Source organism: Ovis aries, chromosome 12, assembly GCF_016772045.2.
Source record: "Ovis aries strain OAR_USU_Benz2616 breed Rambouillet chromosome 12, ARS-UI_Ramb_v3.0, whole genome shotgun sequence".
Taxonomy (NCBI): domain Eukaryota; kingdom Metazoa; phylum Chordata; class Mammalia; order Artiodactyla; family Bovidae; genus Ovis; species Ovis aries.
This window is the reverse complement of record NC_056065.1, coordinates 12,504,911-12,576,999: the sequence shown is the minus strand read 5'-3', so window position 1 is coordinate 12,576,999 and position 72,089 is coordinate 12,504,911. Positions and strand designations below refer to the sequence as shown.

The following is a 72,089-nucleotide window of genomic DNA, read 5'->3' as shown; positions in this document are numbered from 1 at the left end:
GGTAAGATAGTCTCTTCAATAAGTGGTGCTGGGAAAACTGGACAGCTACATGCTAAAAAAAAAGGGAAAAAATGAAATTAGATAAATTCAAAATGGATTAAAGATCTAAGTGTTAGCTGGACATTATAAAACTATTAGAGGGAAACATAAGCAGAACACTGACATAAATCAAGGCAAGATCTTTATTGAATCATCTCTAAGAATAATAAGCATGAAAACAGAAACAAATGGGACCTAATTAAAAAGTTTTTGCACAGCAAAAGAAACCATAAAAAAGATGAAAAGACAACCCTCAGGATGGGAGAAAATATTGGCAAACAAAGTGACTGACAAAGGATTAATCTCCAAAATATACAAACAGTCCATGCAGCTTAATATAAAAAAAAGAAAAGCAAAAAAAAAGAAAAAAAATGGGTGGAAGACCTACATAGACATTTCTCTAAAAAATACATTCAGATGACCAAAAACATGAAAAAATACTCAATATCATTAATTAGAGAAATGCAAATCAAATCCACAATGAGGCATCACTTCATAATGGTCAGAATGGTCATCATCATAAAAAAAAAACAACCTATATACAAACAATAAATGCTGAAGAGGGTGTGGGGAAAAGGGAACATCTTACACTGTATAAAAACAACTATGTGCTGTGGTTAGTTGTTGAGTTGTGTCTGACTCTTTGAGACCCCACAGACTGTAGCTGGCCAGGCTCCTCTGTCCACAGGGATTCTCCAGGCAAGAATACTGGAGTGGGTTGCCATGCCCTCCTCCAGGAGATCTTCCCAACCCAGGGATCGAACCCAGGTCTCCCACACTGCAGGCATATTATTTACTGTATGAGCCACTAGGGAAGCCTAAGAATACTGGAGTGAGTAGTCCAGCCCTTCTCCGGGGAAAGCAACTACACTTCAACAACAACAAAAAACAGAAAAATATGTTCTTTTAAAGCAAAGATATAATCAGTGAAATTTAAAAGATAAAATTATCATGTGTGTGGACATCTAAGATATCCATCATAATAACAAATATAAGAAGTTTCCACTTAAAAGACAAATATAATACCAGATGGGAAAGGGGAAAATGTTGAGGGAAGGGAATAAGAAGGAAAAATAAAATAAACTTAAAGTTTTGTTATATCAAGTGAGAATAAGAATGAATTTACCCTTGAAGACTAGGGTAAGGAGCAAAGGAAAGAGGCAGAGCAAAGGAAAAAAGAAAAAGCTTTACTGACAGTTAAGAGAGCCACTACATACTGAAAAGTAATTTACTAGAAAGCTGTAAGCATTCTATATGCACTCACCTAATGACATACACATACACACAGCAAATAACATACAGAACCAGGAAAAGAGACTGAGGAAAACATGTCACATGGGACAGATTAATACACTCCTCTTTAAATGATAGATGTATCATGCAAAACAAAACAAACAAAAAATCAAGGATAGAAGTGACTTTACAACAAAGTAAGGTCGATCTGATTTAGAGAACATCACACTTTATAATTAAGAGTCATTCATTGATGGACAGAGGTGATGGCTGTACAATATGAATATGTTCAATACAACTGAACTGTACACTTAAAAATGGTTATGATGATAGTATTATGTAAAGTGTATTCCACCACAATTAAAAAAGAAAACAATTGAAAAGAGCAAAGTATCAAAACCAAAGACTACTCATTTGCTTCAATATCTTACACCTTCTCCACAGACACAAGAAAGAAAACCTAGGTAATTTTAATCATCTACAAAATATTTTGAGAAATAATTCCAAAATATCAAAAATTATTAGGAAAAGGGAATATATGGCAAATTGTTTTATGAAGTGATATATCCTGAACTCTAACCACAAACAATAATCATAGAAAAAAAAGGGTCTGATCTCACATATTATAGACAAGAAAAATCTCAAAATATTAGTAAACTGATTCCATCTGTATATACATTTTCTTCAAAGAATCCAAGAATTATTCATTAGAAAATCAAAATTTATCACATACCTTGGTACAGGGAAATACCAATTTTCTTAGTTGCATGGGGGAAAAATTAAATTCATAATATATGCATTTAAAAACACTATCACAAAAAAAGGAAAGAAAACACTGCTTATAGTGAAAAGCATGTCTACATAAATTCATTCAAAGTATTGTTCTAGATGAGGAAGATTGGAAGCATTTGATTGCAATCAATCTCAAGCCCCAAATGCCAATTGTTATTATGGAAAAACTTGCTAGAGAAATAAGAACCAAAGACAGAATAGACTATTTACCAACATAAGGGTAAAAATGAAATTACTATTATTCATGTAAATACTTTAGAGTTACTGCTAAAAAGTCTAAAGCATGTAAGCAAAACTTAATAAAATTAATAAAGATTACCAAAGTTCTTGATTATGTATGATTAATAATATACTATTTCTGCTTTATTGACTATGCCAAAGCCTTTGACTGTGTGGATCACAATAAACTGTGGAAACTTCTTCAAGAGATGAGAATACCAGACCACCTGACCTGCCTCTTGAGAAACCTATATGCAGATCAAGAAGCAACAGTTAGAACTAGACGTGGAACAACAGACTGGTTCCAAATAGGAAAAGGAGTACGTCAAGGCTGAATGTTGTCACCTGCTTATTTAACTTATATGCAGAGTACATTATGAGAAATGCTGGGCTGGATGAAGCACAAGCTGGAATCAAGATTGCCAGGAAAAATATCAATAATCTCAGATAAGCAGATGACACCACCCTTATGGCAGAAAGTGAAGAAGAACTAAAGAGCCTCTTGATGAAAGTGAAAGAGGAGAGTGGAAAAAGTTGGCTCAAAGCTCTACATTCAGAAAACTAAGATCATGACATCTGGTTTCATCATTTCATGGCAAATAGATGAGGAAACAGTGGCTGATTTTATTTTGGGGGGCTCCAAAATCATTGCAGATGATGATTGCAGCCATGAAATTAAAAGACGCTTGTTCCTTGGAAGGAAATTTATGACCAACTTAGACAGCATATTAAAAAGCAGAGACATTACTTTGTCAACAAAGGTCCGTCTAGTCAAGGCTATGGTTTTTATAGTGGTCATGTATGGATGTGAGAGTTGGACTGTGAAGAAAGCTGAGTGCCAAAGAATTGATGCTTTTGAACTGTGGTTTTGGGGAAGACTCTTGAGAGTCCCTTGGACAACAAGGAGCTCCAACCAGTCCATCTTAAAGGAGATCAGTCCTGGGTGTTCACTGGAAGGACTGATATTGAAGCTGAAACTCCAGTACTTTGGCCACCTGAAGCGAAGAGCTGACTCATTTAAAAAGACCCTGAAGCTGGGAAAGATTGATGGCAGGAGGAGAAGGGGACAACAGAGGATGAGATGGTTGGATGGCATCACCAACTCAATGGACATGAGTTTGGGTAAACTCTGGGAGTTGGTGATGGACAGAGAGGCCTGATGTGCTGCGGTTCGTGGGGTCGCAAAGAGTTGACACGACTGAGTGACAGAATTGAACTGAATAATTAACTGTATTTCTAGATACTTGTGGCAGTAATTTAGTAATTTTTTTTCCAAAAGATAAAAATATATTTGTAGCTAACAAATAAAGTAAACCTAAAGACAGAAACATAATGCATTTTCTGTTTAATTGAAGAAAAGTTAACAAAAATTAAGAGATAGTCCAGGTTCATGACATAATTCAAGGTAAAAATTTTCAAGTCTCTCCCAATTATTCTATTTATTCAATTTATTTCCAGTGTGTGAATGTGTGAGTGTGCAAGTATAAACTGACAACCTAATTCTAATGTTACTTTTTAAGTGGATGGGCTGAAAACAAGAGCCAAGACAATACATTTACTCTACCAGATATCAATGCTGTTTTATAAACCCTTCTTATTTAAAACAGTTTAGAAGATGTTACAGTGATAAATGGACACCAGTGGCACAGAATTGAAAGCCAAGAAAATGTGCAGGGCACATCTGTGATCTTGGAGGTCTTTACAGATAACTGGTAAAAATCAAATACTCCAGAAATAATGCAGAAACGATTAGCTTCATGGTCTATACGGCTTTTCACATAAAAAAAATCAAATTGGGTCTATTCATCACATCATATACCAAACATTTAGTCTAGGATTAAGTTTGAAGATTTAAAACATTGCACTAAAATTTTTATATGTGTAACAGGCCTAACTTTAGACCTTAATTTGTATACCCTTCCTCCATCTTTAAAGCCAGATTAGTAGCAGGGTTTTTTTTTTTTTCTCATCTCTGCTTTTATCCTTATATCTCTGTTGTCTCTCTGCTTCCTGTGAGAAGCAATCATACTGCTTTCTCTGTCTGTGACCCCCCTGCCCACCTCTTTGTAAGAGCCCCTGTGATTTTGCGTAGAGTCAACAGAGAAATCCAGACAATTTTTTTCATCACAAGATCCTTACTGTAATCACTACAAGGTCTATTAACCATGTAATGTAATATTCACAGGTACTGGGAACCATATTTAATGTGCCATAGATACACTCCATAATGTAAAAAAAAAAAAAATAGTAAATTCGGTTTTATATCATGCAATTAGTGATATGAAAAAATAGTAGCACACATTTTCATACATTAAGAAAGGGAATTCGAAACTGAATATACTTTCTGGAGTTTAAGTTCACAGCATAGTTTGAACACTCTAAACTACCTTTAATCCAGCAATTCCCTTTGAAGAAATGAAATATATTTCAGGAAGTTGTATATGATTTTAAGAGAAGTTTGTTTTTATTCCTTTTGTTTTTTTTTTCATATTTTCTTTAATCATCTTTTTTGTAATTAATAAAATTAGATTTTTACAAACAAAGTACATGTTTGAGGATGGCATATACTGGACCAGCTCTCTGCTGGTCTATGTACTGAAGCCATCAGGAGGAAATATGATAGGAGGGCTAAAAGGTCACTTAAATTCAAACATTCAGTTTGAACAATGGGAGAAGTAGAAAACTAAATTAGAATAAGATACAAAGACACAGAAACCGGATTCTGTGTTGGGGCCAGGAGGAAATACAAATTCCCTTCTCTAGGAATATACATCTTAAACCAGCAAGATGTTAAATGGATGGTCAGGTAGCAAGTTCAAAGCAGCTGCACAGTTGAGAGATGGGCAGATGTGGATGTCAGGGATGGCTGTGGGGCCTTTTTGGTCGTATTTGATAATCACTTGTTAGAAGTTTTGGGGTGGATTTATGGGATTTGATACCATGAATACCAGTTTTAACCTGTAGGTTTTAGCATCTTAAATATTATGAGCTCTTAAGTATTTAAAGTTCCTAAGTATTTTGGTGAAGGAGAGATTTTTCTTAACACTGCTTTTTGTCACTTGGGTTGAGGAAGGATTGTCCTTAGGAATATATGTGCCTCTAAAGAACTAGTTTGACCAAGGTAGAGAGATTAGAATAAGGAGACAGATATCTAGGATTTATTGATAGCAGTAAGGAGAGAAGGAAAAGTTCTACAGGTTTGGATCAGTTTATTAACATATATGCAAAATCTGTTTTGGCTGTAGCATCCTCTGAGCTATCCTACTAGGAAGTATGGAGCATCACAACATTCATTGCAGATGAATGAGGAATTCTGTTGATCCACATGAACTGCCAACTATATAAAAATTAATTAATATATTACCCTTAATTCTACTTTACATTACCAAATATGCTCACCCTGTGGCATATTGTTGTGGTTATTTTGCTTATATAAGCATTAGCTGAAAAATAATTTCAGCTGAAGTTTAATTTTTAATCATCTCCAGAGTGGCTGAAATACTAAAAATATTGTTAGTGATAGAATACCCACATTCTGCCAGCTGAATATTTGCATACTGCCTAGAGGGTAAGAGCTGAAGGCTGAAGAAATAGCTTTTTAGATCTGATTGATTATATCTCAGTCTATTTTAAACAGTAGTTTACATTATTTAAAAGAAAACATAGAATGATGTCAAATTCAACTCAGGTCACTGCATTGACAAAAAAGAAATTGACGCATTTATTTAGAAAACATTCTAACTACTGGCTAGATGAGTTCATTATATTGTTCCATAGATTTGATATTATCAATATAGATTGAATCAAGCCAACCCCAAAATGGAATTTTATTTTAAATGCTTTTTGATAAATACAGTCTGCAGAAAATGTCTTGTTAAACCAATATCTAGTGAATGCTACATGCAGTTTCTACCATCACTTAAATATAGTGACATGCTTAGTAAAAATAAAACATTTATTTATTTCAGTTTCTCTGGAATTAGAAGATACAGAGATGCAGCTCTCTATCTTTCACATTTTACTTCTCCCAAATATTCTATCAGATAACCAAGGTTCCAAATTGTTACAAACAAAACTGATGTTTCAATGTCATTTATATTAACTATCAATCTATCACCATGTTAATATTCACAGGAAGTCTGAGAATCTAAATTCATGCTTGAACTGGGAAAGATTTGTATTTCCATTTTGCCAAAAAATTATCAGGTTTAAAAATACAATGTGTTCATGATCCTTTTTATATAATTAGGAATGCATTATAAAGGAAACCTGAAAATAAGGTATAGTTTATTTTACAAATCTAAGTATTTTTTTAATTCTTTGCATCAGTTTGAATATGTGAACCCTGAAGAACAAACAAAATGAAAATCTACTGACAATTTATTAGTACAATTATATACAACTACAACAGTATAGAAACCATTTTAATTTAGAAACACACCATTTGTTTTTCTTTATCTTGTGTTAAACAGTATTATCTACACTCTTGACTTGCAGTATTGGCATCAATCATAGAGCCAATTTTTGTGTCATTTAATAGTTTGCAAAGTATACACTTTTCACTTTCAACTGCACTTAAAAATATACATATAGCTCGACTTCCTTATGATTCTTTCAAAAGAAATTAAATCTTAAACCACATGTATCAATTCCAGTAACATTTAGATGTTTCCCAACCTTCCCAGTACGTACCCTGGCATATGTTTGGTACATGAACATCAGGTTGTTACTTTTAAAGGTGAAAGTTTAGAGACTTGTTTACAATCATATTGAGACAATTACCATTGCAAACTTCATGTCAAATGTCTTATGTAGTTTGATAATGTTTCCAAGAGCCACGTCTTCTAATCAGAAATATGTTGGGAAGTACTTAAAATAGGCTTTGCCAGTAATGGGAAGCTCAAATCCTGATTTGTACTATTTTCCAATTTTCATAATGTAAGTACTCCTACTATGAAAAATAAGCTACCAACGTGAAATGAACTGTCTCGCAAACTTCCTGAAAGATTAACAGTGGGCCCACCTGAGCCAATCTGGATACCAATTAAAAAACAGAAACATCTTTCTACTTACAGATCAAGATCTTAGCACTTAGCACTCCCAAGCGCTTGTCTTTAATATAGGTTACTCCACTATCGCCATCTTCACTGGCTTCTTCAATATGGACTCACTTATAGTTACTAAAATCTCAGTTCCAGCTTAGGCATCAAAAACAGTTTTCATAACACTGACATTGACAGTATTCAACCTCATGCTAATTCCAAAGCTCAGTGAAAGCTTTGTTCAAATCATTTAACCTCCAATTAAAATAAATAAATTTATATTTTAAAAAAGAAATTTAAAAAAAAAATCATTTACATTGCTTTCTGGTCACCAATTACTATGCTACTGCCAAATTTGAAGGACACTTTTCAGTTATCCCAGTGCATTTAAAGGGACCAGTATTATCCTGACACCAAAGACAGTACAAAATATCAAACACTGCTCCCCCACCTTAAAAAAAACAAAACAAAACAAAACAAAACACTGTGCAAGGTTGACTTAAATTTGAAAATTGAATTAATGCACAATTCAAACATCCTAAAGAAAAGCACTTGAGAAAATTCAACACTCATGATAAAAACTCTCAGGAAATTAGGGAGGAATTACCTCAACATGATAAAGAAAATCTACCCCAAAAAAAGAAAAGAAAAAACGCTAAAACCAACATCCTGCTGAATGGCAAAAGCCGCAATGCTTTCCCTCTAAAAATGGACACAGGGCAAGGACGCTCTCTCCCCATCCTCATTCTACTCACTACTGGAAGTTCCAGCTACTTCACTTTGAAGAAAAAGACTTAAGAGGCACAAAAAAAGTAAAGGAAAAAAATAAATCTCTCTTTACAGGTGTCTGTGATAATCTATGAAGACCAACCCAAGTTATCACCAAAAGAAAAATCAAAAGCCTCCCAGAACAAGCAAGCAAGCTCCAAGGTCACACAATACAAGATGAAACAAAAGAATCAGTTGCATCTCTACATATTAACACAAAGCAGTGAAGAAAATAATGTTCTTATATTGTTGAGGTAATTACCAATGTATTTACGAGTACAACAACAATATCTGATACTTATTTCTAAATAACTTGGTGAGGAGGATGGGGCAGGGAAACACAAAAAGCAAGATTGGTCCTGGGTTGCTAATAGCTGAAGATGGATAATATAGAATTTTTTATAAGCACTAACCTCTCTTGTTCCGTTTTCTGGAAGCGCAGTTCTTGCAGCCGCAGCACCATCCTCATTCCGAACTTGTTACAGGAACAAATGCTCCGCCCCCAAATTAATTATTTCACGTCAGAGGCTCTGCATGAGAGGCTGGTTACTCTGTGATGTAAACAAGGCCTTCAGGCGATGCTGATCCGGACTAATGGTTCAAAACCCTGGCAGGTGAACTGTTCTCACCTGAAGGTTTTACTGGACCAAACTTGCCTCAGGATTGCGTGTGGTCAGTAAAGCCACTCTACTGCGTGTGGTAAAGGAAAGTGCAGCGTTTATTGAGGTACATCCAACAAGCAAGCCTGGGTCTTAAAAGACCCTAGTTCCCTGCAGTCTTTCAGGGAAAGATTTTTAAAGACTGGGTGAGGGAAGAGTGGTTGTGGGATATGTGATCAGCTGGTGGACATTTTTCTGATTGGCTGATGGTAAGGTAATGAAGAATCAACATCACCAATCTTTTGGTTCCAACTGGCCTGGGGTCTCCATGCTTACAAACATACAGTTAAATTCTTACACTGGGGGTGGGTTTTAGTCTCTGCAAAACAGCGCAAAAGATATGCCTAATATTTCCTACTGCCTTTGAGGAGGAATTAAAGATCCTTGACTGTATTTAATGGCTAAAATAATATTATTTTGTCTTGCTTGACTGTGTTTCTTTTTTTCTGTATTTTCTCACTTTTCTGATTAAATGTATTCTTTGACTAAAGTTTCTTTCTGGGCCACCTGGGTGGTTCAGTGGTAAAGAATCTGCCTGTCAGTGCAGGAGATTCGGATTCAAATTCTGGGTGAGGAAGATCCCCTGGAGAAGAAAATGGCAACCCACTGCAGTATTCTTGCCTGGGAAATCCCATGGACAGAGGAGCCTGGTGGGCTGCAGTCCATGGGGTCACAAAGAATCAGACATGCCTGAGTGATTTGTTGCCGTTGTTCAGTCACTCAGTTGTGCCTCACTCTTTGTGACCCCGTGGACTGTAGCACAGCCAGGCTTCCCTGTCCTTCACCATCTCCCTGAGCTTGCTCAAACTTATGTCCATTGAATTGGTGATGCCATCCAACCACCTTATCCTCTGTCATCCCCTTCTCCTCCTGCCTCCAATCTTTCCCATCACCAAGATCTTTTCTAATGAGTCAGCTCTTCGCATCAGGTGGCCAAAGTATTGGAGTTTCAGCTTCAGCATCAGTCTCTCCAATGAATATTCATGTCTGATTTCCTTTAGGATTGACTGGTTGGATCTTCTTGCAGTCCAAGGGACTTTCAAGTGTCTCCTCTAACATCTCAGTTCAAAAGCATCAGTTTGTCAGTGCTCAGCCTTATTTATTGTCCAACTCTCACATCCATACATGACTACTGGAAAAACCATAGCTTTGACTAGATGGACCTTTGTCGACAAAGTTATGTCTCCGCTTTCTAATACACTGTCTATGTTTGCCACAACTTTTCTTTCAAGGAGCAAGTGTCTTTTAATTACTTAGCAACTAAATAACAAAAATTTTTTATGGACAAAATATAGGCAGAAGATATGGTGGAAAAGGACCTGCTCTGTCTCAAAGACTGGTAGTTTTTGAATGTTTTAAAGTAAAGATCCCCTGGAGGAGGGCATGGTAACCCACTCCACTTGCCTGGAGAATTCCACAGACAGAGAAGCCTGGAGGGCTACAGTCCATGGGGTCACAGAGTCAGACATGACTAAGCCACTTTAATTTTCAAATTATCCACAATACAATAGGGGGAAAGTGAAAATGCCTATGCCAGATGTTTCACTAGCAAATCAGAATAAAATCTGAAAACATAAGATTCTAATATGAAACACTTTCAGAGGACAGGAGAATAATTTTTCCCTAACTCAGTTTATGAGATTAGAAAAGTATGAGCCCTGGAACTGAACTAAAAAGTATGAGAAAAAAAATATCAAAATGAATCTCACTCATGTACATGAGATGCAACCATTTTAATCAGGAAATAAGGATACTGAATCCAACAGCATATACAAAAACAAATAACAAAACCCCCACTGTAACTAAAATGCATTTATCATAGGACAGCAAAGTTGGTGTAACTTTAGGAAAACTATAAATGGAGGGAATATGAGAAATATGTTTATTTCTAATATGTTCTATTTCTTTTCCAAATATTGACTACCTAAGTATGCTTGATTTTTGAAAATGTAGAAGGAAAGTTATAACCAACCTAGATAGCATATTGAAAAGCAGAGACATTACTTTGCCAACAAAGGTCCATCTAGTCAAGGCTATGGTTTTTCCAGTGGTCATGTATGGATGTGAGAGTTGGACTGTGAAGAAAGCTGAGCACCGAAGAATTGATGCTTTTGAACTATGGTGTTGGAGAAGACTCTTGAGAGTCCCTTGGACTCCAAGGAGATCCAACCAGTCCTTTCTAAAGGAGATCAGTCCTGGGTGTTCATTGGAAGGACTGATGCTGAGTCTGAAACTCCAGTACTTTGGCCACCTCATGCAAAGAGCTGACTCATTGGAAAAGACCCTGATGCTGGGAGGGACTGGGGGCAGGAGGAGAAGGGGACGGCAGAGGATGAGATGGTTGGATGGCATCACCGACTCGATGCTGGGAGTTGGTGATGGACAGGGAGGCCTGGCGTGCTGTGATTCATGGGGTATGGTTATGATTGTTTTGTTTTTCTGATTGTAAGATGAATTTAAATGAAGATCTTGAAAAAGTCTTTAAAAATTCTTGTTCATTATTATAATTGATAAAATTTAGGAACATAGGAAACATTATCATAATACACTGAGAAAAGTAAAATGGTAGTAATTCTGCATATTTTGCTCCAGGTAACTTTGAGATAATTTTTCATCTACTGAAACATTGATTAAAAAAAAACTTCAATGCTTTTTAATACTATAAGCAAATGTTTAAAATAATAAATGTTGTTTAATTGCTAAATCATATCAGTTTCTTCTTGCGACCCCATGGACTGTAGCCCACCAGGTTCCTCTGACCCAGGAATTCCCAGGCAAGAATACTGGAGTGGGTTGACATTTCCTTCTCCAGAGGATCTTCCCCACCCAGGGATTGAACTCATGTCTCCTGCTTTGGCAGACAGATTTTTTACCACTGAGCCACCTGGGAAAACCAAAAGATACAGTGATGATTAAAACCATTTTGGCCTTTTAAATATTATATTAAATGTGGCTATAAACTGGAACTCAGAATACAGAATATTAGCATTAAACATTTGATTTTCAAATGAAAATGCAATTATGAATATTAGAGAATGAAATCAGTCTTTGATGTTTTAAAACATCATCGGTTCACAGCTGAAGGAATTCCTGGGTTTACATCTGAAACTGGGCCCCTTACATAGAAAGCAAGAGGACTGAAGAAAGACACAGGCATTGTAGATTGGTAGGTGGCAGGTTTAATAAACAGGGAACTTACATTTGTGTCTGTGACAGGAGTAGGTCTCTGCATCTGCCCACCAGAATCTTAAAATCTGCTTTAACTGAGTTCAGTCACATCAACTGTCCAGATGGTCTCAACTCCATGTTGCTTTCTGAAGACTGTGTCCTGGGAACAGCTCCTGGTGGGAGAATGGTGGGCAGAAAGCACATTTCAAGGATAAGGGAGGCTGAGGAGCCTCAGACTGCTCTGCACAGATCAAGGGTCAACCTGCAGTCTTGTCTTCTCAATGACCTCCTCAAACAAGCATAAAAAAATTTCCTTCTCCCTTTCAATATCCCTTTGGTCTCAAGGTCAATGATGACAGAGAATTTCAATAAAAAATTAATTTAGCAGCAAATTATGTTTTTCTTAAACACTGAATTATCACTTACCATTGTTATTAAAGGGAAAAAATCAAAGTTTGGTTTATATGACTAACAATTTATGGATTTCAAGCAATTGAATAAATTATATGTAACCATAAAATAGTAATCTAAAATGAAAATATTTTATGTTCAGAATAATGTATTTATAATATATCAAAAATAAATTATTTTTAATATCATTAGAAGATTGGTAGATTATATATTGCCATGGAAGACGTTGAAATGCCAAAAGAATTGGAAAATCCTGATTTAGTTAATAGAAGCACATTAGTGCCTCAAAAATAAGAACATTTGATATTTTTCAGAGATAAGAATATTTGTAATTTCTTGAATCTTCATAAAAAACCTATTTTACTTAAAGATATTCTGAGCATGTCTTTGATCAAAATCATTATTATTAGTATTCAAAAGAAAATAAAAATAAATTAACCCAGATAGATACTAAATGTATATATTTGATTTTTAAAATAATTTTATCAGCATTATACACACCTTTGATTCTACTTTATTAAGATGTTTGTAGATGAGACAATTTCAAGATTTTAATGATCAAAATAACTATAATAATAACTAGGAATAGTATAACATATCCCTTGGTGAACTGAATCCTTGTTTTCCCTTAACTAGACAAAATACAGGCATTTTACAAGGCTTTTAACTTCACTGGGCATATAGGCTTTATGAGAAAAAATAAACTTATTATTGGAAAGCCTTAATTTCAACACCTGACTTTTCATGCCGGCACTACTTGCATGTCTGCTGCTTCTGTGTTGACATGTCTCATTATCCCAGCTTTCACTGGGTGACCTATTAATATTAGTGACAATCCCACAAAACAAAATATGGTTGTTTATTAGTCATCTAAAAATAATCATTCACTTAATTATAAAACTAAAGTATGTGTTTGTATGCTTCCCATTGAATTCTTATTTATATTTATACAAATATTACCTACGTGTATATGTGTATATAATAGGTTTACAGAGATTGTCACTAGTAAAACTGCCATTTTTTTTTCTTCCTTACATTGAGTTCAGTCGCTCAGTCGTGTCTGACTCTTGGTGACCCCATGGACTGCAGCACAACTGGCCTCCTTGTCCATCACCAACTCCTGGAGTTTACTCAAACTCATGTCCATTGAGTCAGTGATGCCATCCAACCATCTCATTCTCTGTCATCCCCTTCTCCCACTTTCAATCTTTCCCAGGATCAGGGACTTTTCAAATGAGTCAGTTCTTTGCATCAGGTAGCCAAAGTATTGGAGTTTCAGCTTCAACATCAGTCCTTCCAATGAATATTCAGGACTGATTCCCTTTAGGATGGATTGGTTGGATTTCCTTGCAGTCCAAGGGACTCTCAAGAGTCTTCTCCAACACCACAGTTCAAAAGCATCCATTCTTCAGAGCTCAGCTTTCCTTATAGTCCAACTCTAACATCCATACATGACTACTGGAAAAAACCAAGATGGAGTAGACGGACCTTTGTTGGCAAAGTAATGTCTCTGCTTTGAATATGCTATCTAGGTTGGTCATAACTTTTCTTCCAAGGAGCAAGCATCTTTTAATTTCATGGCTGCAGTCACCATCTGCAGTGAGTTTGGAGTGCCAAAAATAAAATTTCTCACTGTTTCCATTGTCTCCCCATCTTTTTGCCATGAAGTGATAGGACTCAATGCCATGATCTTCGTTTTCTGAATGTTGAGTTTTAAGCCAACTTTTTCACTCTTCTCTTTCACTTTCATCAAGAGGTTCTTTAGTTCTTCCTTCTTTTCCTCTAAAACATCTTTGTGTGAAAGAAGTAATTTGTCTAAAAGTTGAATGATGCATATATTAGTGAATGTTCTTACAAACACAAAGAGAGCCTTTTGTTTCTATTTGCATGTCAACAGGAAATAAAATTGAAGTATCCTTTATGCATATATTGAATAAATGGATTGCATGACAATTTCAAATCCCACACTTTCTACAGTCCTGAAACCTACACTCACAGATCATTAAAACATTATCAACAAAGTAAGCATCCTATAAAATGCTTTTATCTCTGAAAGGATAAAAATAATTTGGTTGCCTTTTGGAATAGAGACTGGGAAGCTAGGGGTTTCCCCTTTTTAATCCTTAATATTTTTTGAATGTTTTAAGATATAATTTTTTCCTAAAATTTATGTTTTAGCAGGATTTTTAAAAATCTTTCATTGTGATTGAAAATTGGTTTAAATTAGAGCAAAGGGGATTATTCAGATGAGAAAAACTTACTAATCAATGAAAATTTTAACATGTTAAGGTATGATTTAGAGAAACTTTGAAAAAACTTATCCTAGCTATATGAGAGCACACCATTGCTGTATCCTTTACACTAGGTGAGCATACATTTCTAATGTTCCTAATTCAACCATTCATTTGGCTAGAAATATGTAAAGAAAAATCACTTTAAAAGGATGGCTCTTCTATTGATTACACAATGAACAGGTTTCCAGCAGTGTTTAAAGTCTTCTAATGTTACTATATTATGCTATTTCCTAAAATGTGGCTATCAGTCCTAGATCTTAATTGTTGGTGACATAGAAAGGCCTCATGCCACTCTGGTCTCAGGTAATGTGAACAGGGAATATAATTTTGAATGTACCAACAGTGTACTTTTCAGGCAGATAAATTAGGGCCCTTCATATGTAAAACTCCTGAGACTCCTGAAGTTCATTTACAGCAATACTTCCTTTCCTTTATTTAATGCCCTCAAGTCATCAGCTCATTTATTCACCTGATCACTTATTCATTGTTTAAAGAAGTAAAAATTGAGCACCAACCATGTGACAGAAAGACTGCCTGATGCTGGAAATGTCATCAAATGAAGCTAGATGTCTGCCATCATAACACTGGAAATTAAGAAAATGCACAATAAATGTCATAAAATGTGAAAAGCTACAAAATAAGTAAATGGGACTGTTTAGATGGAGAATAACATTAGAGAAATCGAATCTGAGTGTCAGGGGAAGTATCATGAAGAATATAGTACTTGTGCTGAACCAATGGATGAGAAACCAGCCATGAGCAGAGCACAGGGTCCAAGATCACAGGTAGAGGGAAGATCACATATCAGTACAAAGACCTGAAGTTAGCAAACAGCTTGAGATTATTTTAGAATCTTAAAAAATGTTGAAAGTCAATGAGCCAAGGGATGTATGGCACAAAATTAAATCGAAGAAGTAATGCCAGCCTGATGTGGTCGGCAATATAGTGTGAATCTGCTCGTAAGAAGGTATATAGTACATACTGGCTTTTGGCAATGGAGAAACATGATCTGACTCACTTGTTTTTTCTTTATAAAATCACTTTTGCTCCAGTGTAGAATTAAAGCTGGACAAACAGGAAGTGTGACTTTGTTATATTAAGTGAAAGGTGATAGGCTTGAAATATTGTATGAAATAATATTCATAAAGAAGGAGAAGTAATCAAGGACTAATCCCAGATTTGGGGCTTGAAAGCTTCTTATGAACATATTAAAATAATCTCATACTAGAACGTCAACTCATGTCCCTCTTAAATGCATGTCATACTTTTCTCTTTTCTACATAATCTTTTTGAAATAATTCTATATGCCTATTAGCATTACTTTCTCATCTTTTAGTTATCCATTAATTTCATATACACCTGTTTTCCCCCTTCCTCTACTAAACTGATTTCTGTATTATTACTAATAGTCTCCTCATTGACATACTTGAAGAGACTGCTTTTCTGTCCTACTATAGTAGAAATATTTACCTAAGACTTTTTTCACACTGGATCATTTGATTTTTAAGTTCTGCTAATTTCTGGCTTTTGGGAAATATTCCCTCCCCATTATAAACCTTACCAGACTGTCCCAGTTTCCTGGCCACCACTGGTTTTGAAGTATGATCATAACTATGGTAATTTATGTGTATGTAGCTGGTCCCACCACTAGACTGTGACATCATGGTTTCTTTTTTTACTCAGCATTTAAGATATCCCCTCATCAGACTTATCAAACTGTCATGAGCTGAATCCCTATCAGACAAGTCATATCTAGGTGACATCAGGAAAAATGTTTAAGATTCTCTAAACCTCAATTTCTTCATGCATAAAATGGAAATAATAAAAGTAGACATCTTATTGAATTGTTCTGCTATTAGAATGAGGTTAACTTTACTTCAGTTAGCATCTACACTTAGTAAATGTTATTTTTTCATCATCATAGTTATCATCACAATCATCCTTACATTGATAATATGAGCAAATAAATTGGGTCCTGTTCTACTGTAGGTGTTTAATTAGCACAAAGGAAAAGTGAATGAATATCCTTGGAGGATAATACTTGTGTCCCATATTTGAATTTAGTATCAATCATTTTTATGGACTCTATAATTAGTATATAGTATATTTATTAATGCATAATATGGTTACAGGATATGTAGTTAGATGCCTAGAATATAGTTGCCACTAAGAACATGTTTTCTAATAAGTTGACAATTATCTGATGAATGTATTAATATTTTTGGACAGCTGATATCAAAAATGTTCATAGTCAAACTAATTTTCTGTTTTCCTATATACATTTAAAAACAATTCTGTTGTATATAGCTGATTTACTTTGTTGTATAGCAGAAACTAATACACCATTGTAAAGCAACTATCCTCCAATTGAAAAGTAAAGAAAAGCTAAAAATAAATAACATAAATTTAAAAGAATCCTTTGGGATGACATTTGTCCTTATCAGTCACCCCTGAACCTTCTGTAAAAAAATGTTATAATTTCAGAAACAGCTTTATATCATGTAATCTTAAATATGTTGGAGAAGGAAATGGCAATCCACTCTAGTATTCTTGCATGGCAAATCCCATGGGCAGAAGAGCCTGACTGATTACAATCTGTGGTGTCTCAAAACAGTCGGACATGACTTAGTGACTAAACAAAGCAATTTAAATATAAACCTGTTTACTTTTGCTATCATATAATTTTACTTAAATTTGACTTGTTAGAAAACTCTTTGTAGGTTTGACTTCCAGAAGAAATGCTTAGTGATACCAATGTGAAAATAATTTATTTAATTGTCAAGCTGCCTTCTATTTTACCATTTTCTATTAGACATCATGCTAAATAATAATTTTTTTTTCCAGAGTCCACTTTAACTTTCAAATCATGGATAAAGGTTTAATAACAATTGCATCATTCTAACCACCTTGATTGCTTACCAATATATTATATATACATATATATAATATTAAAATACACTAAGTATGTATGATTATCCTTTGTAGCAATCCAAACTAGTAAATATGTAGTTATTGATCATTACATATTAATAAATAAAATTAATGACCTGAGCACAAGAAATGGTTAGCAATCAATTTTCCATCTCTTGACATTGTTTTAATATGTGGTCAAGTGCCAGGGATGATGTCAATTTCTCATAAAGTTTTGCTTAATGGAAAATACAATTTTATTATCTAATATTGGATCTGTTAACAAAGTTCTTTTATCTGTAACTATTGTAGTTATTAAATATTAAAAGAAAATTCAGAAATAATAATTTTATACACCAAATAAAAGTGAACGCTGGCTTGAGAAACCATTTGGAAAACACAATGTTTCTCTAGCTAAAGCCAGCACTGTGCCTCTGGTGCCCCCTTGGATGACACTCAACTAGATCACTGATTTTAAAAACAAGAGTGACACACTGTGGCTTGTAGTTTAGCAATAGGACACTTGCCAAAATGTTGGAAACTAGTATAAATGCAGATGTGGACCTGGCTAGCATAGGAGAAATAAAAAACAAACCAAACAACACATTTGTTTTAAGCAAGTAAACTTAGCTCTATTTTTGTTGAGGTTTTGATAAATAAATTACCTCTTAAAAAATGTAACAAAATTTAATGTGAACTTAACTACAACCATAAATGGCAATAGGAAAGTGAGGAAGACATTTTGAAAATACTCATCTATCCTGGCACAATTAATCTTCAAAGGAAGTCATTAACATCAATCTCTTTAGCTAAATTCACCTGAGAATTAGATGCTAGTAACATGCATTCTTTATCTAACATTTGAGTTTTTCATCTCCAGACTAAAAATAAGAACACAAAAGCAATCAAAACACACTTCTTGTTTAACAATTTTCTCTGTTAATTACCTTTACAAAGCATCAGTCTTTCAAACTGACATGCACAGTATAAATTAATTTTAAAGTTACAAGAAAGTATACAAGCCTAGGAAGAGGTATTTTATTTTTCCCCAGAAGAGCATCAATCATAAATGAAAGCATTAGCCTCAAAGCTAACATTTTTCTTGGGTCCTATTTAGAAGCCAGAGGACATGGATTTATTTTGACTAAATATTAATCTTGTCAAATTTATAGATTTTTAGACAAAACACCCTTTCAGACGTAATTACCTCAATAAAATTAATATTTCAAAGGTAAATTTTAGATGTTAGAAAATGATATAAAATTTACTTGAATATGTATTTGCTATTATTTTTATTATTTCTATCTTCCCCATTAAAATGTGTTTTACTTTTAATATTGCCATGTGAGCTTGCATGAACAATTTACCTACTTAGAAGAATCTGTAGTTGTTAGTGAGAGTTGCACTGTGAAGTAGGCTGAGTGCCAAAGAAATGATGCTTTTGAACTGTGGTGTTGGAGAAGACTCTTGAGAGTCTCTTGGACTCCAAGGAGATCCAACCAGTCCATTCTGAAGGAGATCACCCCTGGGATTTCTTTGGAAGAAACGATGCTAAAGCTGAAACTCCAGTACTTTGGCCACCTCATGCGAAGAGGTGACTCATTGGAGAAGACTCGGATGCTGGGAGGGATTGGGGGCAGGAGGAGAAGGGGACAACCCAGGATGAGATGGCTGGATGGCATCACTGACTCGATGGATGTGAGTCTGAGTGAACTCCGGGAGATGGTGATGAACAGGGAGGCCTGGCGTGCTGCGATTCTTGGGGTTGCAAAGAGTTGGACACGACTGAGCGACTGAACTGAACTGTAGCTGTTAGTTATTAAAAGTTAATCACCAGTTATGTTAGGTAAGTTACTAATAAACATGCTGCTGTAACAACCTCCAGTTATAAAACTGTTCTCACTCAATGCAAGATTTTCCAGCCATACTGTACCTGCTACTGATAAGCAGGCTTGCTTCTTCCAACTAGTATTTCAAGAACTCCAGTCTCATTCAATCTCATGACTCGGTTGTTTTAACATGAAACATTCACTGGTGCTCATTTGGAAATGGAAGAATTGTATCTGGAAAACTCTAATTCAATGCTCAGTGGATAGGGTTTTGGCTTGCTTACCCTGAATAGATTTTTGATAGTAAGTCAAATATCCATTTTGTTGTCCAGGCTAAAACATGGAACTGGAGTGTGCAGAGATCTAAATCTCCTCAAGGTCAGTCTTTATGTGGATCAGAGTAATGTAAAAAATGTCATGATGAAGTACATGTGGGGGTAGGCATGCAAACTATCACTTACTCCACGACTTTCTTTAATCACTTTTCCTTAGCTCCTTTCTCTTTCTTCTTTTTAAAATACATACATTTAATAGATAATTTTGAAACTCTTACAATGTGTCAAACACCGTGCTAAGGGAGATAAAATTGTAAGAATGACACATTTCCCTCCCTCAGAAATACCATAATCCAATGGAATAAGCACACATTTTTGTTAAAAAAATTATGACATATCTAAAATGCCACAGTGAACAAATGCCTACGATATTACAGGAACCAAAAAGGGAATAATAGAATCTGCCCTGGTGAAAGGTAAAAGTTCTCCTCTCTGAGGAGTCAAACTGTATCAAAGTATAATTCATTCCAATTAATAAACATATGTTAAACATATGCTGACACTAACCCTTAAAACATAAAATGAATAAGACTTGGCCCTTGTTCTCCAGGGCTCATAATCTGGCAGAGAGAAAAGACACAATGAACAGACAAGTGAAATATAAGACTTGCATCTTTAATTCTCTCTCAGTGACAAAGCCTGAGGCTAAGGCGGGTTAGTGACCAGCACACAAAGCCAGGTCCCCTTAATCATCAATCAAACCCTCAGATCATTCAACGGGGAAATTAGAATCACTTCCAATCACTCCCATTCTACTCCCATAGATGTATGGTGAGAGAAATTCAGTGTCCATCTCTGGCCATAGGAGGAATAGAAGAGGAAAATATGTGTCTTTAGAGAACTCTTTACAAACTCATTTTAGTTTTGAATGGGAGCAGAAATCATCCTGTCCAAGTGGCCCATAGCACTCAAAGTCAATGCTTTAAACTGATCTCAAGTTACAATTTCTCCTAGGCACCTGACATAATCAAAGAAAATCTTCTCTGGATTCAAGTCTCAAAGACTTTTCATTGATAACATGTCAGGGCACAAGGATTTGCAATTACAAATTACAATCAATAATTTTTGTTTGATTTGCTCTAATAATTGGGAATGGACTCTAGGAAACTGGTTATGGAGAACACAGAATTTTTGGTAAACAGTTTTTTGAAAGTAAAAGTATGGATTTCTTGGTAAATATTGTGAGCCAATAATTCTTATGGTAGGAAAAAATATATATAAGAAAATAAAAGAAAAAGGTCATATGCGTGATGACCATAATACAATCTGACATACTGGATTTTCAGAGGGGGAAACATTGACAAAATAGAAGAGAAAGATTCTGAAAAGGAACAGCTGAGATTTTTCCGAAACAAATGAAAAGTACCAATCTGGGCAGATGGAAAGGTTGAAATTCAATGTGGTGGTGGGAGCTCTAAAATCAGGATGACCCTTGACAGTTGTGCTGAACAGAGGAAGGGGCAATGGGTCTTTGGGCTTCAACCTTGCTTATTCACTGGTTCTAGGCTGCCCTCAGGGAAGGGTGTGACCTAGGGTGGAGCACCTTCTTATGGCCTAAAGTGATGCCACAGAGAGATGTAAGCCCTCTACAGCCAGCTCTGCTGGTAGACACAGAAATGAGTGCTCTGGTTCTTAAGGGGAATCAGGGACATGCAATAGTAACTACTATAACTACATACACCCTAACATAAATACTCATGGAATATAGATGGAAGTCCTAACAGAATTACTCAGTAGCTGGAATTCCTTTGCCCCACATTAACTTAGGCTGAGTTGTTATGCTGCCTGCAGGGATGTTCTGTAAAAGACAGCTCCTCTTGTCTTTCTGCTGACTCTACCAAGGACTGTTAACTGTGTGGTAAAACACTTCTGTCGTCAAGGGCTTTTGAATGAATAGATACTGTTTAACTATCATTAAGACTAGATGACCTCCTTGCGCTATTAATATTATTAACCAAAACAATAATGAATATATTTGCTGATGTGTTTCTGGCACCCCAAAACCAAGTCTGTACCCCCATACCCAAGGTTAACCAGAAAATTGTCCCAGTGGCCCCTTGTCGGTGTGCAGTGCAGCTGTGAATGCATCCAGTTCATTGTTCTGTCCAACTCCACCCTGTAAATTACCCGATAAGGAATGGATCCATCAATTATACGGAGCTGTCTCTCTCAGTTTTCATTCACAAGATAGGTTGTTATTTTCATGGACACTTCTCATTTTCTCAGACCTCCAACATTGCTCAAAGTTCCCTCAGTGTTTTTTTAGAACAAAACACTTCTTTCAATCCTCACAGGCTGGAAACATCTAGATAAGAAAGTACTTTCTGGGCTCAGTGTTCCCCATCACAAAGTTTTAATGAACATGGTTGTAATAACGTATGTGAAAAGGTAACAAATGTCATTCTCTTCTCTCATCCTCCACCTTCCCCACTTGAGTGGGTTTGACTCCTGGAGTTTACTGAGCATTAGCTACGGTCAATATGAGGACTAAAGGACTTTACACTGTGTGGCTCCATACTATGTACAGCCAACAAAACATGACCTTCATATTCTGGAGAGGGGACAGACAGAGAAGGAAACAGAAAGGAACCCATTGAAGGGCAATGACATCTTGTTTATAAATCATTTGGTTATCAGGTTTTAAATTGCTAGCATCCGAACTTCTTGAGTTGACAAATAAGGGGGAAAGAAGTTGGGAAGTCTATGCACAGGCAAGCAAAGTTTTGTTCTATATCCTGGTTGCAAGGCTCAGAGAAGTCATCATACCCATCCCTAATCTCCATCCACAGTCCTTTTTAATACTCTATTCATCCCAAGGCTATAAAATATTTTCACACTAAAATATAAAATAGTTTTTCCTGTTCTAACAATAATGGAAGGAAGGAGAAAGGTCTTGGTTGCCCGAAGACTGAGCAGGAAGGCAAGGAAAACAAACAAGTAAAGTTTTAAAATCATTATTACGACAGTATTTCTCACAATCTTACCCCATCAATCTATTGTGTATAGAACCATTGATTTATCGTTCATGCTGCATGCTAAGTCGCATCAGTGGTGACCAACTCTTTGCAACTCTATGGACTGTAGCCCAGCAGCTCCTCTGTCCATGGGGTTCTCTGGGCAAGAATACTGGAGTGGATTGCCATGCCCTCCTCCAGAGGATATTCCTGACCCAGGGATCAAACCTGCATCTCCTATAACTCCTGCATTGTAGGTGGATTCTTTCCTGCTAAGTTGCTTCAATCATGTCCAATTCTATGTGGCCCTATGGATTGTTGCTTGTCAGGCTCCTCTGTCGATGGTATTCTCCAGGCAAGAACACTGGAGTGGGTTGCCATGCTCTCCTCCAGGAGATCTTGGGATCAAACCCACATCATTTACATCTCCTGCATTGGCAGGCAGGTTCTTTACCACTAATACCACCTGAGAAGCGCCAATTTATCTTAGGCATTGAAACTAAGGTAGCAATTTCAGCTATGCTTAGCTGGGTAACAAGCAGTCTCAAACTCTGCAGCTTGAAAAAAGTCTTTAACATAGTTTTATATTTGGCTGGGATTTTTTGTTTGTTTGTTTCATCTGGGCTCCCTTACATGCTACATTCAGCTAAAGCATCTCCTGGGTCAGCAGTTCTCCAGAGTGTCCACGTCTAGCAGTCGATACTTGTCAGTTTTGCCAACAAAGGTCCCTAGAGTCAAAGCTATGGTTTTTCCAGTAGTCACGTATGGGTATGAGAGTTGGACCATAAAGAAGGCTGAGTGCCAAATAACTGATGCTTTCAAACTGTGATGTTGGAGAAGACTCTTGAGAGTCCCTTAGACAGCAAGATCAAACTAGTCAATTCTAAAGGAAATCAACCCTGAATACTCATTGGAAGTAGTGATGCGGAAGCTGAAGCCCCAATACTTTGGCCACCTGATGTGAAGAGCTGAGTCATTGGAAAAGACCCAGATGCTGGGAAAGATTGAGGGCAGGAGAAGGGGTGACAGAGGACGAGAGTGTTGGATGACATCACCAACTCAATGGACACGAGTTTGAGTGAACTCCAGGAGATTGTGAAGAACAGGGAAGCCTGGCGTGCTGCAGTCCATAGTGTTGCAAGAATCAGACATGACTAAGAGACTGAACAACAACTGGCCATCCAGCTACCTTGACTCTTTCCCATGGGGCCTCTCCTCCTTCAGTCGACTGAATCAGCCTCCTCTCATAGCAGACCCATAGATGGGAAACAGTGGAAACAGTGTCAGACTTTATTTGGGGGGCTCCAAAATCACTGCAGATGGTGATTGAAGCCATGAAATTAAAAGACGCTTACTCCTTGGAAGGAAAGTTATGATCAACCTAGATGGCATATTCAAAAGCAGAGACATTACTTTGCCAACAAAGGTCTGTCTAGTCAAGGCTATGGTTTTTCCAGTAGTCATGTATGGATGTGAGAGTTGGATTGTGAAGAAAGCTGAGTGCCGAAGAATTGATGCTTTTGAACTGTGGTGCTGGAGAAGACTCTTGAGCATCCCTTGGACTGCAAGGAGATCCAACCAGTCCATCCTCAAGGAGATCAGCCCTGGATGTTCTTTGGAAGGAATGATGCTAAAGCTGAAGCTCCAGTACTTTGGCCACCTCATGTGAAGAGTTGACTCACTGGAAAAGACTCTGATGCTGGGAGGGATTGGGGGCAGGAGAAGGGGACGACAGAGGATGAAATGGCTGGATGGCATCACTGACTCGATGGACGTGAGTCTGAGTGAACTCCAGGAGTTGGTGATGGACAGGGAGGCCTGGCGTGCTGCACTCCATGGGGTTGCAAAGAGTTAGACACGACTGAGTGACTGAACTGAACTGAGCTTAGTGTAAAGGGGGAAATAAATAGGCGCTGATGCCTGGAGAGAATAGAGAGGTTATACTACAAAAGATATTTTGAATGTCTTTCAAAATAAATGAAATGAGTTTCAAATGCCTTCTCTAGGTTAAGGATGCTATCGGAAGTGTTTATCAGAGGAGTTAAATGATCACATTTCAGTCTCTAAGCTCATTCTGGAGCAAATAGGGGTGTGGGATTGCAGGAGTGATCAACCAGAGGTGGGAAACCAGCTACATGATTATTTCAGGCACTATCAGAGCTAGAATTTAGAAGTAGAGGAAATAATGCTACAGGTGAAAAAGCCATAGAATATGATTATCTGCTTGTGAAACAAACTAACAAGTAATTTTCCATATCTAAATATTAAGTATTAATATGCATGGCATTAAATGACTCTTCCAAAACCAATGGCTTCTTTTACTGAATTTTTGTTCCTGAATGTCTAGTGCATGCTTTACATTCTCCCCTGGGAAACAAGGAAATATTCAGTTTTTGGCCATGAAAAGTACACTCCAAGCCTGGTCTATTTTATATATTATTTTTTTACACATTATTTTACAGCTTCACAGAACTTAAAACACCAAATGACAGTAAGATATATTACTTTTTACAATTCAAAATCTACAGTTATACTTGCTGACAAACATTCAAAACTTTCTTATTCTTTTGGAAATATATGTAAAACTAAGCAGTATGTTATACTGGAAAATGACAGTATTCTCTGCTTATTTTTACTGTCTAAACATAAATGAATTATCTCAACCAAATGGCTACCACTATGTGAATATCTAACACCTGTCTTTGCTACTTTGTCTTGTCTGAAGCTGTTTTTCCACACAAGGGAACAAAAACTTGAATACCTAAAGCTACAGATGGGGTTCAAATGACTCAGTAGACAAGAAAAAATTTCCAGTCCTCTTTCAACAAATTCTATTACAGTAAGTAGTACTCTAAAATTTACATGTAATTGGATACACACACATACAAAGACCTGTGAATATTTTTCAGTATTTTAGCTTCAGTTCAGTTCAGTCACTCAGTCGTGTCTGACTCTTTGCGACCCCATGAATCACAGCACGCCAGGCCTCCCTGTCCATCACCAACTTCCTGAGTTCACTCAGACTCATGTCCATCGAGTCAGTGATGCCATCCAGCCATCTCATCCTCTGTCATCCCCTTATCCTCCTGCCCCCAATCCCTCCCAGCATCAGAGTCTTTTCCAGTGAGTCAACTCTTCACATGAGGTGGCCAAAGTACTGGAGCTTCAGCTTTAGCATCATTCCTTCCAAAGAAATCCCAGGGCTGATCTCCTTCAGAAAGGACTGGTTGGATCTCCTTACAGTCCAAGGGACTCTCAAGAGTCTTCTCCAATGTCACAGTTCAAAAGCATCAATTCTTTGGCACTCAGCCTTCTTCACAGTCCAACTCTCACATCCATACATGACCACTGCTAAAACTAGCCTCGACTAGACGGACCTTAGTTGGCAAAGTAATACTTTGATATAAAATTATGAAATACTGATTCAAAGTTTACATAGCAATACAAGCAAATACCACAAGGAAATATCTAAGTACATCCTATAGATATCAGAAGATAAATACATTATGGTGACCTAAAATGATTATTCTAATGATTATATATCCTATAATAAGCATATTCTGTATACCCTACATATATCATATAAATTAAATAATAAATATATTATAAATTTATGTAATACTATATAATTATATTATGTTACAATTATTAAGCTTCTAAGAATAAAATTTTAAGAGAAGGTAAGATATAAATGGATCTGTAAAAGCTACAGAGGAATTGATCACAGAAGAAAAGTAAGAAATAATTTATAGAAAGAATGGTCTTAGCAAAAGGACTTTATGTAGGCTGGTGATAAATAAAATGTTCATTATGTAAATGCTGTTTTGCTCCTTTCCAGTGATACCAAAGCTAAAATCATTTTGATAAACTGTAGTAAAAACAATAAAATATGACACAGTTCATTTTAACAAGGAGACTACTGGTACTGGAAATGATGTGACTGGCTAGAGAGTAATTCAAGAAGTATTAAGGAGTCTTGGCCTAAATATTAGGTTACAGTGGCTGCTTCTGCAAGTTTGGTGGTCACCAGAAATAGGTCTATATAGGGATGCTTCATAATTGCATACAATTCCTATAATGGAAGAACTAAAGAAAATGTAAGTGACATCTGTAGTATGGTATTTCTGATTACATAAGTATGTCTAAGATATTACAATGCTATAGATATACTGAATGGTCTAGTGGTTTTCCCTACTTTCTTCAATTTAAGTCTGAATTTGGCAATAAGGAGTTCATGATCTGAGCCACAGTCAGTTCCCTGTCTTGTTTCTGCTGACTGTATAGAGCTTCCATCTTTGGCTACAAAGAATATATCAATCTGATTTCAATGTTGACCATCTGGTGATGTCCTTGCGTAGAGTTTTCTCTTGTGGTGTTGGAAGAGGGTGTTTGCTCTGACCAGTGCATTTTCTTGGCAAAACGCTATTAGCCTTTGCCCTGCTTCTCTCTGTACTCCAAGGCCAAATTTGCCTGTTACTCCAGGTGTTTCTTGACTCCCTACTTTTGCATTTCAGTTCCTGGTTATGAAAGGGCCATCTTTTTTGGGTATTAGTTCTAAAAGGTCTTGCAGGTTTTCATAGAAACGTTCAACTTCAGCTTCTTCAGTGTTACTGGTCAGGGCATAGACTTGGATTACCGTGATATTGAATGATTTGCCTCGGAAACGGACAGATCACTTTGTCGTTTTTGAGACTGCAACCAAGTACTGCATTTTGGACTCTTTTGTTGACTATGATGGCTACTCCATTTCCTCTAAGGGATGCCTGCCCACAGTAGTACATATAATGGTCATCTGAGTTATATTCACCCATTCCAGTCCATTTTAGTTTGCTGATTCCTAGGTCGATGTTCACTCTTGCCATCTCCTGTTTGACCACTTCCAATTTGCCTTGATTCAGGGACCTAACATTCCAGGCTCCTATGCAATATTGTTCTTTACCACATCAGACCTTGCTTCTATCACCAGTCACATCCACAACTGGGTGTTGTTTTTGCTTTGGCTCCATCCCTTCATTCTTTCTGGAGTTATTTCTCCACTGATCTCCAGTAGCATATTGGGCACCTACCCACTTGGGAAGTTCATCCGTCAGTGTCATACATTTCACCTTTTCATACTGTTCATGGGGGTCTCAAGGCAAGAATACTGAAGTGGTTTGCCACTGCACTCATCTCATATGCTAGTGAAGTAATTCTCAAAATTCTCCAAGCCAGGCTTCAGCAATTTGTGAACTGTGAACTCCTAGATGTTTAACCTGGATTTAGAAAAGGAAGAGGAACCAGAAATCACATTACCAACATCTTCTGGATCATCAAAAAAGCAAGAGTATTCCAGGAAAACATCTATTTCTACTTTATTGACTATACCAAAGACTTTGACTGTGTGGAACACAACAAATTGTGGAAAATTCTGAAAGACATGGAATATCAGACCACCTGATCTGCCTCTTGAGAAACCTGTATGCAGGTCAGGAAGTAACTGTTAGAATTGGACATGGAACAACAGACTAGTTACAAATAGGGAAAGGAGTACATCAAGGCTGTATATTGTCACCCTGCTTACTTAACTTATAGGCAGAGTACATCATGGAGAAGGCAATGGCACCCCACTCCAGTACTCTTGCCTAGCAAATCCCATGGGTGGAGGAGCCTGAAAGGCTGTGGTCCATGGGGTCGCTGAAGGTCAAACATGGCTGAGCGACTTCACTTTCACTTTTCACTTTCATGTATTGGAGAAGGAAATGGCAACCCACTCCAGTGTTCTTGCCTGGAGAATCCCAGGGACGGGGGAGCCTGGTGAGCTGCTGTCTATGGGGTCGCACAGAGTCAGACACGACTGAAGTGACTTAGTAGTAGTAGTAGAGTATACCATGAGAAATGCTGGGGTGGATGAAGCACAATCAAGATTGCTAGGAGAAATATCAATAACCTCAGATATGCAGATGACAGCACCCTTATGGCAGAAAGTGAAGAACTAAAGAGTCTCTTGATGAAAGTGAAAGAAGAGAATGAAAAAGTTGGCTTACAGCTCTAACATTCAGAAAACTAAGATCATGGTGTCTGGTCCCATCACTTCATGGCAAATAGATGGGGAAACAGTGGATGACTTTACTTTTCTGGGCTCCAAAATCACTGCAGATAGTGATTGCAGCCATGAAATTAAAAGATGCTTACTCCTTGGAAGGAAAGTTATGACCAATCTAGACAGTGTATTAAAAAGAGACATTACTTTGCCAACAAAGGTCCGTCTAGTCAAGGCTATGGTTTTTATAGTGGTCACGTATGGATGTGAGAGTTGGACTGTAGAGAAAGCTGAGCGCTGAAGAATTGATGCTTTTGAGCTGTGGTGTTGGAGAAGACTCTTGAGAGTCCCTTGGACTGCAAGGAGATCCAACCATTCCATCCTAAAGGAGATCAGCCCTGGGTATTCACTGGTGATGTTGAAGCTGAAACTCCAATACTTTGGCCACCTGATACAAAGAACTGACTCATCTGAAAAGACCTTGATGCTGGGAAAGATTGAGGGCAGGAGGAGAAGGGGACGACGGAGGATAAGATGATTGGATGGCATCACCACCTCAATGGACATGAGTTGGGTAAACCCCAGGAGTTGGTGTTGGACAGGGAGGCCTGGCGTGCTGCAGTCTATGGGGTCGCAAAGAGTCAGACACGACTGATGGACTGAACTGAACTGAACTGACAGATATACTGGTGCCATAAATTATCCTTTGCTTACTAAAAACAATGTAGGTATTGTTCCCAGTTCAGCTCAGTTCAGTATAGTCACTCACTTGTGTCCCACTTTTTACAACACCATGGACACCAGGATTCTTTTTAATATGTTTGTTTAGGTTGGTCATAGCTTTTTTTCCTCAACAGATTTGCAAACCAGTTTTCAAGTATATTAACTCAAAATATTCTCATAGCAGCTCTCTGAAGCAAGTATAGTTGTTATTCACAATCATCACCATCACTATTTACCACTGATAAATAGTTGCCCAGAAAAGTAGAAATATATATTTTTTAAAATATATTCATATATTTTGTAAACTGATAAGATAGAACTCCAGTTTACGTTTTCACACAATAAATCTTCTGTCTTTATTATGTCATGAATTTTAATAATTTACTAAAATTTAATATAAAAATCCTGAGATATAAATAAACACACTGGCTATCTAGGGAATAACTGTTTTCTCATATCATCATAATCAAGCTCCACGGATTACTACATATGGCCAAAGCACAGAAATTTGCAAGACAGGAAATCAAATTAATGTTGAGAATAAGCATTCAGATTTCTGAATGCAGGATACTTTTAAAAATTTCAGAGCTTTAAGACATATCTACAAATAAGTCAGATTGAAACTAACATGCATTTACCTCTGCTATTCATCTTCATTTCACAATAAGCTTATTAACTGTGAAATATTATTTAACTGCACAACATACTGATGATCATGTAGTATCTAACTTGATTGAGAAAACACATATGTGATAATATTTGATTAATAAAATTAAAGATTATGAAATTTATACTCAGAAACATTAGAATACCTGCCTAATATTTCACAGTTAGGCCTTAAAAGAACTGCAGCCTTGGAGGAAATGCTGAGCCAGAGGACCCAGCAAAACCATGCACAGATTCCTAACCCAGAGAAGCTGTGAAAAAAAATGTGTTGGTTAACTACCAAGTTTTGGAGTGATTCATTACAAAGCAATACATAAGTAATAAATAGGATATAATAAATGTTTGGATAAATGTTTAAATCATAAATAATATGTTCTAAGGTCAAAGTGGAAATAAAGCAGATGAATAACAGAAAAACAGCTAGAAGTCACCAAGGTTTGAAAAATAAACAATACACTTCTAAATAAGGCTCCAGTCAGAGCTGAACAAAGAATAAAAATTAGAAAAAAATAGAAACACATTAAAAACATTAAAGGTTTTATGGTATCAACCCATCAGACTTGGATGCCAAGCTCTCCCTATGTAAGTAACAGAAATGTGCTTGTTTGTGCCTGAAAATACACACTAGTAATATTTGGAAAAGTTGTGAACAACCTCATTTAAATTACCTGAAGTAGGCCTGGTACCAAGGGAAATAATGCATACACACAGCCTGACCCTATTTACTCTTCTTATGAGGCAATATGTCTTTGACTCGATGTTATTGTCATTTACTAAATAATACTTCTTTCTTGCCATTTACAAAAAGGAACAAAAAAGAAGGTAAGTATAACCAATAAGAGGACTGACAGACAGGTCATCACTACAGGTACACAAAGATGTAAAAGCTATTATTAGGAACATATGCAAATAAAGAACTGGCTTAAAATGGTCCCCCAGGGAAAACATCAGGCACAAATGGCTTTCAGACTACATCTACAAAAATTTCACAGAACATATCGTTCCAATATTGCACAAACTTTTCCAATCAATAGGGAAAAATGGAATATTCCCTCACTCATGCTGCATTTATATCAAGATCAAAACTAATCAAAGACACCAGAAGAATAGAACTTAAAGTCTATTTTATCTATCAATATAGATACAAACATTTTTAATAATTTGCAAACTAGTGAGCTAAATAATGTATGTGGGTGTGTATATGTATCTTAAATACATATATAATACATATATACACATATATATTTCCAAAACTTGGCTTATATACATATTTCAAACATGCTACTGAAGGAACAGTATTTCACATCAAAATACAAATTGAAAATATTTATAAATATCCACATTCGCCAACATGCAAACTAAACATCTGTGGTCAAGTCATAAACAGACACATATATTTCTTTATATTTGGCAAAGTGACTGGAACCATTAGAAAAAAAATAACACTGAAATTTAAATTATCTTATTATTAATGCTAGTATAAATATAAATTTGAAATTATGATTTATAAATACAGCTAAACATCCTCAAGTCATTTTAATATTAACATTTATAACATTTAAAAGATATATTAAAACCAAAATTTTAATTATAGTGCCAAAATAATAATCTATTAGCTACTTATAAAAAGTAGACATTACTGATAATGAAATCTACCAAAAACTTAAGAGAGCCAAGATTTTTTACTCTATCTCTAGACTTTATCTCACTTTTTTGCTGAGAACAGCCCTTGATAAGAACAATAGAACACCAATTTTCCAGTACTGATAAAACATTCATGTATAGAACAAGTTGAAAATGCTGACATAGAATCTTGATTACAGTATATATTTCTGAAATGACAGCACAGTATTTCCAAAAAATATTACTATAAGGCATCTTTATATAAAGAAAATAATAATCGGTAAATATTTTTTTGAAATTTTAATCAATTAAAAATATGAACAGACAGACCTTGGAGACACTGCAGTTTGTTTCAGAATGCAGTAACAGGTATTGCAAAAAGCGAGTCACATGAATGTTTTCGTTTCCCACTGCAGATAAAAGTTATATTTATAATTTATATTAAGCAGGCAATAACATTATGTCTAGAAAAAGGACATACTCTCAAGAATACTTTATTGCTATATAATGCCAAAATAATTATAACAGTAACATCAAAGGCCACTATTCACAAATGATAACAAATATAATAACTAACAGAAAAGTTTGAAATATTGCAAGAAATAAAATGTGAGACTGAAAGTGAACAAACACTGTTGGGAAAAATGGTGCTGATTGACTTGCTAGATGCAGGGTTGTCAAAAATCTTCAGCTTGTAAAAAAACAAAAAACAAAAAAACGCTCAGTTATCTGCAAATCTCAATAGAGCGAGGTTCAAATAAACAAGGTATACCAGTACATGATCATTAATCTGCTGAAATTATAGGCAGTAGAATAGAAAGTTCCATTCTCTTGGGGAAACAATGAGGATTTGGTCTCTGTTGAGTGCTTCCCAGTTTTACGGTGGCATTGCTGAAAGAAAGCACCCAGTTCCTTCCCTGCCGCCACCCACCGTCTCCAGGAAGGGAAGAAGTTTGCCCTGGACTTGAGAGAGTTTAAGGACTCCTGCTAAACTATATTTTTTAGACTCTTCTAGTTTTAAAATGCCTACACACGACTCTTCTGCTTGTGTCCTCTTTTTGTTTTTCCCTTGATGTAATGTTCTCAGATTCTTTCTTCCTAATCAGAATTGAAAGATACAGAGGCTGAGATATGGGTGAGAAATTAGAGAGAAAGCATAAAAGATAATGCTTGGTCTATTTTAGTTGTAGGCCTTAGGCCCTCTTTCTAGCCCTGAGCTCAACTGAAAACTGCTTTAGGTTCTATAGAGCAAAAAGTCAATAAATAACATATCCCTTTGTATAGCTTTGCTCTCTATACATATATCCCTTTGAGAAAGTCCTGAATTGCAGGCAGACAACCATTTCAGGAGAGGATTCAAACATTCAGTTCAGTTCAGTTTAGTCGCTCAGTCATGTCCGACTCTTTGCGACCCCATGAATCACAGCATTCCAGGCCTCCCTGTCCATCATCAATTCTCGGAATTCACTCAGACTCATGTCCATCGAGTCAGTGATGCCATACAGCCATCTCATCCTCTGTCGTCCCCTTCTCCTCCTGCCCCCAATCCCTCCCAGCATCAGAGTCTTTTCCAATGAGTCAACTCTTCGCATGAGATGGCCAAAGTATTGGAGTTTCAGCTTTAGCATCATTCCTTCCAAAGAACACCCAGGACTGATCTCCTTTAGGATGGACTGGTTGGGTCTCCCTGCAGTCCAAGGGACTCTCAAGAGTCTTCTCCAACACCACAGCTCAAAAGCATCAATTCTTCGGCGCTCAGCTTTCTTCACAGTCTAACTCTCACATCCATACATGACTACTGGAAAAACCATAGCCTTGACTAGACGGACCTTTGTTGGCAAAGTAATGTCTCTGCTTTTGAATATGCTATCTAGGTTGGTCATAACTTTCCTTCCAAGGAGTAAGCGTCTTTTAATCTCATGGCTGCAATCACCAAGTGCAGTGATTTTGGAGCCCCCCAAAATAAAATCTGACACTGTTTCCACTGTTTCCCCATCTATTTCCCATGAAGTGATGGGACCAGATGCCCTTTAAACATTATGGGTCTTTATATCCCAGAAATATTCCACTTAATCTTCCCACATAATTTTGTAGCAAGAGACAAGCGTGTATATATAAAAAGTGCCATTCACCAATATCTCTGATGAACATAGATGCAAAAATCCTCAACAAAATTCTAGCAATCAGAATCCAACAACACATTAAAAAGATCATACACCATGACCAAGTGGGCTTTATCCCAGGGATGCAAGGATTCTTCAATATCCGCAAATCAATCAATGTAATTCACCACATTAACAAATTGAAAAATAAAAACCATATGATTATCTCAATAGATGCAGAAGGCCTTTGACAAAATTCAACATCCATTTATGATAAAAACTCTCCAGAAAGCAGGAATAGAAGGAACATACCTCAACATAATAAAAGCTATCTATGACAAATCCACAGCAAACATTATCCTCAATGGTGAAAAATTGAAAGCATTTCCCTAAAGTCAGGAACAAGACAAGGGTGTCCACTTTCACCGCTACTATTCAACATAGTTCTGGAAGTTTTGGCCACAGCAATCAGAGCAGAAAAAGAAATAAAAGGAATCCAAATTGGAAAAGAAGAAGTAAAACTCTCACTGTTTGCAGATGACATGATCCTCTACATGGAAAACCCTAAAGACTCCACCAGAAAATTACTAGAGCTAATCAATGAATATAGTAAAGTTGCAGGATATAAAATCAACACACAGAAATCCCTTGCATTCCTATACACTAATAATGAGAAAGTAGAAAAAGAAATTAAGGAAACAATTCCATTCACCATTGCAATGAAAAGAATAAAATACTTAGGAATATATCTTCCTAAAGAAACTAAAGACCTCTATAGAAAACTATAAAACACTGATGAAAGAAATCAAAGAGGACACTAATAGATGGAGAAATATACCATGTTCATGGATCGGAAGAATCAATATAGTGAAAATGAGTATACTACCCAAAGCAATTTACAAATTCAATGCAATCCCTGTCAAGCTACCAGCCACATTTTCACAGAACTAGAACAAATAATTTCAAGATTTGTATGGAAATACAAAAACCTCGAATAGCCAAAGCAATCTTGAGAAAGAAGAATGGAACTGGAGGAATCAACTTGCCTGACTTCAGGCTCTACTACAAAGCCACAGTCATCAAGACAGTATGGTACTGGCACAAAGACAGACATATAGATCAATGGAACAAAATAGAAAGCCCAGAGATAAATCCACACACATATGGACACCTTATCTTTGACAAAGGAGGCAAGAATATACAATGGAGTAAAGACAATCTCTTTAACAAGTGGTGCTGGGAAAACTGGTCAACCACTTGTAAAAGAATGAAACTAGATCACTTTCTAACACCGCACACAAAAATAAACTCAAAATGGATTAAAGATCTAAATGTAAGATCAGAAACTATAAAACTCCTAGAGGAGAACATAGGCAAAACACTCTCAGACATAAATCACAGCAGGATCCTCTATGATCCACCTCCCAGAATTCTGAAATAAAAGCAAAAATAAACAAATGGGATCTAATTAAAATTAAAAGCTTCTGCACAACAAAGGAACATATAAGCAAGGTGAAAAGACAGCCTTCTGAATGGGGAGAAAATAATAGCAAATGAAGCAACTGACAAACAACTAATCTCAAAAATATACAAGCAACTTATGCAGCTCAACTCCAGAAAATAAACGACCCAATCAAAAAATGGGCCAAAGAACTAAATAGACATTTCTCCAAAGAAGACATACGGATGGCTAACAAACACATGAAAAGATGCTCAACATCACTCATTATTAGAGAAATGCAAATCAAAACCACAATGAGGTACCACTTCACACCAGTCAGAATGGCTGCGATCCAAAAATCTGCAAGCAATAAATGCTGGAGGGTGTGGAGAAAAGGAACCCTCCTACACTGTTGGTGGGAATGCAAACTAGTACAGCCACTATGGAGAACAGTGTGAGATTCCTTAAAAAATTGCAAATAGAACTACCTTATGACCCAGCAATCCCACTGCTGGGCATACACACTGAGGAAACCAGAATTGAAAGAGACACATGTACCCCAATGTTCATCGTAGCACTGTTTATAATAGCCAGGACATGGAAACAACCTAGATGTCCATCAGCAGATGAATGGATAAGAAAGCAGTGGTACATATACACAATGGAGTATTACTCAGCAGTTAAAAAGAATTCATTTGAATCAGTTCTGATGAGATGGATGAAACTGGAGCCGATTATACAGAGTGAAGTAAGCCAGAAAGAAAAACACCAATACTGTATACTAACACATATATATGGAATTTAGGAAGATGTATGCAAGACAGGAAAGAGACACAGATGTGTATAACGGACTTTTGGACTCAGAGGAGAGGGAGAGGGTGGGATGATTTGAGAGAATGGAATTCTAACATGTATACTATCATTTGAATCGGATACAGCATGCTTGGGGCTGGTGCATGGGGATGACCCAGAAAGATGTTATGGGGAGGGAGGTAGGAGGGGGGTTCATGTTTGGGAATGCATGTAAGAATTAAAGATTTTAAAATTTAAAAATAAAAAATAAAAAAAATAAAGAAAAAAAAATAAAATAAAATAAAATAAAAATAAAAAGTGCCATTCAGAATAACGGTCAATATAAGGACAGATTATAAAGTTAAGAGGAGCACAAAAGATTTGATAGTCTGTATAACCCAACAGAAGCACCAAATGTTGCCATGTGATAGCAGTATCTAACTAGATTCACCTGTTGGTAATTCATTTCCAAAGCCAAATGAAATAAGACTTTGTGAGATAATGTGGGGTTTGCAGGCGGAGATGAGGCATACCAAGAGAAAGGCAGTAGAATTAGTGTCTGTGTGCATGTGCGCATGTGTGTGTATCACTTTGTGATATATTAGCATGGAAGTTAATGTCTCAGCATATTTTTTTAATATAATGAGTTAATCTACTTGTTTACAAAACTATGATGACTCTAATAGCTCCCATACCTGACCCTGCTTCCCCTTGCCTCTGCAACTCCCTAAAAGAGCTCTGGGAAGGCAGTTGTTTGCACTGCTACCCTTCCTGTTACACCTGAATCTATTTCAACATCATCCAGCCCCATGTCTATAATGCTTCTCCCAGTGAGAGCCACTAGCAACATTCATGCTGCCAAATCCAATGAAAAGTTTTCAGCTTTTATTATTCTCAATTATTCAACAGACTGTGACAAGTTGCTCACTTCTTGAAAACATATTCCTCACTCCCCATCCTATTTCTTCTAAATGCTTTGGCAACTGCCTTTCAGTTTCTAGTTCTAGATACACCTCTTTTGGCTAACTCTAAATGTTGGTGAATCCAGGCTTCTGGGATCTCTTTTTCTTTATTTCTGAACTCACTCTGTTGGTACATGCATACCAACCTCTGGGGCTTGAACACCATCTATATGCTGACATTTCCCAAGTTTATGACGTTTCCTGACCTCTCTCCTATGCCAGTTTATAGGGATATATTAAAATGGATACTTAAATAGAAACCTGAAATTTGTCGTTGTTGTTCAGTCACTAAGTCGTGTCTGACTCTTTGCAACCCCATGGACTGCAGCACACCAGGCTTCTCTGTCCTTCACTATCTCCAAGAGCTTGCTCAAATTCATATCCATTGAGTCAGTGATGCTACTTAGCCATCTCATCCTCTGCTGCCCCCTTCTTTTTCCTTCAATCTTTCCCATCACAGGGTCTTTTCCAGGGAATCAGTTCTTTTGCATCAGGTGGACAAAGTATTGAAACTTCAGCATCAGTCCTTCCAATGAGTATTCAGGGTTGATTTCCTTTAGGACTGACTGGTTTGATCTCTTTTAAGTCCAAGGGATTCTCAAGAGTCTTCCAACACCACAATTTGAAAGTCTCAGTTCTTCAATGCTCAACCTGAAAAAAGACATGCCAAAACTGATCTTCATTTCTATGACATCACCTCCCCACAAGAAACTATTATTTGTCTAGTCTTCTCTATTTTGAATAATGGACTCACACAGTTGCCCAGGCCTAGAATCTTGACTTTCTTCTGTTCTTTTTCTATGAGTGCCAGTAAGTCACAGAATAGGTGCTCCCTAAATAGCTATAGCACAAATGATTGAAAGGCTTGCAGGGAATAATTTTTAAATATTTTGAAAACTTCTGTAAATACACAAAAGTTAAAAGTACAACAAATATCCATTTACCTGTAATCAGGCTTGAAGAACTGTCAACATTTTGGAGAGAATCATTAAAAATAGACATCTATTATTTTAATTACAGTTCATTTTATCAACTTTATTTAATGGGAGCAAATAGTCTATAGAACAGACAAAAACAAAATCATGTGGCAAAATGACCTACATTGCATTAATATAACAAATCTATATAAACAAAATAACTTCAGCCATTATGAAGCACTATATGTAAGTATACTAAACCATTCTTACATACTGCCATGTCAACAACAAATAAAACAGCAGATTAAACAGTTCAAAAAATTTCTCCTGACTTGCTATCCTTCTTTTTACACATGCATTCATTCTACTTACTTCAAGGCAGTAAGTATTTTTATCTTCATCCTTTCCAATTTCTCATATCTCTATGGCGTTCTGTTCAAAGGCCTCCTGGTACCTGCCTCTTTGGGACTATTTCTGCCTAAACAGTTTGACCTTTAGTTCTCAGCTTTTCTAGTTTATCTTATCAGCTAAGCTTGTGCCTCAATGAAACCCTTTCATAATTGGTCTAGGGACTATCAATTTTTTACACTCATGCCCTCTCATGTTTTAAAACATTTTTTGCAGCTTTAAAATATAATGCACAGAAAGAATATATAAATGGTACTCTCTTTCTGCCTGTGTGGTCATGGAGGTGCTTCAGGAATGAACTTATCTACTACAGTACCTTCTCTTGTTTACAAAATTATGCTGAAATAATGTCTATATTTAGATATTCCTACCCATTCTTTCTGAATGACATTAAACTCAGGGACCCTAGTAATAATTTTCTTTGGTCAACAAATATTTATTCAATTTGCATTTGTGTCAAGCATTATTCTAAGCAACAGAGATATAATGTAAGAGAGAGCAAATGAGGTCCTTGCCTCATATTCCAACAGATTACTGTGTAATTTCACCAAAGTTAAGTAACTAGCCTCAACAGGCTGTCTAGTGTTACCTAAAACACTAGCCATATATTTCTTAAAATATTTTGTTTGGTCCTTCAAATGGGTATGAATGAAGGAAAGAGCAAATTCTTTCCACTTTACATATCAAATTGCTATCATTTATTGCTGGCCATAAAGAAGTGTTATTGGGAAATCCATACCAGACTATTTTCTTTGTTCTAAAACAATCAATTAGACTGAGATTTAAGAACTTAGGTTTGAGTTGGGAGGGAAAAAAAAAAAAAAAACTAGCCACCACAGAGTTTCTAGTCATTGCAATAAGACAAGAAATAATAAACAAAAGTATACAGAGTAGAAAGGAATGAAGAACAGTCTTATTTGTATATGATAAGACTGAGCCAATAAAGGATTTGAAGAAATTTACTAAAATTTACTAAAACATGTGAATTGAATTTAAAGAAGTTCAAAATTATAAAGTATATACAAAACAATCATATTTCTGTATATTAATCAAAAACTGTTGAAAATTAAAATTTTAAATATAAAAACATGGAATAATTATAAATATATTTAACAAAGTATAGGGGTAAGATCTGAAATAAAAATAAACTACAAAATCTTGCTTGGAGAGATAATTTTTTTTAATATGAAGCACAGATTTATTAGTGGAAGAAATAGGAGGGAAGCTCATGGATGGGGAATTGGGAAAGGGAATGATACAGAAGCTATGCATCAGCCTCTGGTGTCCCCATGAGTCAAGGTGGAAGCCCTAGAATCAGCCCAGATATATTTCTTGCTTTAGGACATGGATGGGGCCACGGCTGTGGCCAAACTGGAAGCTGGAGAAGCTGGGACCTCACTCATGTTCATCTAGGAGAGAGTCAGAGTGGGGAACAGAAGAATATACTGGGAGCAAGGGGATGTATGAGACAAGGGGTTCCATGGGAAGAAATCCTGACAATGTTTCCTTGGACCCTGAGGAGGAGAAGATGGGAGAGGAGGGCAAATCCCAGAGCTGAGGATCAGAAAAGGAGCAGGAGAAAGAGAAGGCTGCATCCGGTAGCCTGGTTGGCGGGCAAGTATCTCTCAGTCCATTCTTACTTCTATTTACTCTAGGGGGCTTGCTGGTTGCAGGACACTTCTGCTGGGCTGGGATTGCTGTGTCCTTGGCTGGGCATTGCTTCTTGGCCTGGGGAGCACATGGATCCTTGGTTTTAGGTGCACATGCCTCTTGACATTTGACAGGGGGTGGCTGACAGGGCTGCTTGTCATCTGGGGCAGGCACTGCTGCTGCTGCTGCTGGAAAGACATGGCTGCAGGAACAGGTGAGCCAGAGGCACGAGCCAGACCCCAGAGATTTGGCTAAGCACAGGTTCCAAGAAAGAAATTTTAAAGCCTGTAATAAATGGAGAAATACACCAAGTTTATGAATTGGAAAACTAAATATTGTTAAGGTATCAAGTCTCCCAAGGCTGATTTATAGATTCAATGCAATGTGCAGCATAATTTCAACAGGGATTTCTTTGAGGAGAGGAAGTATATGTCGACAATCTGATACTAATACACACACACACACACACACACACACACACACACAGAAATGCAAAGAACAAGAACAGTCAAAAACAACTCTTAAAAAAACAGATTTGGAAAACATACACCCACCTGATCGGAACTCATATTTCAAGCCAGTGTAGTATAGGTGTAAAGACAGACATACGTCTTAATGGAACAAAACAGAGCTTCCAGAAGTAGATATAAAGTCTGTATGTGGTCAGCTGTTTTCTGATAGGGGTGCCAAGGCAACTTCATAGTAAAGAATGGTCTTTCCATATTTCAAATGTTGCTAGAACAACTATTTATTCATATATAAAAAAAAGAGGCCTCAATCCTTATCTTAAATTAAACACATATGTTATCACCTCTTTTTGCCTCAGTTTACTCCTCTGTAAAACTGAGGCAATAAGACTTACCTGGTGGCAGAGTGGATTAGAATCCACCTGCAAATGCAGGGACACAGGTTTGATTCCTGGTCCAGGAAGATTCTACATGCTTTGGAGCAACTATGTCCATGCACCACAGCCACTGAAGCCCAAGCACCTGGAGTCTGTGCTCTGTAACAACGGAAGCCACCACAATGAGAAGCCCATGCACCAGAATGAAGGATAGACCCCGCTTGCCACAACCAGAGAAAGCCTGAGCAATGCAAGGAGCAAGGGAGGCCCAGTGCAGCCAAAAATAAATAAATAAATGGTCAAAAAAAGAGTCTGAAATGCAGTAATTGGATGCAATCTCAAAAATGACAGAATGATCTCTGTACATTTCCAAGGCAAACCACTCAATATCACAGTAATCCAAGTCTATGCCCCAACCAGTAATGCTGAAGAAGCTAAAGTTGAATGGTTCTATGAAGACCTACAAGACCTTTAAGAACTAACACCCAAAAACGATGTCCTTTTCATTATTGGGGATTAGAATGCAAAAGTAGGAAGTCAAGAAACATTTGGCGTAACAGGCAAATTTGGCCTTGGAATGAAGAATGAAGCAGGGCAAAAACTAACAGAGTTTTGCCAAGAAAATCCACTGGTCAGAGCAAACACCCTCTTCCAACAACACAAGAGAAGACTCTACACATGGACATCACCAGATGGTCAACACCGAAATCAGATTGATTATATGCTTTGCAGCCAAAGATGGAGAAGCACTATACAGTCAACAAAAACAAGACCAGGAGCTGACTGTGGCTCAGATCATTAACTCCTTATTGCCAAATTCAGACTTAAATTGATGAAAGTAGGGAAAACTGCTAGACCTTAGGTATGACCTAAGTCAAATCCCTTATGATTATACAGTGGAAGTGAGAAATAGATTTAAGGGTCTAGATCTGATAAATAGAGTGCCTGATGAACTATGGAATGAGGTTCATGACATTGTACAGGAGACAGGGATCAAGACCATCCCCATGGAAAGGAAATGCAAAAAAGCAAAATGGCCGTCTGGAGAGGCCTTACAAATAGCTGTGAAAAGAAGAGAGGCGAAAAGCAAAGGAGAAAAGGAAAGATATAAGCATCTGAATGCAGAGTTCCAAAGAATAGCGAGATAAGAGAGCCTTCTTCAGCAATCAGTGCAAAGAAATAGAGGAAAAGAACAGAATGGGAAAGACTAGAGATCTCTTCAAGAAAATTAGAGATACCAAGGAAACATTTCCTGCAAAGATGGGCTCGATAAAGGACAGAAATGGTATGGACCTAACAGAAGCAGAAGATATTAAGAAGAGGTGGCAAGAATACACAGAAGTGTACAAAAAAGATGTTCATGACACAGATAATCACGATGGTGTGATCACTCATCCAGACATCCTGGAATGTGAAGTCAGTGGGCTTTAGAAAGCATCACTACAAACAAAGCTAGTGGAGGTGATGGAATTCCAGTTGAGCTACTTCAAATCCTGAAAGATGATACTGTGAAAGTGCTGCACTCAATATGCCAGCAAATTTGGAAAACTCAGCAGTGGCCACAGGACTGGAAAAGGTCAGTTTTCATTCCAATCCCAAAGAAAGGCAATGCCAAAGAATGCTCAAACTACCGCACAACAGCACTCATCTCACATGCTAGTAAGTTCAGTTCAGTTCAGTCGCTCAGTTGTGTCCGACTCCTCACAACTCCATGAATCACAGCACCCCCGGCCTCCATGTCCATCACCAACTGGCAGAGTTCACTCAGATTCATGTCCATCGAGTCAGTCATGCCATGCAGCCATGTCATCCTCTGTCATCCCCTTCTCCTCCTGCCCCCAACTACTTCCAGCATCAAAGTCTTTTCCAATAAGTCAACTCTTCGCATGAGGGGGACAAAGTACTGGAGTTTCAGCTATAGCATCATTCCTTCCAAAGAAGTCCCAGGGCTGATCTCCTTCAGAATGGATTGGTTGCATCTCCTTGCAGTCCAAGGGACTCTCAAGAGTCTTCTCCAACACCATAGCTCAAATGCATCAATTCTTTGGTGCACCTTCTTCACAGTCCAACTCTCACATCCATACATGACCACAGGAAAAACCATAGCCTTTATTAGACGGACCTTAGTCGGCAAAGTAGTGTCTCTGCTTTTGAATATGCTATCTAGGTTGGTCATAACTTTCCTTCCAAGGAGTAAGTGTCTTTTAATTTCATGGATGCAATCACCATCTGCAGTGATTCTGGAGCCAAAACAATAAAGTCTGACACTGTTTCCACTGTTTCCCAGGAAGTGATAGGACCAGATACCATGATCTTCGTTTTCTGAATGTTGAGCTTTAAGCCAACTTTTTCACTCTCCTCTTTCACTTTCATCAAGAGGCTTTTGAGTTCCTCTTCACTTTCTGCCATAAGGGTGGTGTCATCTGCATAGCTGAGGTTATTGATATTTCTCCCGGCAATCTTGATTCTAGCTTGTGTTTCTTCCAGTCCAGCATTTCTCATGATGTACTCTGCATAGAAGTTAAATAAGCAGGGTGACAATATACAGCCTTGATGTACTCCTTTTCCTATTTGGAACCAGTCTGTTGTTCCATGTCCAGTTCTAACTGTTGCTTCCTGACCTGCATACAGATTTCTCAAGAGGCAGGTCAGGTGGTCTGGTATTCTCATCTCTCTAAGAATTTTCCACAGTTTATTGTGATCCACACAGTCAAAGGCTTTGGCATAGTCAATAAAGCAGAAGTAGATGTTTTTCTGGACTCTCTTGCTTTTTCCATGATCCAGCGGATATTGGCAATTTGGTCTCTGGTTTCTCTGCCTTTTCTAAAACCAGCTTGAACATCAGGAAGTTCACGGTTCACATATTGCTGAAGCCTGGCTTGGAGAATTTTGAGCATTACTTTACTAGCATGTGCGATGAGTGCAGTTGTGCAGTAGTTTGAGCATTTCTGGCATTGCCTTTCTTTGGGATTGGAATGAAAACTGACCTTTTCCAGTCCTGTGGCCACTGCTGAGTTTTCCAAATTTGCTGGCATATTGAGTGCAGCACTTTCACAGTATCATCTTTCAGGATTTGAAGCAGCTCAACTGGAATTCCATCACCTCCACTAGCTTTGTTTGTAGTGATGCTTTCTAAAGCCCACTGACTTCACATTCCAGGATGTCTGGATGAGTGATCACACCATCGTGATTATCTGTGTCATGAACATCTTTTTTGTACACTTCTGTGTATTCTTGCCACCTCTTCTTAATATCTTCTGCTTCTGTTAGGTCCATACCATTTCTGTCCTTTATCGAGCCCATCTTTGCAGGAAATGTTTCCTTGGTATCTCTAATTTTCTTGAAGAGATCTCTAGTCTTTCCCATTCTGTTCTTTTCCTCTATTTCTTTGCACTGATTGCTGAAGAAGGCTCTCTTATCTCGCTATTCTTTGGAACTCTGCATTCAGATGCTTATATCTTTCCTTTTCTCCTTTGCTTTTCGCCTCTCTTCTTTTCACAGCTATTTGTAAGGCCTCTCCAGACGGCCATTTTGCTTTTTTGCATTTCCTTTCCATGGGGATGGTCTTGATCCCTGTCTCCTGTACAATGTCATGAACCTCATTCCATAGTTCATCAGGCACTCTATCTATCAGATCTAGACCCTTAAATCTATTTCTCACTTCCACTGTATAATCATAAGGGATTTGACTTAGGTCATACCTGAATGGTCTAGCGGTTTTCCCTACTTTCATCAATTTAAGTCTGAATTTGGCAATAAGGAGTTAATGATCTGAGCCACAGTCAGCTCCTGGTCTTGTTTTTGTTGACTGTATAGAGCTTCTCCATCTTTGGCTGCAAAGAATATAATCAATCTGATTTCGGTGTTGACCATCTGGTGATGTCCATGTGTAGAGTCTTCTCTTGTGTTGTTGGAAGTGGGGTTTGCTCTGACCAGTGCATTTTCTTGGCAAAACTCTAGCAGTCTTGCCCTAGTAAAGAAATGCTCAAAATTCTCCAAGCCAGCCTTCAGCAATACCTGAACCATGAACTTCCTGATGTTCAAGCTGGTTTTAGAAAAGGCAGAAGAAACAAGAGATCAAATTGCCAACATCTGCTGGATCATGGAAAAAGCAAGAGAGTTCCAGAAAAACATCTATTTCAGATTTATTGACTATATCAAAGCCTTTGACTGTGTGGATCACAGTAAACTGTGGAAAATTCTTAGAGAGATGAGAATACCAGACCACCTGACCTGCCTCTTGAGAAATCTGTATGCAGGTCAGGAAGCAACAGTTAGAACTGGACATGGAACAACAGACTGGTTCCAAATAGGAAAAGGAGTACATCAAGGCTGTATATTGTCACCCTGCTTATTTAACTTCTATGCAGAGTACATCATGAGAAATGCTGGACTGGAAGAAACACAAGCTAGAATCAAGATTGCCGGGAGAAATATCAATAACCTCAGCTATGCAGATGACACCACCCTTATGGCAGAAAGTGAAGAGGAACTCAAAAGCCTCTTGATGAAAGTGAAAGAGGAGAGTGAAAAAGTTGGCTTAAAGCTCAACATTCAGAAAACAAAGATAATGGGATCCAGTCCCATCACTTCCTGGGAAATACATGGGGTAACAGTGGAAACAGTGTCAGACTTTATTGTTTTGGCTCCAGAATCACTGCAGATGGTGACTGCATCCATGAAATTAAAAGATGTTTACTCCTTGGAAGGAAAGTTATGACCAACCTAGATAGCATATTCAAAAGCAGAGACACTACTTTGCTGACTAGGTCCGTCTATTCAAGGCTATGGTTTTTCCTGTGGTCATGTATGGATGTGAGAGTTGGACTGTGAAGACGGCTGAGCGCTGAAGAATTGATGCATTTGAGCTATGGTGTTGGAGAAGACTCTTGAGAGTCCCTTGGACTGCAAGGAGATGCAACCAATCCATTCTGAAGGAGATCAGCCCTGGGACTTCTTTGGAAGGAATGATGCTATAGCTGAAACTCCAGTACTTTGGCCACCTCATGCGAAGAGTTGACTTATTGGAAAAGACTCTGATGCTGGGAAGGATTGGGACGGGGGAGAAGGGGACCACCAAGGATGAGATGGCTGGATGGCATCACTGACTTGATGGACATGAGTCTGAGTGAACTCCGGGAGTTGGTGATGGACAGGGAGGCCTGGCGTGCTGTGATTCATGGGTCCCAAAGAGTCGGACATGACTGAGCAACTGAACCGAAGTGAACTGATACCAAAATAGATCACAAACCTCAATATAAAAGCTAAATCTGCAGAATTGCTAGGACCAGGGTTCAATTTTGCTACACCAATAAATATTTGACAATGTTGAGAGAAAATCTGAACTTAGACTATCTGGCCCAACATGTCAGGTAGGTTGATGCTGAAAATCTCAAGTCTAGAAAGAAAATAATAGAAAAAAGTATTTGTGATCTTAGGCATAGAAAGTTACTTCTTAAATATCACACACAGAAATCATCACACAAAATATAATGACAATCAAAATCAAGCACTTCTGGTCTTTAAAAGAAACTGTTAAGAAAATAAAAACACAAGTTAAAAAGATTCATAGAAATGTTCACTCAAATATATCATCAAAACATTTGTATCCCAATACACAATATGAGTAACTTTTGAACAGATATTTCAAAAACAAAATATATGAAAGGCCAATAACATATTAAAGCAAGATTAATAATATTAAATATTAAAGGTATATAAATTAAATCATAATGTAATATCAATAGACATGCATCAAAATAGCTAAAATTAAAAAACTGACCATATGAATTACTGGTGAGGATATGTAGCAACTAGAATACTCACTGATAGCTCAGTCGGTAAAGAATCTGCTTGCAGCGCAGGAGACCTGGGTTCAATCCCTGGATTGGAAAGATCCCCTAGGGAAGGAAATAGCAACCCAGTCCAGTATTCTGCCTGGAAAATCCCATTGACAGAAGAAACTGGTGGGCTATAGTCCATGGTGTCGCAAGAGTCGGACATGACTTAGTGACTAAACCACCACAAAATACTCACACTTTGGTGGTGGGATATAAAACAAGCCAGCCACTTTCCAGAACAGTGTATGAGTATCTTATACATTTAAAAAAAAATTTTTTTTAACTACAAGACACTTATTTATTTATACAAGGCAAATAAAAACATATGCCCACACAAAGACTTTAAAAAAATATGCATAGCAACTTTATTGACAGTAACTCAAAACTAGAAACCAAACTGTCTATTGATAGGAAAGTGAAAAGTCAAAGTGAAAGTTGCTCAGTCGCATCTTACTCTTTGCGACCCCATGGACAATACAGAACATAGAACTCTCCAGGCCAGAATACTGGAGTGGGTAGCTGTTCCCTTCTTCAGGGGAATCTTCCCAACCCAGGGACTGAGCCCAGGTCTCCCACACTGCAGGCGGATTCTTTACCAGCTGAGCCACCAGGGAAGCCCTATCTATCAGTTCAGTTCAGTTCAGTCGCTCAGTCGTGTCTGACTCTTTGCGACCCCATGAATCGCAACATGCCAGGCCTCCCTATCCATCACTAACTCCCAGAGTTCACTCAGACTCAGTCCATCGAGTCAGTGATGCCATCCAGCCATCTCATCCTCTGTCATCCCCTTCTCCTCCTGCCCCCAATCCCTCCCAGCATCAGAGTCTTTTCCAGTGAGTCAACTCTTCTCATGAGGTGGCCAAAGTACTGGAGTTTCAGCTTTAGCATCATTCCTTCTAAAGAAATCCCAGGGCTGATCTCCTTCTGAATGGACTGGCTGGATCTCCTTGCAGTCCAAGGAACTCTCAAGAGTCTTCTCCAACACCACAGTTCAAAAGCATCAATTCTTTGGTGCTCAGCCTTCTTCACAGTCCAACTCTCACATCCATACATGACCACAGGAAAAACCATAGCCTTGACTAGATGGACCTTAGTCGGCAAAGTAATGTCTCTGGTTTTGAATATGCTATCTAGGTTGGTCATAACTTTTCTTCCAAAGAGTAAGCGTCTTTTAATTTTATGGCTGCAATCACCATCTGCAATGATTTTGGAGCCCAAAAAAATTAAGTCTGACACTGTTTCCACTGTTTCCCCATGTATTTCCCAGGAAGTGATGGGACCGGATGCCATGATCTTCGTTTTCTGAATGTTGAGCTTTAAGCCAACTTTTTCACTCCCCTCTTTCACTTTCATCAAGAGGCTTTTGAGTTCCTCTTCACTTTCTGCCATAAGGGTGTTGTCATCCGCATAGCTGAGGTTATTGATATTTCTCCTGGCAATCTTGATTCCAGCTTGTGTTTCTTCCAGTCCAGCGTTTCTCATGATGCTGCATAGAAGTTAAATAAGCAGGGTGACAATATACAGCCTTGACGTACTCCTTTTCCTATTTGGAACCAGTCTGTTGTTCCATGGAGAATGGATAAATAGATCTGGTATGATCTATACAATGATATTATTCAGCAATAAAGGAAAAACTACTGATCTATATATCAACATCAACGTATGTCAAAAAACTGTACTGAGTAAATACACTGTCTGAAAAGAATGCTTAGGAAATGAATGTGCTAACATAGAGTCCTAGAAAAACAAGGAAACAAATTTTAATGAAAGGAGGTGGGTCAGAACTTGCCTCATGCCAGGTTTTGAAGGAGGCTACTGTTCTTAAAAAATAATTTTGGGGAATGATAGGCATTTGTTCACAGTAGAAGCAAGTATCACACTTATCAAAATTATTTTTACATTTTAAATGTTTATGTTTCATTGCTTATCAATAAGATCTCAATAAAATTCATTTCCAAACTCCTAGGCAGTATAGATCAATCTGAGACAGACAGGAGTACCTGGCCACCAGAAAAGAATATATAGAACCATGAAAAACTCAGTAGGACAAAGGAATTAGGGGGAAAAAACAGAAGAGTTAGTAGGACTGGACCTGCCCTCAGCAGGTGGGGGAACTGAAGCAGTGGCCTGATCCCTACATCGGGGCAACTATTTGGGTTTGAAGAGAAATATTTGAGGCTGTGAGTGAAGCAGCTGATCTGTGGCAGACTAAATGGAATGAGAATCACACAGACAACGCCTGCGGAAGCCACAAGTACCTGGGGACAGGGACATGGGTCCCCTAGAAGCCACAGCAGCTGGGAGCTGGAGCACAGGGATTGTGGTGCAATCCCAGGGCGAGGTCTGCTGTTGACTGTGGGGAGACATGAGGGGACATGAGGGAGGAGACTGTGGTGGGAGATGCCTGTGGAGGAAAGCCACGCAGCCGTGGAGGCAAGGCGATACTGCTGAGTCATGCGTAGGGGGTGGAGCCATCACCACAGCCTATCTCCCCACACACCAGCACCCGGCATCTGAAGAATAGTGAGGATGGCCCTTCAAGCACCTGACATGCAGGACAACAGAGAAGCCCCAGCCAGGGTACCCCTTCAAGTAGCTGACACACCAAACAACAGGGGGAACCCTTTTAGCACCTCATGCACAAACCGAAAGAGGAGGATCCCTCTAAATGCCTGAATGGGCAAAGCAAAGAGAAGGACTAGCCAAAGAGGCCTTCTGATCATCAGCTGCCATAGGCTAGAAAAAGACTCTGATTCAAAAGCAGAGACATTACTTTGCTGACTAAGGTCCGTCTAGCCAAGGCTATGGTTTTCCCTGTGGTCATGTATGGATTTGAGAGTTGGACTGTGAAGAAGGCTGAGCGCCGAAGAATTGATGCTTTTGAACTGTGGTATTGGAGAAGACTCTTGAGAGTCCCTTGGACTGCAAGGAGATCCAACCAGTCCATTCTGAAGATCAGCCCTGGGATTTCTTTGGAAGGAATGATGCTAAAGCTGAAACTCCAGTACTTTGGCCACCTCATGCGAAGAGTTGACTCACTGGAAAAGACTCTGATGCTGGGAGGGATTGGGGGCAGGAGGAGAAGGGGACCACCGAGCATGAGATGGCTGGATGGCATCATGGACTCGATGGACGTGAATCTGAGTGAACTCCAGGAGATGGTGATGGACAGGGAGGCCTGGCATGCTGTGATTCATGGGGTCTCAAAGAGTCGGACACGACTGAGCGACTGAACTGAACTGAGGGCCATAACTCCTGCAGCTGAGGCAGTCCATGCCCCTGCATACTTGGCACCTCCAGGGTCCCAGCAACCCAAGAAGCTGCACCACCTTCATGCTCAATCCTCACTGGGACAGAGCTTCAAAAGGCTAGAAAACTGCCTGCGTCTGAGAACATGGGGTTGTTTCCATTGTATTCAACTCTTTGCAACCCTGTAGACTGGTCTGATAGGCTTTTCTTGTCTGGGGGATTCTCCAGGCAAGAATACTGGGGTGGGTTGCCATACCCTTCTAGAGCACCATATTTCCTGCTATCCTAACTGCCATCTCCCCTGAATATCTGGTGTTGCAAGGCCCCTGCAACCAAAGCAACTGTACCACCTCCACACCTGGCACTCATTGGGGCAGACCCAAGTCCTCCAGGGCCCCAGGAGCAAAGCCCAATGGATGACCCACATGCAGAAGTGGAGATAAAATCACAGTTGAAACCCAGGGGCAGTGTGCTAAGGAAGACGACCCAAAACTCTTCAGGTTAAATCTACACAATCAACTAGGCAGACTCTATGTCTATGGAATATATAAAAGGACACTGAGAGTTCTCACCAAAGAAAACACGCTAGTTCTGACGTCTGAGGACATTGGAGGCATGAACACACAGGAGTAGGATCAGATTACAGTCAGAGTTGCCCCCACAGCATGCCCAGAGACCAGCACAGTGTGAGAGGGCATTCTAGGCAGGCAAGGTAGAATATAACTCCCAGCAAAGGAAAGATGTTGACAGAAGAGACTTAAGAAAGACATTTATTTTTCTTACATTTTGACTTGTTCTGTAGTTCTTCCTGGATTTATTTCTCTCTCTCTCTTTTTTTTTTCTTCCTTTTTTTTTTTTTTACCTTATTTCCCCCTCTGTTGTTGTAGTTCTCAATTGGTACTATTTAAGCTTTTGAGAATTTTTTGTTTTCAATCACACACTTTTTATTTCTGTTATAAATGTCTGCATCTTTATTGGCCTTTGCAATTCTGTGGAGTTTTTTTCCTCAGAATTTTTAAAATTTACTACTATTTTTTCTACATTTATTCCTTTGTTTGCTTTTCCTACTGGTCTTTTCCCTTCACAGTTAATCTTTAATATATAAAAATGTCTTTATCTACCTCTATTTAACTTTGCATTTCTATTCTTTCCTTTATTTTCTTTCTTTTTCTCACCATATTTGTTAGTTTGTTTTTGTTGCTTTATTCCCCAGTTGGGACTTTGCTTTAGTTTTTTATTCCAGTTTATGCTTTAATTAGTTTTGTTCTTAACTGGTGGATATAATTTTTTATTTCCTTTTTTACCAGTTCAATCTATTGTACATTTTTTTTTTTTGGACTGCTTTGACTTTGCTTATGATGTATATGTATGTGTGTACTGCATTATTTTAGGTACTATTTGTCTGATATTCTAATTGCCATTTGTCTGGGTGCATCTTTGTCTCTGCTTTTGGATATTTCTTTTAATCATATTTAATGCCATAACAAACCACCTGTGGAATCTCCATTAGTGCCAGAGATCAAGGCCTGAGCCTTTGGAGTGTGAGTGCTGACTCCAAGACCCTAGATTACCAGAGAACTACTAACCCTAGAGAATATCAAATAGTGAGAATTCCCACAAAGGCAACCACTTGCATACAAGACACAACATCACCAACTGCCCAGTAGCACCCTGTGCAAGATGCCTCATCCAAACAACAAACAAGAAAAAAATACAAACACAATCATCAGCAGACAGTATTACCACCTCACTCAGCCCTTCCCATCAAAGGAAAACAACAACTCAACTCCTCCCACCAGAATGCAAGCACAAGTCACATCCTACACAAAGCTTACACAAACCACTGGGCAAACCTTAGGAGGGCAGAAACCAAACAGAAGAAAGAATTCAACTTTGAAGCCTGGGGAAAGGAGGCCTCAAACACAGTAAGTTAAAAAAATAATAATGAAAAGGCAGAGAAATACTGCACAGATGAAGGAACAACCAAGAAACACAAGTCCAAATAAATAAAAAGGAAATAGACAAACTACCTGAAAAATAATTCAGAATGACAGTAAAGATAATCCAAAACCTTGAAGATGGAATGGAGAAAATGCAGGAATCAATTAACAAAGACCTAAAGAATTAAAGAATAAACATACAGAGACAAACAACACAATTATCGAAATTAAAAATACTCTAGAAGGAATCAATAGCAGACTATCTGAAGCAGAAGAATGGGTCGGTGAGCTGGAAGATAGAATAGCAGAAATAACTGCTGAAGAGCATGAAAAGAACTGAGGATAGTCTCAGAGACCTCTGGGACAATATTAAATGCACCAACATTCAAATTATAGGGGTCCCAGAAGAAGAGAAAAAGAAAGGGTATGAAAAATTTTTTGAAGAGATTATAGTTGAAAATTTCCCCAACATGGAAAAGGAAATAGTCAATCAAGTGCAAGAAACACAAAGAGGCACATACAGGAAAAAAACCCAAGGAGAAACAGGCCAGGACACATACTAATCAAACTAACAAAGATTAAACACAAAGAAAGAATATTAAAAGCAGCAAGAGAAAAGCAATAAGTAACTAACATACAAGGGAAACCCCACACGTTTAATAGGTGATCCTGCAGCCAGAAACTCTGCAGGCCAGAAGTAATGGCAAGGTATATTGAAAGTACTGAAAGGGGAAAATCTACAAACAAAATTATTCTCCCTGGCAAGGATCTCATTCAATTTGAGGGAAAAATCAGAAGTCTTACAGACAAGCAAAAGTTAAGAGAATTTAACACTACCAAACCAGCTTTACCACAAACATTAAAGGGACTTCTGTAGTCAGGAAATAAAAGAGAAGAAAAATATCTACAAAACAAAAAAACACAATCAACTCAGAAAATGGCAATAGGATCATCAGTTCAGCTCAGTTCAGTAGGTCAGTCATGTCCAACTCTTTGCAACACCATGGACTGCAGCATGCCCTACTTCCTTGTCCATTACCAACTCCCAGAACATGCTCAAACTCATGTCAGTTGAGTCAGTGATGCCACCCAATGAGCTCATCTTTTGTCCCTTTCTTTTTCTACCTTCAATCTTCCCCAGCATCAGGGTCGTTTCTAAGAGTCAGTTCTTCAGATCCAGTGGCAAAAATATTGGAGCTTCAGCTTCAGCATTGGTCCTTCCAGTGAATATTTAGGAATGATTCATTTATTTTTTTTATTTTTTTAAATTAGTTTTTTATTTTTTAAATTTTAATATCTTTAATTCTTACATGCGTTCCCAAACATGAACCCCCCTCCCACCTCCCCTCCCCATAACATCTCTCTGGGTCATCCCCATGCACCAGCCCCAAGCATGCTGCATCCTGCGTCAGACATAGACTGGCGATTCAATTCTTACATGATAGTATACATGTTAGAATGTCATTCTCCCAAATCATCCCACACTCTCCCTCTCCCTCTGAGTCCAAAGGTCCGTTATACACATCTGTGTCTCTTTCCCTGTCTTGCATACAGGGTCGTCATTGCCATCTTCCTAAATTCCATATATATGTGTTAGTATACTGCATTGGTGTTTTTCTTTCTGGCTTACTTCACTCTGTATAATCGGCTCCAGTTTCATCCATCTCATCAGAACTGATTCAAATGAATTCTTTTTTACGGCTGAGTAATACTCCATTGTGTATATGTACCACTGCTTTCTTATCCATTCATCTGCTGATGGACATCTAGGTTGTTTCCATGACCTGGCTATTATAAACAGTGCTACGATGAACATTGGGGTACATGTGTCTCTTTCAATTCTGGTTTCCTCGGTGTGTATGCCCAGAAGTGGGATTGCTGGGTCATAAGGTAGTTCTATTTGCAATTTTTTAAGGAATCTCCACACTGTTCTCCATAGTGGCTGTATTAGTTTGCATTCCCACCAACAGTGTAGGAGGGTTCCCTTTTCTCCACACCCTCTCCAGCATTTATTGCTTGCAGATTTTTGGATCGCAGCCATTCTGACTGGTGTGAAGTGGTACCTCATTGTGGTTTTGATTTGCATTTCTCTAATAATGAGTGATGTTGAGCATCTTTTCATGTGTTTGTTAGCCATCCATATGTCTTCTTTGGAGAAATGTCTATTTAGTTCTTTGGCCCATTTTTTGATTGGGTCGTTTATTTTCTGGAATTGAGCTGCATGAGTTGCTTGTATATTTTTGAGATTAGTTGTCAGTTGCTTCATTTGCTATTATTTTCTCCCATTCAGAAGGCTGTCTTTTCACCTTGCTTATAGTTTCCTTTGTTGTGCAGAAGCTTTTAATTTTAATTAGATCCCATTTGTTTATTTTTGCTTTTATTTCCAGAATTCTGGGAGGTGGATCATAGAGGATCCTGCTGTGATTTATGTCTGAGAGTGTTTTGCCTATGTTCTCCTCTAGGAGTTTTATAGTTTCTGATCTTACATTTAGATCTTTAATCCATTTTGAGTTTATTTTTGTGTGCGGTGTTAGAAAGTGATCTAGTTTCATTCTTTTACAAGTGGTTGACCAGTTTTCCCAGCACCACTTGTTAAAGAGATTGTCTTTACTCCATTGTATATTCTTGCCTCCTTTGTCAAAGATTAGGTATCCATATGTGTGTGGATTTATCTCTGGGCTTTCTATTTTGTTCCATTGAGCTATATGCCTGTCTTTGTGCCAGTACCATACTGTCTTGATGACTGTGGCTTTGTAGTAGAGCCTGAAGTCAGGCAAGTTGATTCCTCCAGTTCCATTCTTCTTTCTCAAGATTGCTTTGGCTATTCGAGGTGTTTTGTATTTCCATACAAATCTTGAAATTATTTGTTCTAGTTCTGTGAAAAATGTGGCTGGTAGCTTGATAGGGATTGCATTGAATTTGTAAATTGCTTTGGGTCGTATACTCATTTTCACTATATTGATTCTTCCGATCCATGAACATGGTATATTTCTCCATCTATTAGTGTCCTCTTTGATTTCTTTCATCAGTGTTTTATAGTTTTCTATATACAGGTCTTTAGTTTCTTTAGGTAGATATATTCCTAAGTATTTTATTCTTTTCGTTGCAATGGTGAATGGAATTGTTTCCTTAATTTCTTTTTCTACTTTCTCATTATTCGTGTATAGGAATGCAAGGGATTTCTGTGTGTTGATTTTATATCCTGCAACTTTACTATATTCATTGATGAGCTCTAGTAATTTTCTGGTGGAGTCTTTAGGGTTTTCCATGTAGAGGATCATGTCATCTGCAAACAGTGAGAGTTTTACTTCTTCTTTTCCAATTTGGATTCCTTTTATTTCTTTTTCTGCTCTGATTGCTGTGGCCAAAACTTCCAGAACTATGTTGAATAGTAGCGGTGAAAGTGGACACCCTTGTCTTATTCCTGACTTTAGGGGACTAAACTTGATAAATTCAAAAAATCGAAATCATTCCAAGCATCTTTTCTGACCATAATGCATTAAGATCAGATCTCAATTACAGGAGAAAAACTATTAAAAATTCCAACATATGGAGGATGAACAGCACACTTCTGAACAACCAACAAATCACAGAAGAAATCAAAAAGAAATCAAAATATGCATAGAAACTAATGAAAATGAAAACACAACAACCCAAAACCTGTGGGACACTATAAAAGCAGTGCTAAGAGGAAAGTTCATAGCAATACAGGCATACCTCAAGAAACAAGAAAAAAGTCAAAGAAATAACCTAACTCTACACCTAAAGCAACTAGAAAAGGAAGAGTTGGAGAACCCCAGAGTTAGTAGAAGGAAAGAAATCTTAAAAATTAGGACAGAAATAAATGCAAAAGAAACAAAAGAGACCATAGCAAAAATCAACAAAGCCAAAAGCTGGTTCTTTGAAAGGATAAATAAAATTGACAAACCATTAGCCAGACTCATCAAGAAGCAAAGAGAGAAAAATCAAATCAATAAAATTAGAAATGAAAATGGAGAGATCACAACAGACAACACAGAAATACAAAGGATCATAAGAGACTACTATCAGCAGTTGTATGCCAATAAAATGGACAACGTGGAAGAAATGGACAAATTCTTAGAAAAGTACAATTTTCCAAAACTGAACCAGGAAGAAATAGAAAACCTTAACAGACCCATCACAAGCACGGAAATTGAAACTGTAATCAGAAATCTTCCAGCAAACAAAAGCGCAGGTCCAGACGGCTTCACAGCTGAATTCTACCAAAAATTTCGAGAAGAGCTAACACCTATCCTCCTCAAACTCTTCCAGAAAATTGCAGAGGAAGGTAAACTTCCAAACTCATTCTATGAGGCCACCATCACCCTAATACCAAAACCTGACAAAGATGTCACAAAAAAAGAAAACTACAGGCCAATATCACTGATGAACATAGATGCAAAAATCCTCAACAAAATTCTAGCAATCAGAATCCAACAACACATTAAAAAGATCATACACCATGACCAAGTGAGTTTTATCCCAGGGATGCAAGGATTCTTCAATATCCGCAAATCAATCAATGTAATTCACCACATTAACAAATTGAAAAATAAAAACCATATGATTATCTCAATAGATGCAGAGAAAGCCTTTGACAAAATTCAACATCCATTTATGATAAAAACTCTCCAGAAAGCAGGAATAGAAGGAACATATCTCAACATAATAAAAGCTATCTATGACAAACCCACAGCAAACATTATCCTCAATGGTGAAAAATTGAAAGCATTTCCCCTAAAGTCAGGAATGATTCATTTAAAATTGACTAGTTTGATCGCCTTGCAGTACAAGGGACTCTCAAGAGACTTCTCCAACACCACAATGGAAAAGCATCAATTCTTTGGTGCTCGGCTTTCTTTATGATTCAACTCTCATACCCATACGTGACTACTAGAAAAACCATAGCTTTGACTATACAGACCTTTCTCAGCAAAGCAAGGTTTCTGCTTTTTAATACCCTGTCTAGGTTTCTCATAGCTTCTGTTTCAAGGAGTAAGCATCTTATAATTTCATGGCTGTAGTCAATGTCTGAAGTGATTCTGGAGCCCAAGAAAATAAAGTCTGTCATTGTTCCCATTGTTTCTCCATCTATGTGCCATGAAGTGATGGGACCAGATGTCACGATCTTTCTTTTTAAAATGTCAAGTTTTAAGCCAGTTTTTACACTCTCTACTTTCACTTTCATCAAGAGGATATTTAGTTACTCTTTGCTTTCTGCCATAAGGCTAGTGTTATCTGCATGTATGAGGTTATTGATATTTCTCCTGGCAATTCTGAATCCAGCTTGTGCTTCATCCAGCCTGGCATTTCACACGATATACTCTGTATGAGTTAAATAAGCAGGGTGACAATATACAGCCTTGATGCACTCCTATCTCAATTTGCAACCAGTCCGTTGTTCCATGTCCAGTTCTAACTGTTGCTTTTTGACCGGCATACAGGTTTCTGGAGGCAGATAAGCGGTCTAGCATTGCCATCTCTTTAAGAATTTTCCACAGTTTGTTGTGACTCACACAGTCAAAGCCTTTAACGTAGTCAATAAAGCAGATGTATTTCTGGAACTCTCTTGCTTTTCCTATGATCCAACGGATGTTGGCAATTTGATCTCTAGTTTCTCTGCCTTTTATAAATCCAGCTTGAACATCTGGAAGACCTTGATTCATATACTGCTGAAGCTCAGCTTGGAAAATTTTCAGCATTACCTTGCTAGCATGTGAGATAAGGGCCATTGCGCAGTATTTTAAAAATTATTTGGCATTGCATTTCTGTGGGACTGGGATGAAAACTGACCATTTCCAGTCCTGTGGCAAGTGCAGAGTTTTCCAGATTTGCTGGTAAATTGAGTGCAGCACTTTCACAGAATCATCTTTTAGGATTTGAAATAGCTCAGCTCGAATTTCATCACCTCCATTACCTTTGTTTGTAGTGATGCTTCCTAAGGCCCACTTGACTTCACAATAGGTATGCATAGACATCAATAATTACTTTAAATCTAATTGGATTAAATGCTCCAACCAAAAGACACAGACTGGCTGAATGGATTAAAAAAAAAACAAGAGCCACATATATGTTGTCTACAAGAAACCTACTTCAGACCTAAAGACACATATAGACTGAAAGTGAGAGGATGGAAAAAGATATTCCATGCTAATAGAAATCAAAAGAAACCTGGAGTAGCAATCCTCATTTCAGACAAAATAGACCTTAAGATAAAGAATATTACAAGAGATAAGGAAGGACACTACATAATGATCTAGTGATCAATCCAAGAGTAGGACATAGTAAATATCTATGCACCCAACATAAGGAGTACTTCAATACATAAGACAAACACTAACAGACATAAAAGGAGAAATTGATAGTAACACAATAATAGTAGGCGACTTTAACACCCCATTTACACGAATGGATTGATCATCAAAGCAGAAAATAAATAAGGAAATACAAGTCCAAATGACCAGATGGATCTCATTGATATCTTCAGGACATCCCATCCAATTGCAGAAGAATACCTTTTTTTCAAGTGCACATGGAACATTCTTCAGGACAGACCACATCTTGGGTCATAAATCAAACCTCAGTATATTTAAGAAAATTGAAATCATATTAAACAACTTTTCTGACCACAATGCTATGGGACAAGATACCAATTAGAAGATAAATAATGTAAAAAAAAGAAAAACAGAGATTAAACAATACATTTCTAAATAACAAACAGGTTACTGAAGAAATCAAAAGGGAAATAAAAAAATTCCTAGAAACAAATGACAATGAAAACACAACAACTCAAAACCTATGGGATGCAGCAAAAACAGTTCTGAGTGAAGTTTAGCAATACAATCCTACTTTAAGAAACAAGAAAAACATCAAATAGACAACCTAATTTTATGCCTATAACAACTGGAAAAAGAAGAACAAAAAAACCTCAAAGTTAGCAGAAGGAAAGAAATCATAAAGACCAGAGCAGAATTAAATGAATAAGAAATGAAAGAAACAATATTAAGCATTAACAAAACTAAAAGCTGCTTCTTTGAGAAGAAAATTGACAAAATTTTAGCCAGACACATCAAGAAAAAAAGCGAGAAGAATCAATTCAACATAATTAGAAATGAAAAAGGAGAGTTTACAACAGACAATGCAGAAATACAGAGGATTATAAGAAACTATTATGAGAAACTATATGGCAATAAAAAGGATAACTGGAAAGAAATGTAGATTCTTAGGAAAATGCAGTCTTCCAAGACTGAATAAGGAAGAAACAGAAATTACGAACAACCCAATTTCAGACTGAATCGAAACTGTAATCAAAAATCTCTCAAAAAACAAAAGCCCAGGACCAGATGGCTTCACAGGGGAATTCTATCAAACATTAGAGATAAGCTAAAGCCTATCCTTCTAAACTCTTTCAAAAATTAGCATAGGAAGGAACACTTCCAAACTTCATTCCATGAGGCCACCTTCACCCTTATACCAAAACTAGACAAAGACAACACACAAAAAAAGAAAACTACAGGCCAATACTACTAATGAACATAGAGAAAAAATCCTCAACAAAATTCTGGCGAACACAATTCAACAACACATTAAAAAGCTCACACACCATGATCAAGTTGGGTTTCTTACAGGAATGCAAGGATTCTTCATTATACACAAATCAATAAATGTTTTATACAATATTAACAAATTAAAGACAGAAACCATATGATAATAGATGCAAAAAAATCCCTCGACAAAACTCAGCACCCATTTATGATGAAAACTCTTCAAAAAATAGGCATAGAAGGAATCTACCTGAACATACTGAAGCCCATATATGATAAACCCACAGCAAACATTACTCTGAAATGATCAAAAGCTGAAAGCATTCCCTCTAAGATCAAAACATGACAAATGTGGCCACTCTCACCACTATTATTCAACACACTTTTGGAAGTCCTAGATATGGCAAACAGAAGAAAAAGAAATAAAAGGAATCCAGATGGGAAAAGAAGAAGTAAAGCTCTCACTGTTTGTAATGACATGATACTATACATAGAAAACCCTAAAGACACTATCTGAAAATTGCTAGAGCTAATCTGTGTCCGACTATTTGCGACCCCATGGACTACAGCAGGTCAGGCTTCCCTGTCCGTCACCAACTCCCAGAGCTTGCTCAAATTTATGTCCATCCAGTGGGTGATGCCATTCAACCATTTCATCCTCTGTCTCCCCTTCTTCTCCTGCCTGCAATCTTTCCCAGCATCAGGGTCTTTTCCAACGAGACAGTTCTTCGCATTAGATAGCCAAAGTATTGGAGTTTCAGCTTCAGCATCAATTCTTCCAATGAATATTCGGACTGATTTCCTCTAGGATTGACTGGTTTGATCTCCTGGCAGTCCAAGGGATTCCTAAGAGTCTTCTCCAACACTACAGTTCAAAAGCATCAATTCTTCAGTGTTCAGCTTTCTTTATACTCCAACTCTCACATCCATACATGACTACTGGAAAAAAACATAGCTTTGACTAGATGGATCTTTGTTGGCAAAGTAACATCTCTGCTTTTGAATATGCTGTCAGGTTGGTCATAGCTTTTCTTACAAGGAGCAAGCATCTTTTAATTTCCTGGTTGCAGTCACCATCTGCCCTGATTTTGGAGCTGAAGGAAATAGTCTGTCACTGTTTCCTTTGTTTCCCCATCTATTTGCCATGAAGGTCCGTCTAGTCAAGGCTATGGTTTTTCCAGTAGTCATGTATGGATGTGAGAGTTGGACTGTAAAGGCTGAGCGCTGAAGAATTGATGCTTTTGAATTGTGGTGTTGGAGAAGACTCTTGAGAGTCGCTTGGACTGCAAGGAGATCCAACCAGTCCATTCTGAAGGAGGTCAACCCAGGGATTTCTTTGGAAGGAATGATGCTAAAGCTGAAACTCCAGCACTTTGGCCACCTCATGCGAAGAGCTGACTCATTGGAAAAGATTCTGACACTGGGAGGGATTGGGGGCAGGAGGAGAAGGGGATGACAGAGGATGAGATGGCTGGATGGGATCACTGACTCGATGGACGTGAGTCTGGGTGAACTCCGGCAGTTGGTGAGGGACAGGGAGGCCTGGCGTGCTGCAATTCATGGGGTCGCAAAGAGTCGGACACGACTGAGCGACTGAACTGAACTGAACTGAACGGATGAGACTGGAAGCCATGAATTAGTTTTGTGAATGTTGAGTTTTAAGCCCACCTTTTCAGTCTCCTCTTTCACTTTCATCAAGAGGCTCATTAGTTCTTCAACTTCTACCATAAGAGTGGTGCCATCTGCATATCTAAGGTTATTGATATTTCTCCTGGCAATCTTGATTCATGCTTGTGCTTCATCCAGCTCAGCATTTCACATGATGTACTCTGAATATAAGTTAAATAAGCAGGGTGATAATATATAGCCTTGATGTACGCCTTTCCTGATTTGGAACCAGTCCATTGTTCCATGGCTTGTTCTAACTGTTGCTTCTTGAAAGGCATACAGATTTCTCAGGAGGCAGGTCAGGCACTCTGGTATTTCCATCTCTTGCAGAATTTTCCAGTTTGTTGTGATCCACACTGGAGAAGACAATAGCAATGCACTCCAGTATTCTTGCAGTCGGACAGTCGGACACAACTGAGTGACTTCACTTTCACTTTTCCTTTCATGCACTGGAGCAGAAAATGGCAACCCACTCCAGTGTTCTTGCCTGAAGAATCCCAGGGAGGGGGGAGCCTGGTGGGCTGCTGTCTATGGGGTTACACAGAGCCAGACACGACTGACGTGACTTAGCAGCAGCACTGATCCACACAGTCAAAGGCTTTGTCATAGTCAATAAAGCAGAAGTAGATTTTTTTCTGGAAATCTCTTGCTTTTGCTATCCAATGGACGTTGGCAGTTTGATCCAATTCCCCTGCCTCTTCTAAATCCAGCTTGAACATCTGGAAGTTTATACTGCACGTACTATTGAAGCCTGGCTTGGAGAATTTTAAACACAGCTTTGCTAGCATGTGAGATGAGTACAACTGTGTAGTAGTTTGAACATTCTTTGGCATTGTGTTTCTTTGGGATAGGAATGAAAACTGATGTTTTCCAGTCCTGTGGCCACTGCTGTGTTTTCCAAATTTTCTGGCATATTAGGTGCAGCACTTTCACAACATCATCTTTAGGATTTGTAATAGTTCCACTGGAAAACCATCACCTCCACTAGCTTTGTCTATAGTGATGCTTCCTATGACCCACTTGACTTCACATTCCAGGATGTCTGGCTCTAGGTGAGTGATCAAATCATCGTGGTTATCTGAGTCATGAGGGTCTTTTTTGTATAGTTCTTCTGTGTATTCTTGCCACCTCTTAATACCTTCTGCTTCTGTTAGGTCGATACCATTTCTGTCCTTTATTGTGCCTACCTTTGCATGATATTTTCCCTTGGTATCTCTAATTTTCTTGAAAAGATCTCCTGTCTTTACATTCTATTTTTTCCCTCTATTACTTTGCATTGATCACTGAGGAAGGCTTTCTTATCTCTCCTTGCTTTCTTTGGAATTCTGCATTCAAATGGGTATCTTTTTCTTTTTTCTCTTTGCCTTTTGCTTGTCTTCTTTTCCAAGCCTTTTGTAAGACCTCCTCAGACAACCATTTTGTGTTTTTGCATTTCTTTTTCTTTGGGATGGTCTTGATCACTGTACAATGTCACCAACCTCTGTCCATAGTTCTTCAGGCACTCTATCAGATCTAATCTCTTGAATCTATGTGTCACTTCTACTATATAATCATTAGGGATTTGATTTAGGTCATACCAAATGGTCTAGTGGTTTTCTTCACTTTCTTCAATTTAAGTCTGAATCTGGCAATAAGGTGTTCATGATCTAAGCCACAGTCAGCTCCCAATCTTGTTTTTGCTGACTGTATAGAGCTTCTCAGAAATGGTATGGACCTAACAGAAGCAGAAGATATTAAGAGGAGATAGCAAGAATACACAGAAGAACTGTACAAAAAAGATCTTCACGATCAAGATAATCACTATGGTGTGATCACTCACCTAGAGCCAGACATCCTGGAATGTGAAGTCAAGTGGGCCTGAGAAGGCATCACTACGAACAGTGCTAGTGGAGGTCATGGAATTCCAGTTGAACTATTTCAGATCCTGAAAGATGATGCTGTGAAAGTGCTAGAGTCAATATGCCAGCAAATTTGGAAAACTCAGCAGTGGCCACAGGACTCGAAAAGGTCAGTTTTCATTCCAATTCCAAAGAAAGGAAATGCCAAAAAATGCTCAAACTACCGCACAATTGCACTCATCTCACACGCTAGTAAAGTAATGCTCAAAATTCTCCAAGCCAGGTTTCAGCAATATGTGAACCGTGAACTTCCTGATGTTCAAGCTGGTTTTAGAAAAGGCAGAGGAACCAGAGATCAAATTGCCAACATCCGCTGGATCATGGAAAAAGCAAGAGAGTTCCAGAAAAACATCTATTTCTGCTTTATTGACTATGCCAAAGCCTTTGACTGTGTGGATCACAATAAACTGTGGAAAATTCTGAAAGAGATGGAATACCCGACCACCTGACCTGCCTCTTGAGAAATCTGTATGCAGGTCAGGAAGCAAGAGTCAGAACTGAATATGGAACAACAGACTGGTTTCAAATAGGAAAAGGAATACATCAAGGCTGTATATTGTCACCCTGCTTATTTAACTTCTATGCAGAGTACATCATGAGAAACACTGGACTGGAAGAAACACAACCTGGAATCAAGATTGCTGGGAGAAATATCAATAACCTCAGCTATGCAGATGACACCACCCTTATGGCAGAAAGTGAAGAGGAACTAAACAGCCTCTTGATGAAATTCAAAGTGGAAAGTGAAAAAGTTGGCTTAAAGCTCAACATTCAGAAAATGAAGATCATGGCATCTGGTCCCATTACTTCATGGCAAATAGATGGGGAAACAGTGGAAACAGTGTCAGACTTTATTTTTGTGGCTCCAAAATCACTGCAGATCCTTGGAAGAAAAGTTATGACCAACCTAAATAGCATATTAAAAAGCAGAGATATTACTTTGCCAACTAAGGTCCGTCTAGCCAAGGCTATGGTTTTTATAGTGGTCATGTATGGATGTGAGAGTTGGACTGTGAAGAAGGCTGAGCGCCAAAGAATTGATGCTTTTGAACTGTGGTGTTGGAGAAGACTCTTGAGAGTCCCTTGGACTGCAAGGAGATGCAACCAGTCCATTCTGAAGGAGATCAGCCCTGGGATTTCTTTGGAAGGAATGATGCTGAAGCTGAAACTCCAGTACTTTGGCCATCTCATGCGAAGAGTTGACTCATTGGAAAAGACTCTGATGCTGGGGAGAGATTGGGGGCAGGAGGAGAAGGGCATGACCGAGGATGAGATGGCTGGATGGCATCACTGACGTGAGTCTGAGTGAACTCCAGGAGTTGGTGATGGACAGGGAGGCCTGGCATGCTGAGATTCATGGGGTTGCAAAGAGTTGGACATGACTGAGTGACTGAACTGAACTGAACTGAATAGAGCTTCTTCTTCTTTGGCAGCAAGCATTTAATCAATGTGATTTCTGTATTGACCATCTGATGATGTCTATGTGTACGACTTCTCTTTTGTTGTTTGAAGAGGATGTTTGCTACGACCAGTGCATTTTCTTGGCAAAACTCTTTTAGCCTTTGCCCTGCTTCATTTTTGTATTCCAAGGCCAAATATGCCTGTTATTCCAGGTATCTCCTGACTTCCTAATTTTGCATTCCAATCCCCTATAATGAAAAAGACATTTTTTTTTCTGGGTGTTAGTTCTAGAAGGTCTTGTAAGTCTTCACAGAATCCAACTTCAGCTTTTCAGCATTACCGGTTGGGGCATAGACTTGGATTACTGTGATAGTGAATGATTTACCTTGGAAACGAACAGAGGTCATTCTGTCATTTTTGAGATTGCACCTAAGTACTCCATTTCAGACTCTTTTGTTGACTATGATGGCTACTCCATTTCTTCTAAGGGATTCTTGCCCACAGAAGTAGATATCAGTTCAGTTCAGTTCAGTCACTCAGTTGTGTCCAACTCTTTGCGACCCCATGAATCGCAGCATGCCAGGCCTCCCTGTCCCTCACCAACTGCCGGAGTTCACCTAGACTCACGTCCATCGAGTCAGTGATCCCATCCAGCCATCTCATCCTCTGTCATCCCCTTCTCCTCCTGCCCCCAATCCCTCCCAGCATCAGTCTTTTCCAATGAGTAGATATAATGGTCATCTAAATTAAATTTGCCCATTTCCATCCATTTTAGTTCACTGAATCCTAAAATGTCGATGTTCACTCTTGCCATCTCCTGTTTGACTACTTTCAGTTTACCTTGATTCATGGACATAACATTCCAGGTTCCTAAGCAATATTGTTCTTTAGAGCATCGTAATTTAATTCCATCAACAATCACATCCATAAATGGGCATTGTTTTCACTCTGGCTCTGACTCTTCATTCTTTCTGGAGTTATTTCTCCACCCTTCTCCAGTAGCATATTGGGCACCTACCAACCTGGGGAGTTCATCTTTCAGTATCATGTCTTTCTGCCCTTTCATACTGTTCATGTGGTTCTCAAGGCAAGAATACTGAAGTAGTTTGCCATTCCTTAGTGGACCACATTTTTGTCAGAATCTCCACCATGACCCATCCAGCTTGGGTGGCCCTACAGGGCATGGCTCAAAGTTTCACTGAGTTAGACAAGGCTGTGTTCTGTGTGATCAGTTGGATTAGTTTTCAGTGATTGTGGTTTCCATAAGGTCTGCCCTCTGAAGGATAAGGGTAAGAAGCTTATGGAAGCTTCCAGATGGGAGAGACTGACTGTGGGGGAAACTGGGTCTTGTTCTGATGGGCAGGGCCATGCTCATTAAACCTTCAATCCAATTTTCCATTGATAGGCAGGGCTGTGTTCCCTCCCTATTTTTTGACCTAAGACCAAACTATAGTCAAGGTAATGAAGAAAATGGCAGTCTCCTTTAAAGGTCCCATGTATGCACTGCCACACTCAGTGCCCCAGACCCTGCAGCAGGCCACTGCCCACCTACACCTTCACTGGAAACTCCTGGACACTCACAGGCAAGTCTGGGTCAGTCTCTTGTGGGAACACTGCTCCTTTCTCCTGGGTCCTGGTGCTGACAAGCTTTCATTTGTGCCCGCTAAGAGTCTGTTTCCCCAGTCCTGTGTAAGTTCTGTAATTAAATCCCACTGCCCTCCAAAGTCAAATTCCCTGGGGGGTCTCAGTCCCTTTGCCAGAGTCCCAGATTCAAAAATTTGCTGGAATATTATTCAGCCATAAAAAGGAATATATTTGAGTCACTAATGAGGTTGATGAACCTAGAGTCTATTATCCAGGGTGAAGGAAGTCAGAAAGAAGAAGATAACTATCATATATTAATGCATATATGTGGAATCTAGAAAGATTATACAGATGAATTTATTTTCAGAGCAGCAATGAAGAAACAGACATAGAGAACAGACTTATGTACATGCGCTGTGGGGAAGAGGAGGGTTGGATGTATCGAGAGAGTAACATGGAAACTTACATTACCATATGTAAAACCTATAGTCAATGGTAATTTGCTGTATGACTTAGGGAACTCAAACAAGGGCTTTGTATCAACCTAGAGGGGTGGGATGGCGAGGGAGATGGGAGGGAGGTCCAAGAGGGAGGGAATATATTTACATATGACTGATTCATTTTGATATTTGACAGAAAACAAAATTCTGTAAAGCAATTATCCTTCAATTAAAAAATAAATAATTTTTTAAAGTGATGCTGACAATACAAGGGAAACTGCAGGCATTTAATTAGCTTTTAGTATGAGAAGATAAACAGAATTATTTTGTTTAAGCTTATACACTAGTACATTTAGAATCAGTATAACAACTACACATTTCATGCATTTTTATTTTGGCTTATGTGTTTATCCTTTTACATATTTAAGGTAAACTTGTTGTCCTGATTCAACTGCTCCAGGGTACAATAAGAAACCTTTGTGCACAAGTAAGTTTGAGAATCAGATCCTTGATAATGTTAATAATAAAACATACCTATACTTTTTGAAACTTTACCTTTGTTGTTTTTTGTTATTCCTCACCAAAAATATTTTTGTTCTAATTTCAGTAGAAAGACCTGTGGTTCTGTGACAGGCAGCTGAAGTATATATGCTTCTAATCTTTTTTATTCTCTGTACTATATGCATGCATTACAGTAGTGGTTTTAGGATTCATGGAAGAAATAATTTGAGCTCAGTAAAAAATGCCCACATCAGGGATACTAGCAAGTGATAAATATGAAGCACCAAAATAATTTTATAAAATTATTAATTCATTAATTTGAATTGCACCTTGTTTTCAAAAACAATGACCACTTAAACACAAAAAATAATGTATAACTTAACAGAATAAATTAGAAGTAGATAAAATAATGAAAAGGCAAATGTAGGAATATAAAGATTAGGCAAATAAGGGACAGATAAGAATCATCATATCATAAAATCCCTCACTCTCACTATTGGGAGAATCCACAAATTGGATTCTGATTTCCAACTGTCAAAAAAAAAGTTATTGATCAGATGCATTATTCACAGTGGCTTTGCAACAAGTCATAAATCATGTTTTCAAAAGAAGACAACTAATCCCAAATTTCAAACTTAAAAACATCTTATTAAGGAATACTGCAACAAAGAATACTGAAATGAGTATAATGGACAACCCACATGCACTGGGCCTCTTAGGAGGGCATATTAGGAGGCCCTTTCTAAGGTGATCTGCACTGTCTTTATACCAAAGAGTAATGTGCTAGCAGCAAGAATATACTCCAAAGAGCAACACTTATTCCTCAATCCATATTCTACAGAAATATTGTAAGACGATTAGTCAAAAGGTATTATGTAGTGTTGGCTTTGAAAATGTGGTCCCTGGCCATAAGAACTCAGCATCCAAGTAATCTAAATGCTTGTGGAAGCTTATGACTCGTGCTTTAACTTGCTATGAATGTGGGGTACACAGTGCTTTTTCCTTAGAAACTTTGTGGGCAGAAAATAAACAGGTTATCTCCAGTAGAAGAAAGAGATAGGAGAGGGAATCACCCTTTGGGAAGCATATGCCTTCCAATACAACCCTCTTTACCTCTTTATCAATGGAGAGTAAATCCCTCTAAATCTCACATAATCTCAATTCAAGTAATTGTAGGGGCCTGGTGATAACATACTGCTGCTGCTGCTGCTGCTAAGTCGCCTCAGTCGTGTCCGACTCTGTGAGACCCCATAGACGGCAGCCCACCAGGCTCCCCCATCCCTGGGATTCTCCCGGCAAGAACACTGGAGTGGGTTGCCATTTCCTTCTCCAATGCATGAAAGTGAAAAGTCAAAGTGAAGTCGCTCCGTCGTGCATGACTCTTAGCGACCCCATGGACTGCAGCCTACCAGGCTCCTCCATCCATGGGATTTTCCAGGCAAGAGTACTGGAGTGGGGTGCCATTGCCTTCTCCAGTGATAACATAAGATACTACAACTTGATTTACCTAATATCACACATTTGTAATCTTACAAGCACTGAGTCATAATTATTTATAATTTTATGGCCATGGAGTCCTAAAAAATAAATTTTCTAGGATAGAATTTAAGTGCTATTTATACTCAGAGAAAAAAGTTTGATTATTTCATCACATCCATTAAAATTTTTATTGTTAATCTCTAAGTTTGTCTTGCTAATTTTCAGATATCACTAGTTGAGCATTGATTTTAATTGAATTCAAAATCTATATATAATTGCTCTATATAGCTCACTTCTATTGCTCTCATTTTGCTATTCTGTTAGTTATAAAATATAAATTGATACTCTTTTCTAGTAATACATCTAATCACAGCAGGACCAATGAAAGCAGCTTACTAAATATCATTAGTCTTTATTACTGAAAATCATAAATACTCTAAGATATATGAACTACTTCCACAGGAAGCCAATTCTAATATTTTCTGGACTACAGAAGTACCTGAGTTTATAAAATTGAGGCATATATTTAATAATACATAGTATTACAAATAGCTATATGTCCATATGTATAGCAGATAATTTAAAAATTATCTTACCCATAACAACAACAGTCTTTATTTATTTAGAATTACCCATTAGACTTTATATTAAAGAAGAAAAAATGAAAACTAGATAGCAAAAAAAAAGGAAGAGAAAATGAAAATTAGTAAATTTTCTAAGAATAAAATAGTATTTATCCAGACTTGAGTGCAAGTAGATTTTTGCTGCTGCTGCTAAGTCACTTCAGTCATGTCCGACTCTGTGCAACCCCATAGACGGCAGCCCACCAGGCTCTCCCATCCCTGGGATTCTCCAGGCAAGAACACTGGAGTGGTTAGACACAATTTAAAAATATAGACCAAGTGATTTAAGTAAGAGTTAGGGCTAGATTCTATGGTTTTTAATTCCTAGTGCATTATTTCTCTATTAAACATTCATGTACAATTTGCTTATTCATTCACTGATTTGTTTCTTGTTAATTATTTTCTCAAGAAACATTTATGGAGTACCTTCTATTTTCTTCCAAAAAACTGTGTTGGGAAATTAGCTGATGACCAATTGGAAGTGCCAAATAAGTAAATATGCAAGCATGACTGCTTCAATAAACACAAGATTGTTGGGAGCAGTTAGAACACTTGTTTTACTCTGGACAGTACCCAGGATGGTGTTATTTTCCTACTGGTATGAAAGATGAAAACCACATGTGATAGGAAAGGAGCAACTTACAATTGGGGACACGGAGAGGCAGTGAGAAGTTGGGAAGTTTAGTTCCTTATAGGCAAAGAAATGAGCTTTCCTGGTGGCTCCATGTTATACAATCCACCTGCCAATGCAGGAGACTCGGGTTCGATCCCTGGGTCAGGAAGATCCCCTAGAGAAGAAAATGGCAACCCACTCCAGTATTCTTGCCTGGAGAATCCCAGGGACAGAGAAGCCTGGTGGGCTACAGTCCCTGGAATTGCAAAAGTGTCACACATGACTTAGCAACTAAACAACAAAGGCAAAGAAATGCATGGTAATATTGAAACATAAGAGGCTCAGTATGGATGGATTAGGGATGGATTTAAGGAGGGAAAACGAGGTATATTAAAAGACCACTTACTCCTTGGAAGGAAAGTTATGACCAAACTAGATAGCATATTCAAAAGCAGAGATATTACTTTGCCAACAAATGTTCGTCTAGTCAAGGCTATGGTTTTTCCTGTGGTCATGTATGGATGTGAGAGTTGGACTGTGAAGAAGGCTGAGCGCCGAAGAATTGATGCTTCTGAGCTGTGGTGTTGGAGAAGATTCTTGAGAGTCCCTTGGACTGTAAGGAGATCCAACCAGTCCATTCTGAAGGAGATCAGCCCTGGGATTTCTTTGGAAGGAATGATGCTAAAGCTGAAACTCCAGTACTTTGGCCATCTCATGCGAAGAGTTGACTCATTGGTAAAGACTCTAATGCTGGGAGGGATTTGGGGGCAGGAGGAGAAGGGCACGACCGAGGATGAGATGGCTGGATGGCAATCACTGACTCGATGGATGTGAGCCTGAGTGAACTTTGGGAGTTGGTGATGGACAGGGAGGCCTGACGTGCTGCAATTCATGGCGTCACAAAGAGTTGGACATGACTGAGCGACTGAACTGAACTGAAGCAATGCACCACAATAAAATTTGACATGAGTGAATTATATGCATTGTTTCTAAAAATAGGGAATGAGAAATTATGAAATGGAAGGTGAAAAACAAAATTTACATGAAGTCAGTAAAGAATATATATGGAATTTAAGGGTTAGGAAGTTGATTCTTTTAAAATTATTAATGTTCACATACCTCTTGAAAATCTTTTAAAGAGCTTCAAGAAGAAAAGCAGAGTTCAAGAATCACAGGGTATAGTTGAAAAATAAGGCAGTGTGTACAGAAAGATGCAAACTCCTTGAAAAAGTGCTTGTCAGGGCATATAAGAACTGGTTGGAAAGTCACATGGTGCCTATTTGAGGTAGATTTCTGTAGTTTCTCTCTCTTCCCCTCATTTTTTCTTAACCTGGGAACAAGATAGGCACATTGTCACATTAAAGGCTTTACTGAGAACACACGAATGGACATGATACAAAAAGATAGGCAGGTGGTCAACCATCAAGATATCTCATTATCTCTCTCTACCAACTGTACCTAGAAACAGAGCAAGAAGGAAAGAAATTCTTATCTTTCTGTGGCCTTTGTCTCTATAGCTTCATATTTAACATCATCAGTACTGACACTGGCAGTGGCCACACACACACACACACACACACACACACACACACACACCCCAGGATAATGACGTCCTAAGGCTGTGGCCACAGACCCAACTTGAAGGAAAACTCGCTTAAGGAGACACTCTTTTTACTTCTAACGACACACTTAGCACCCACTTCTGGTAGTGTTGATGACAAATTGTCCTTACTGTGAATTCCACCATCTAATTAAAAGTCCATGATGTTAGTCGAGGCCCCTCAGCCCACATGGCACAGGCATGACATAACTAAGAACAGCAGTAGAGGGTGAAATAGAATCCTAGAAAACTCAAAAGGTAATTTTAAAGACGTATTTCTAGCAGTTAAGGATCTTGCTTCCTTAAATTTGCTTCCTTTGTGTCTACAAAAACATGAATATGCTTGCAATTTTAAATATATTTCAAAATCATCTTAATCACAAATTTACAATTTTCAGTCCCATTTATAGTGGTTTAATTTTCTATTTTTCTTTATAATTATTTTCCCCTCAAAAAATAAGTGCAATACAGCAAAGGCACATTGTACATTCGATTTATATGAATAGTGAATGACCAACCTGGATTAGGATGCTCTTTCCAAATAAGTGTAACAGAGTACACATGACATCTACAGTATCTTATGTCTGCTGCAGTAATCACTTAACAAAAAATATGACAATAAAATTTTTTTTAAAAGACTCACAAAAGAATTTCATTTACTACTGAACTTCATTAAACCACTAAGGTTCTTACGGGAAATCTTTGACAAAGGAGGCAAGAATATACAATGGAGTAAAGACAATCTCTTTAACAAGTGGTGCTGGGAAAACTGGTCAACCACTTGTAAAAAGAATGAAACTAGATCACTTTCTAACACCGCACACAAAAATAAACTCAAAATGGATTAAAGATCTAAATGTAAGATCAGAAACTATAAAACTCCTAGAG

General features: G+C 38.0%; 1 protein-coding gene across 1 annotated transcript; it reads right to left on the bottom strand.

Moving 5' to 3' along the window:
* Positions 1-39,406: 39,406 nt before the first annotated feature.
* LOC121820762 (uncharacterized) lies at positions 39,407-40,322 on the bottom strand (the record flags this gene model as incomplete). The annotated part of the gene is made up of 1 exon (XM_042257077.2): positions 39,407-40,322. A coding segment is annotated over one exon (621 nt), but the record flags the coding sequence as incomplete, so codon positions are not given.
* Positions 40,323-72,089: the final 31,767 nt, after the last annotated feature.